This window comes from Aythya ferina, assembly GCF_964211825.1.
Source record: "Aythya ferina genome assembly, chromosome: 1".
Taxonomy (NCBI): Eukaryota; Metazoa; Chordata; class Aves; order Anseriformes; family Anatidae; genus Aythya; species Aythya ferina.
The window spans coordinates 195,741,854-195,813,942 of record NC_140296.1 but is presented as its reverse complement, the minus strand read 5'-3'; the positions used below and the strand labels follow the sequence as shown (position 1 = coordinate 195,813,942).

The 72,089-nt window shown below is 37.5% G+C and overlaps 1 protein-coding gene across 3 annotated transcripts; it reads right to left on the bottom strand.

The window, feature by feature from the left end:
* Positions 1-23,342: 23,342 nt before the first annotated feature.
* On the bottom strand, positions 23,343-58,814 carry GNAI1 (G protein subunit alpha i1). Of its 3 annotated transcripts, XM_084530478.1 has the most exons (9): positions 58,544-58,789; positions 38,756-38,798; positions 38,527-38,668; positions 34,335-34,492; positions 33,180-33,308; positions 27,817-27,946; positions 26,380-26,533; positions 25,254-25,468; positions 24,679-25,153 (listed from the first exon to the last, which is right to left on the bottom strand). In XM_084530478.1, exons 1-8 carry the CDS (start codon positions 58,659-58,661, stop codon positions 25,278-25,280), a joined length of 1,065 nt encoding a protein of 354 aa, XP_084386604.1. In that variant the 5' UTR covers positions 58,662-58,789; the 3' UTR covers positions 24,679-25,153; positions 25,254-25,277. The 3 variants fall into 3 exon arrangements, with proteins under 3 accessions (XP_084386606.1, XP_084386605.1, XP_084386604.1); XM_084530480.1 differs by having other exon boundaries at positions 23,343-25,468; positions 58,544-58,814; XM_084530479.1 differs by lacking the exon at positions 58,544-58,789 and adding an exon at positions 58,122-58,142 and having other exon boundaries at positions 23,343-25,468.
* Between the last annotated feature and the right edge of the window lie 13,275 nt (positions 58,815-72,089).

Genomic DNA, 72,089 nt, shown 5'->3' with positions numbered 1-72,089 from the left:
GGAAAATATAAGAGGTGAAAGACATGAATGTAGCAGATAATGGGGAGAATAATTATGTCCTAAATCTTTATTACAGCTTTTATCACATCCACTACTCCTCACACTGTTTGTGGAACAATGCAAGAAAATTGGTTGTTTAAGTTTTAAAAAGTTTTTACAAGTCCCTTCCTTCTGCAGATAGACTGACAAGTTATCTATGCAAATTAAGAGTGAACGATTAAAAATATATTTTGGTTGATATGTGTAATAGGCAATTGCTTGTAGGGAAAATTTAACACATTTTTAAAGGAAAAAAATTAATAACTTGTGGTAGCCTGGGGGCAGGAGGCATAGACATGATGTTATTGCATGCTTTATGCCCATGCAATATTAATGCAATTGCCATGACAACTGTGACATCCTCTGAAATTATACACCTTTACAATTGCAGAACATCTTCTGAAGGAAAAATATCTCTGCAGCTAGCAGGAAGGTTGCTGTCATCTAAAATCTGTTTTTATGAGCATTCAAACATTTCTTCAATATTTCTTTCTTCTAAAGGCTATCATGATAAATTAGTTTCAAAGATTAACCATGTATTATTCATTTTTTCCATAGTGAAAAACAACTGAATGACTTAAATTTGCAAATAATTTTTTAATGGCAAGAAAGTGTAAAATAAATAAATAAATAAATAAATAAATAAATGAAAAGGGAAAAAAAATAAAATAAAGAAATAAAATCTGAAAGTCAGGTCTTCCAAAAGAGGCACATCAATCATCTTATAATGACTGTAACAAACTGGATAAGGAACTGCTGCACAAAGCAGCAGACCAAAGTCTTATACAAATTGACAGGTTGAGCATGTCAAAATACAGTCATGGCTCATTCAGAGGTTAAGACAGGATGCATCTTCTACATATCCAGTATATTTTTTGCAATGAAGAAAGTAATCTGAATCACACTTAGAATATGGGAAGCTATATAATCTGGGGGCCTGAAGAGCAGCCATAGAGTAATCACTCAGTAAAGTACCATAAAGGCCACCAGACACCATGTCATGAGAATGCTATCCTTTCATAATGTATTCAGAAAAATGAAAATGACATAAGCAGGCTTTAGTAACAATGTCTCACTTCTAGAAAAAGCCTCATGTGCATTACATACACCGCACTCCTCTTTATAGTCTCGTTACAATTCCTTTCAACTTGAAACCAGGCTATGATTCAAAAGCCCATTCCTCTACTTATTTCATTATGAAGTGGAAGCACCCAGTACCTTGGGTTTATTAGGAAGAAAGTAAAGATATATGAAGCAAGAAACATAGTGCTAGATGTTTTTAGCCCCCAGGCATAACCTGTGATGGAGGTTTAGGAGAGAAGCTACTTGCTTTTATTGCCCTTTTACTGAGGGAAAGCTCATTGGGTAGTGTCAGAGAGAAATTAGGTTCATTTGTGTAGTGGCTAATAGCAACAACCTATGAACAAGTTGCCCAGAGAGGTTGTGGAGTCTCCCTCCTTGGACATCTTCAAAAGCCCCAGGGGCATGTTTTTGGCAAAAGGGCTCTGGGTGGCACTGTTTGAGCAGGGGTTGGACCAGATGGCCTCCAGAGGGCCCTGCCAGCCTCAGCTAGTCTGTGATTCTGTGAAAATAATAATTAATAATAATAATAATAATAAAGCATTTAAGAGTGTCAAGGTTCCTACTTATTTCTTTAAAAGCTGCAGATACAGGGGAAAAAAAAAATAACACAAAAGAGGACTCCTTGATCCATTAAAACCATGTGTAAAAGTCCAAATCCTTTCACTGTGTGACAGGTTGGTTTTAGACTTCTCACTAGTATCTATCTACGTCATGTCGTGGTTGGACACGCTCATGGTCTTAACCTTTATTCCCACCTCTCTAGCCTATCTTATAAACTATTACAGCATAAAACCAGGATATTGAGAACTTACAATGAGACCCACAGATGTTAATCAAGATGCCACTCTAATAAATTGGCAGATCATCCTGAACCTGTTTATCTTCCTTACAATCCAAGCAGACTAGGGGAACATGGGTCCGGTGGTCTGCTCTCCCTCTGGACCCAGCTCCAGGCAGAGTGGGAGAAGAGTGCTCCAGCAAGAAGAGAGGTGGCTGGTCCTCACCAAAGTGCTCAGCACTGAAAAAGCAAGGACACAGATCTCAGTCACATACCCTGCATGGTGGTGTAACCCCAGCTACTAATGGGAACCATCCAGCATTTTCACCGTTATGCTTAGCTGCAATACTGGCTCTGTCATGTGCCTGTCTTGTGAGCAAAGTTAAAACCATATGGACAGACGGGCTCTGTGCAGCTATGTGACCCCGGCTGGAGGAGTATAGAAAACACTGCCTTTCAATTCATTCCTGATGTCATCAAACTTACAGCAGATGTGAATTCGGCCCTGCGACACAAATTCCTGCATGTAACTTAGGTCTTTTCCTGACAGTGGCTGACTGTTGCAATATGGGATAAGTGATGATAAGGAGAGAGAGGGAGCCTTGGCAAGAGAGACTTACATAGTGCTCAAACTCCTTCATGCTTTGCCACAGTAAGGAGAGCAGCATAGCATGGGTGATGAAATATGGGCTAGGTATAAGAATAGTCAACAGTCTTAAACCTTCTGATAATAATTTTAAAAAATAGTGTAACTAACCGCAAAATGTAGAACAGACCAAATGCCTCTCTCCACAGCCCTTCCTCCCCTGCTTAAGACAAGAAATAAATACTTCAAAGTAAATGAAGTCTGAAAATCCTTAGGACAAATTTTATCCTGTACCTGATTAAAACATATATATATATGTATGTATATATGGTCTCTCTCTATATATATATATAAAGACCTGCAGATGAAAATACTATGTGTTAAACAGATCAGACTTATGCAAAGCTCAATCTTGTGATCACCATGGTTTTTACTCATCCCACAAATTTCTATGATTATGCCAGTAAGAATCCTTGACCCAACCACAGCAACAAATATTAGACAATTTTGTTTCATAGCTGTTTCTTGGATATACATTTACATACTCACTAAAATGAAACCACTTCTGAAGTAGAGGAGAGAAAACAGAAGGTATTTTTAGGGCAAATTTCAGCCACACCTGTTCAAACTGGCAGGAGCATCTAAGGCACACGTCATGAAATCTTTAACTCTGTATGGAGCAAATCAGTCCTAAGGACTGAGATCACAGAAGGCAGCCCTCAACTCATAACTCCCCATCCAGGCTTTAGTCACTAAATCACTCCTCTCCAGCTTGCAATTTACCCTGCAACTTTGATGATGATGATTATTATTATTATTCAGATTATCATAACATCAAGAAATACTGTAAAGTACAGGACTGAGAGCACGTTGAAACTATACAACAAAAAATGCTCCATCAACTTGAAAAAGTTATGCAGTCTAAGCACAAAGCAAAACCCAAGAGATTCCACACAGATGGGTGTACAAGCACAGTGCACCAATCCCTACCAGCATGACCAGCAAGGATCCCAGCACACCAGTGGGCTAACTATTATAAATTAAGCCAATGAAACCATGCTGATGTACTAAAAAAAAAATCCTGTTGGGTTTGTATTATCCTGAACTGCTGCTCCATATTTAATTACAAAAATCTTAAAGCAACACAAAAGCCTGCAGCAACAAAGTCAGTGCCTGCTGTGCACCAGCTGTCTGCAGTGATATAGCATGACGGATAGCCCCAGCCTCTGGTGGGGTCTGCAGACTAGAGCAGTCACTGAGCAACCAAAAATATCGCTGTCTTCACGCATTACAATCTTTGTTGCAAGAGTACTGTCCCACTGTGCCCACTTCCATCGCTGGGAAATAATTATCGTGGTCAGGACTTTGATCAACTCCAGTGGGAGGAAAAACAGGTTGCACACCATGAGAAAGATGCGATGGGGCTTGAATTTTAATCCTAATGCATCTCTGGGAAAAGCTGAAAAGCAAACTCCTCCAAGCTTCCAAGCGCTCTCCCTCTGGTGGGCAGTGCCTTGCATCCTGGCCCTAGATCTCTGTCACTGATCACAACGCTCAGCACAGATGTTGAAAGAACAAATGCGTACAACAGGCAGAAATCCTTCTTTTTTTCTTATTTCTTTTTTTTTTTTTTTTTTTTATCTTCTCAAAATAATAATAATATTTAAAAAGCAGGACAAGGATCTAGTGTAAATGCAAGATCTCACTGCTGTGGCAGCTGTCTAGGGAGGGAGGCTGGTCTGTATTTCTCCCTAGACTCAGATTCACTCCTGAATTCTTGTTTCAGGGGCACAGAAAAAAAAAAAAAAAAAAAAAAAAAAAATCTAGAATGCTCTTTTTTGTCTCTTTCTGGACAAACTCAGTGAGTTTATTTCAGCAAGTTACTGTCATTAAATACATCTGAAAGCAGCTGTAAGTAGGGGAAAAAACAAAGAAAGTCATGCACAGAAGCATGCTGCCAGCACTTTGGCAGCAGTAGTTAATATTTTAGAGGAAGATGAAAGAAACGTATAATAATGCCAAATTATGAAATAACCAAGTCAGGAGAGATTTCTCTTGCTGCCTTCCACTGCTGAAGATGAATTCCTCAAACATAAGTCCCAAAGCATGATCCCTCCCTTTCTCCGTCACCATTCCCCATCCCACCCCTACCCACCCACCAAAAAAAAAATAATTTTCTGTGCATAAAGAGTCTGAGTACAAAGGAGATGAAGAGGGGGGTCCAGCACTGAATATCAGAATATCACTCGGAACTTGTCCATTTTATTTCCAGCCTCCCCTTCAGCTGTTTATCATATTTTCCATCTGTTTCAAGAGAGGCTCTCTCTGATTTTGGAAAATCAGACGTGTTAAAATCATGCTAAAAATATTTCAATTGCAAAATATGATGCTTCATAAAATACCAGAAGGCCAGAAATAATTCACAGGGAAGCTTTTGAAATGCTTCAAGAACAATTTTGTATAAAATTGCATGCTGAATCATAAAAACCCTAGGACAGAGAGGACTCCCCAAAGACATTTAAAGCTAACTGAAACTTTTTATACCTTAACATTTAGAAATCTGGAGAAAAAGACATTTTAAAATATGCTTTCCTAATGCACAGACTCCTGAGTGGATGTTTGTATATCCCATTCATATATTTTATTTCCTGCAGTTTTCAGGTAAAAGCAAGAAATTTCAGGGAATTTTTAAGGAACTTGTGCTGCCAGAGCAAACAGGCATGCTGCTGTGTCACCATGTGCCTGCTGAGCAAGGTGAAAGGACTCTGCTATGGCAGTGCTGATGCAAAGTGAAGCATGTTGAATGCAAACACCTCGGTGGCTTGTGCGACATCTCCACCTGGGTCATCACCCAGCTGGGCTGCTGGTGGCATCTCCTGCTGGCACCACCACTGCGCTGGCTGCATGTAGATGTGTGAAAGGGCACTTTCTGGTCTGCCTCTGCCAACCTGACTCATTGCTGTTTTGTAAAAATGCCCACCCCTTGTGTTTGTGACTAATTCACTAAATTGTAATTTTACAATATGCTTTAACGTGTTAATTCCTCCATGTCTTTGGAGAGGCTGCATTTTTCAGTAGATTTTAGTTGTCATATTTTGCAGCATCATTTCTTAAAGACAGGAAGAGGTCTGGTGCTCCTTCTCCCAAAACAGGGAGGGCAGTGAAGGGATATTACAAATGAGCTTGTAACACTTCAGTGTTTTATGCTTAAACCACTTCAGCGCCAGCTCTGACAGATACTGCAAAACCAAGAAAATCATGTGCCAAAAAAAGATTTCTGGCAGGCAGGAAACCAAGAATCATTAAGACCACTATAGATTGTATTATTTTTGACTGTTTATTCATGACTCAGTGACAATGCCTCTCCATTGTCTCCCTTTCATTGCATGTTATTTTAAATGACAACACATGGACAATATTGTACTGCAAGACTCAGCATGATAAAGGATTTTCAGCCAAATTCTCAGACAACGGGACCCAATAAATGTGCAATTATTTTAATGCAACCAGACCAAATTACCTGAGTGAGCAACTTGTATTTCATAGACCCACAATAATGAGCATAAAGTTAAAACTTGTAGTTTTAATCCCTTGCTACAATATCCACCAGTAATTCTGCACAGTGGTACGCACCATCCCAGGATGGTCAGCATGCCAGCATCACAGCCGCATTTAAATAGAGAGCAAACTGGGTAAAACCAAACAGAAATATAATGACTCACTAGCCTTCACTACCTGCGTTAGTTAGGATTGTGGAACGACCTTTTCCTTTCAGCATGGGTTTGCCATCCTAGGTGGGAACCTCCAATCTTTACACCACAAATTTTCTACATGTGGTCTGTAACCAATTCTACATTGCCAAAGAAAGGTACTGTGCCAAAAGTCTCCTTGGTGCTTGTTCCTGGTAATTGTGCTGCTGTCCATGCTGTTATTCATCTAGAGCAGCCACGCTAGCTTCCTGTAATTCATAACAAATTCTAACAATAATGGGATTGTCTATGGATAATCAGCTGTAAGAACCGCTGACAGAGCAGCAGGAAAGTAGGCTCTCTGTTGTGTCCAGTCCAGCTTGGAGGAGCCCAGAAGGAGGGGGCAGTGCAGACCCACAGCCCTGGGTGCTGGCAAAGCACCTCCATGTTCAAAGCCCTGACATGCCCAAGCGGGGACCCAGCAGGGTCAAAGGCAGCCTGTTGTCCTGTTACAGCAGCTCTGTGTGTTGGGGTCTCTCCATTTAAGAAACAGCCTAGATGTGAAGAGAGGGATGGATCCCACCCATGAGTCCACCAGACCCCCCCCCACACACACAAAATAGAGGAAGACAGCAGCAAATATTTCTTCTATAATGTCACCTATGTCACGGAAATGTTTGTTTGGCTTATTGCAATGGCCAGTGTTTTCCCAGGAGCATTGAGAAGAGCAGTGTGCTTAGACCTACAGGGCAACATCTGGTTCTTGTAATTCTTACACTAATTTTCAGGGCCATGTCTCTAGCCCCAGCAAAGAGAGCAGCTCCATATTCCACACTGCTGCCTTGAGGAATGTTTTAGAATACCCTTTGTTCTAAACGTGTCCAGAGTACTCAGAGCAGAAAGGAAGTCTGTCATGAAGAATTACAGAAAATAAGAGAAGAGGAAAAAAAAAATCATTTGTTGCACTGAGTGGTGCAGAAGTTGTGCTATCTTGCTTCTGCCACATATTTGTGGTTGTTGTGAAATAAAATATCGATTGGAGAAAGTACAAAGTAGAAGCATTCATAAAAGCCTGAAACGTCAAAATTGTTAAGTATGCCAATTTTCAGGAATGTCTGATCTAGAATACTCTCAAGAGCACTTAATCTTTTTTTTTTTTTTTTCCCCCTCACCTACAGACATAAGCAACTGCAAATTTAGATTTAAAAAAAAAAAAAAAAAAAAAAAAGCGGCAAGTGATCAGCTGCACAAAGAAAAAGATGTTAACTTTAAAACTTGTTTTATGTCTCCTACTGCTCATTGCCGGGCATGGCAAATATTTGCCTAGAGGATTTACTTTTACTTTATTAAAGTATAGGGCCAGATTCGTTAACATACCCTATCTGCTTTATACTACCCCCAAGATGAAAAGCAGTCATAAACTCAGTTAAAAAAAAAAAAAATAAAAATAAAAATAAAAATAAAAAAAAAAAAATATATATATATGCTTACCCTGTATGGGTAAAATGAAGTAAACCAGCAAGAACATACTAGTCAGTGTAGCCATAAAATCTGTCTCCACTCCAACAGATAATTTGCCCTCCTTAAAATGTTAAACTTTAAATGGAAAATGTGTCTCTTGGCTACTGATGAAATTTCCATCTTTACTATAACATTGAGGTATGTCTTTAAACTTGCATATTCTAGTAGTTGTTCATGTTTTCCAAAGGTCACTTATAGCACATTTCCAAATCTGTTGATGATTGAGCTTAAACACTAGGGGAATCATTCCTGTAATGACTTTGTCTCTCCCCACTTCCAGAAGCAAATCAAATGGTGAGGAATATTTAAGTCTCTGGTCACATAAATGTTTCAAACATGGATTCTGTAGTTAGTTCTTAAAAAAAATAAAAGGGTTTCATCACCTCTGAATTACTGTTTTTGAGTGTTACATTCAAAGCATACCAAAGTCAATTCAAGTCTTCTGAATAATGTTAATAGGCATAAAAACAGGCCTTGAAATTGTTTATTGGAGAACAAGGGTGTGTCTTTATGTCTTGTTTTGTTTGTTTGTTTGCTTTGTTTTGTAGTGCAACTACTGAACTAGTATATTATCAATATTATTATTTAATCATTTAATCATTATTTATTTTCACCTTTACTTTCAACTCCAGAAAATAAAAGAAAATATACACTTCAGAAAGATCTTGGAAGGCTCTTTCCTCATCCATCCTCTCACCTCCCTTATTGCTACATAATGTAGCCCAAAAAGACTGTCAAGTTTATACACAGCTAACTTAGGAAGTACACACAAAATTTGGATGCTCGTCAGGTATTTTCTTTATAGCTCATAGCAGTTTCCCTGAGCTGTTAAGGGAACTGTCTATGCACTATCTCAGACTGAAAAGCATCAAAAAGATCTCAAACCTGCAATTTAATATACTCAGCTTTAAAACATGTAACAGCTCATGGAGTTCAATCACAATTAATGCAGTTTTGAGGTCGTTTATTTAGAATCCCTTTTTTGAAAGTTTTGCAACATTTTAAAAGGTTTTGGGGTTTCATTGCTCTTGAGATAGAAAACAAGCAAACAAACAAACAAAAAATTTTATTCTTGTCTAAACAGATAAGCGGTTTCTTATTGCTTTCAAGGCAGTGTTATCTTTACAGAAGGAACATTCAGAAGATGTACCAGCTTGCATTGTTCAAGCAACATAAATATGTTGCTGGAAATTATTCTTGCTAGACTTCAGCTGTGATAACTAAATAATGCAATATCCCCTTGAACTTATCTGAAAACGGCAATGTAATATTTTCAAGACAGAATTGTAAGCAAGCCTACCTGGAAGAAGAAAGGATGCCTGGCAGTGAAGAGCACATGTATTTACATCAGCTTTCATTGTATCTAGATTAGGTTGAACCTAACAGTTCTTTGGCTGAGTACATTCAGAGGGGGGGAAGCGTGGGGGCTGAGGTGAGGGATTATTGGATCCTAAATACCAAATGTTAAATCAGTCTTGGTGACTTAACCAAAAGCACCCTACATTAATAGCAACTCAGATCCATCAGCACACAGCAGCTTTCCCTGAACACTCATTATTCTACTAAGACTTAAACAGTGTAACCCTAGAAAATTCTTCCTCTCTCTCATTCCTGCAGTTTCTAAAAAAGTAAATCTTCATTTACTTTCAACACAGAGTCAATGTAGTTTATTAAACACGAACAGAGCTGGTGTCAGACATGCAGGAACCGTGAGGGTCCTTGTGCTAGGCAGAACAAAGACAGAGCTTCAATGTCTACTACTTTTCAAGACAGAAAGGAAATAATATTACATATACTGAGATCTGACCATATTTGACACGACAAGATACAGACATCTTGAATTGCAGTATCTGACATACAAAAGACAAATATAGCTCATCCTAAGGAGGGAATCACACAGATACAGGGAACCTCAGGTTTTGGCTTTTTGTCTGCAAATTTTCAATAATCAACAAGATTTTTGTCTTTAGAGTAGTACAGTGACGGTGCTTAATATTTTAACATGTTATTTTTGCCTGTGGGTGCTGGACTTGTCCTGTATGGTAGGTACACATACCACCTATATGGATGGTATAGGATACATTGAAACAGGACAATCTTTCTGATTTTAACAGTGATATGTCAGCCTAGTGACACTTTTCAGTCTTCAGTTTCTCACTCATAGAAAGGGAATAACTTTTTTTAATAAAGCACTTTGAAAATATAAATTAATTATGTAACAAAAAAAAACTTGTAATGTTTATTTATAGAGAATATAAGGATGCCATTCCTATGAATCTTGATGGAATACTTGCACTAAGCTAAAATACCTGAGGTGAAAAGCATAATGTAAAAACATGGCTGAAGATTATTAATGCAATGAGGACGATCCCTCCTCTTATTGCCTCCTCTTAGATGTACTTATTGTCAAAGTAAATATGAATATCACTTTTCAGACAGAAAAAAAAAAAAATATATATATATATATATATATATGTATAATTCAGTCGAAAGGAAAGTAAACAAGAAAAAAACATGGGATTCTTTAGTGATTAAATTTAATCTCTTCTATTAGGAGTCTAGTGTGTAGGCATCGACATACTTAAACAGACTTAAACAAGAAAGCAGAAAAAGTAAGAAAACACTGAAAATTGTAATATAGGTTAGAATTGCAAATCCTTCTATTATAAAAAAAATATCATTGGCTGCTAAAGTAGCCACTTAAATTGTCTCTGGGTTACAAGTTTCACTTGAAACCAGTACCTTTAGCTTGAGTCATGGCACTTGAAAGGAAAAAGTTTTCAACTGCTAAAACCATTATCATTGTTTTCTAAAAAGCAGGATCCTGAGTACCTCAAATTGAACAGACCCTGAATTTCCTTTATCAGGACAATAAAGTAATTTGCTCCCTCCTTCTCTCCCTCTCTGCTATTCTTACACAGAATTCTGACAGCCCAATTCAAATACTGACAAGTCACTCATATTATCAGGTGATTTTATTAAACTAACTGGGAAAATAAGGACCTGCAAAAGCACAGTTTTATTAGCTGTATTGGTAAAAGAAACACAATGTTAAATGTATGTGTTTCATCATTGGTTTTATCACTTGAGGAAAAAATGTATATGAATGCACATGCTTTTTTTCCAAGATGACAGTAGCTGCCCCAGAAGAAAGCTCAGACAACCCTGCCTTCCTATTCCTAACTGCTCAGCCCAATAGCTAAATGGAAATCATCTCATTCAAGTATAGGATTGTGGAGCAAAGAAAATGACTACCTTCATTCTTGGGACCTAATCCATCTTTTAGAAAGATGACATCATTACCAACTGCTTGTCAACAACTACGGCTGAAGTGATTTCCTGTTACTTATTACACTTCCCTTAAAGCTGCATTTTTGCAGTCCATATTCACAGCCTTGCAGGAAGAGGATGCATATTTTAGCAACACCCTTGAATGTTTCTGTCAGGGAGCAGAAGAAAACAGTGCAATTGCTAAATCCCATTGGTCTACCTGGTTATTTGCTACTGAAGAACAAAGTTAAACTAAAATGGTGGATTTATGTAAAGCAATTAAACACCAAAGACTGAAAAGAGCAATATAATCATGTATTTTTTTTTCTTTCTTTTTTTTTTTTTTTAATAGTGTTTTATTAAAAAAAAAAAAAATTGGGGTCACAGCTTATTTATTTTATTTTAAACAGCATGTTTCACATTGGGAGTTATGAAAGCACAGCAAAATTCAGGATGTGCAATCATGTCCTGTAGCAGACATATAGACCTGCTTCACAAGGCTTGACTTCAGAAAGCTCCAGCAGGAAACCTGCCCTTTTCATTTTCTTCACACGTCTACAGCTTTTGTTCTGCCATATTATCCCCCATAAAATTCTTGACAGGATGTATGCACTATTTCACTGGCTTTTTCTTCACCCCAATCAGTTCCAAATATATATATACATATATATATATATATATATATATGTATATTTCTTCAATCAAGACAAGGGCAGAAATTGCAGATTTATTTGCAGATACTGCAATTCAAGATGTTTATAGCTCTTTGGCATGCCAAAATACCATAATCCACGTCTCCATGGTAGTTCCCCTTGGGTTTGGGAAATCCTAAATCTTCTATATTTTATGACTGCTCACTCTGAGAGTGCTAAGGCCATAGAGAGAAGTCCTTAAATACCACTGCATCACTCCTCATTCTGCCTCAGTCATAAACAGTTCATCCCCACATCCTTTATGGTAGGACAAAATGCAGGAACTAAGCCCTACTGCATGCCTTGCTTTGATTGTGCTCGCTTGGGGCAGGAGGAAATGTCAATATAGGCTACACATAAAGGACAGATCATATAGGACAGTCAGAAACTGTTAGCACCTAAACGGTGAGCATCCATCACAGGCTTAGGCCACAAACAGATCTACAGCCTCTTTACTTTAAGCTGATTCCTCACTGACCAGTGCAAGTGAAGGATTTCCAAATCCTGCAGAGGACAATGGTAAACCTCTCTAGAAGGAATAAAAAACCTTCCTCTAAACAGAATGAGTTCTCGGGAGATCATATGCTCCTTCAGCAGAGGTAAGAGCTCTGGGCATGGTAATTGCAGACCATGGGCATGCCTACCAGGCATAGGTAATTTTAGCAGGTTGATGCCTGCTGCTGTGCCAGCGATACACTGTGGCTGAGCAGCATGCACACCCTCTTACCTAGAGTGGATAGTGTAAGATGTGTCTACATTAAGAGTTTTGCTGTGGATCAAGAACGTGCTTCCAAAGCAAATTTCACAGTCATACTTTCCCGTTCCCACCATGGACAAGTCCCACAGATTCTGAACCAGGAGTGCACCTACCATGTTCCAGCTGCTAAGGGGCACTTGATCCAAAAGAGCAGATCAGAGCTAGAAATCCCTTGAAACACACAGAACTTAGGCAATGCATCCTTAGCACCAGGGATTTTACCCCCAAAAAATCTGATCACTAGCTGACATAGCCACATAGACAAATGACCTAGGAACATAGGGAACATCAGAGACCTTCCAGAAGAAACAACAGTTCATGATGTCATCGATCCATGGTACAGCGCAGGCAAGCCACTGTGGAACACATAAAGTGAGGATAGTATGGTCACAGGGTAATCTATAGCACCTGGGGGAATGATTTAAAGTGATGATACCTATAAACAATAGCATAGACACAGCCTTGCTCAGCTGCTTCCTATATTTAAGGTGTATTTGGGGTGTTCTCTTCTGTTTTTCTCTAAGGCATATAAAATCATTCCAGGCTGGAATGGGTCTGGCAATTTCAGTTTCAGCTACAAACTCTTTTGGTATTAGCTTTTATGAATCCTTGAAAAGAGGTTCAGTTTTACTTTAATAGGATTACTGTCAGGTTGTATTGTAAGCAGTGTGAGTGCATAAGGTTTACCAACTTACCAGTGGACTGAAGAACCTAAATGTGAAGAGAAGCTATGGAATATATTTCTGAGAAATTAATCTGAAGTCAGCTATCTTTTGTGTCAGGGACGATAGGATAAAACAGATTAACATAAGATAAAGTTTAGGTGGACTTGCTTTCTAAATGGGCATATACATTTTCTGAGAAAAAGGTTATATATGTAATTTTCAAAGCAGTCCAAATCTGTGTCCTTGGAATGTTTGGACTACTTTTCTATTCTACGCCTCTACAAAGAAAGGCTCAGTACCATTCCAAGCCATATGAATTATTAAGCACTAAATACATTGTCTATATTACAGGTCAGAGAAACAGACATTAGAAATGACTGAGGAATAATAGTGCAATTTTGAAGACATCCTAAAGAGTAAGGCTGAAAGATTATCTCATATTCACTTGTTCTGCCACGGACTTTACAAGCAAGTTCTTATAATGAATTAGATATGCCAGAAAACGGTCTTTGAGAGATTCTATTGAAATCTGTTTCAGTCTTTGTTTTCAGTTATAGAATAATCACCCTATGTCGTTTCCATTAGCAGAGCAGAACTTTCATTTCTTTCTTCCAGAAAAATACCCTAGACACAAGACACCAAATTGCAATGCTGAGGGATGAAGTGTGATGAATGCTCTGATGTTTGTGTGCTTCTCTAAAGAGGTTTCCTATCCCGATCCAGACCAGGCTAACCCCTCAGATTCATTCACTGCAGGAAAGTCCTATTTGAGTGGGAAATCATGATGTCACCAAAAGAACTGCACATGTCCCAGCTACCCTAGCTGTGATTCTCATTGTGGAATGACTTCTTACACATCGTAATTAGCTGTGGATCTGGATCTTACCCATGTCTTGTCTCTATGAAACGCTATTCCAGATAGTTCACCTCAAATAATCATCTATGGAAACAAAGCCAAAAGGATTTTATATTCTTGGTTAGAGCAAGTAATCGGTCTAGGAAATGAGGCAACTCCAATTCAGGATGTTTGCTTGCTTTAAGCTAAAAGATTTACAAACAGGCTGATTTTGGCAGTCCTCTAAATCATCTCAAATCAGCTTGGTTTTCTATTTCACAGTCCACTGCCTTGGATCAGCTGTGACTACCACCATTAAACCGTCAGCAGAGAATTGAGAGGTGCCTTTCTCCATCAGCAGGGCCATGGTGACTGAGAACCGCACTTTTATAAGTGCCAGGACTATGAAACCACATGATAGAGTTGATAGTTGTGCGCAAAACACTTAAAAATGCAACCTAGCAAGTACTCAAAAACACTTGCCAAAACTTTCTTTGATCATACATGCAGCAAGGAGCTCAGGAGTTGCATGGAGGACAGCCAGAGGCTGCCCGTATGTCCATATGATCAGCATAGTGAGACCGTTACAGAAGAGAGATTTACAAGTAAGGATTATATATTGCTTTAAAAGGGTTCATTGTTTTCTTTCTGTGTTCCACAGAATCGTCAGTCTCTTTCCATCTGCTTCCTCTCCAGAGCATTAAAAATAGCATTCACAACAGAGACGTTCAAATCTTATTTTTCAGCTACAACAAATCCCACAGCCACTGGCATGCCCAGCTGCTTCCTCTTCCCCAAGATCCATTCACTGCCTTTCCTGTTACCTACCTCTGTTAATAATAATAAAAACAACAACAACAAAACACTAAATCAAATGCATTACTTGGCAAGTGCATTTATTGCCACAGTACATAAATAACTAGAGGGAAAAAAAAAAAAAAAAAAGCCTCTAAAGAAGTAGAAAACGTACACTGGTTCACAGTTTCATTAATCTACTCAGCTTTTACCAAAGTCTGTGTTTCATGAGCTAATAGCCCAAGATAGGCTACAGAGGCATTTCAGGCAGCCTGCATTTAAAAATAATCTGAAAAAGGCCCCAAATCCTTCAGTAGAGTCCCAAAACAGAAAAAGAAAACAAGAATATTTCTAAACTCTGGAGAAAACATTTAATAATTGTGGTCCAAAATAATCATTGTATCACCAAGATTGTTTAGCATCCGTGTTTTAGTCTTCCCAATATTGTTGCCATGTATCATGTATATAGTGACACAGAAAACAGATCAACAACAAAGAAGAATTTGGAAGAAAAAAAAGGGGGGGGAGGGGAGGGAGGAAGAACTCCTGTTAATTTATCCCATAAAATGTTTAAACCTAGAATAGGGCCATGAGGACATACCTGGGGATGGAAGGATATTTGAGACATTTACCATAAAGAAGATCACAAATCTGGAAGAGAGACAGAGTTACGATAAAACACTTTGCAACATAGGATGTTTTTTTTTATTATTATTATTATTTTTTATTTTTATTTCATTTTTTTTCCCCCAAAGCATTTCAAAATACCAAGGCCACAAAATTAACTATCTGCCTATTGAGCTGAAGATCCTCTAGTAAGCAGCAGACAGCCACTGCTAGCTGAGATCTATAGCAAAGATCCATTAAGCAAACCACTCAAGTGCTCCAAAAAAGCACTAAGTTCAGTCATTTGGCTTTTACTGCTCCGTTATTCATACCTGAAAACCAAATGAATCTTTATGACTCAACTTGCACGTTGATTATGCTGTTGCATGATTATGTGGCTCTGTGGCATGCTCTCCATGCTGTCTGACAGCGGAAAGAAAATCAGATTTAAAAGACTAATGGATGTAGGAAGATAAATGATGGCAGTTAGCTTCTCACCATAGCTCTGTATCTCTTTCAAATAATTCAGTGCAGACGGGCAGAATGATGCACCACTGGAGACCTACAGAGAACACAAGTGAAGAAGAGCTGGGCTGATACAATGGCTAACAACATACCTTATTTTGATATAATGATATGCTAGAAACCTGTTTGCTGTGTTTAAAGCACAGAATCCTGTACAGACACTAACTACAGTATTTTCCCTGCAGAATACTCTTCCTAAGAAATATCTGCAGCAAAAGTCCACTCCTCCTGGGCCACTGCCCACCTATGAAAGTGCCCTGAGGAGCAATGAGAATTAAAGCTGAAAGAAACCAATTTCCTAGGAATTACCTTCTGAACCAAGTAGTAGAAACTCATGCCTCTGGAACTGAATCCCAGTACAAATGGTTGACAGTTGAGCATTGGGCAAAGTAATGCATTAGTGAAGATCTTTAGTCAAAATCAGATCAGGCAAGAGACTTGTGGAGAAGCAGCATGCCTTTGCAGAAATGTACTGTTCCGCTCTCTAGATAAACTCCTCATATTGACGGTCTTTCCTTGATATGAACGAGTTCTTGTAAAATGAATGCTGCATTCTGATTTTTATCTATCTTTCCTTGGTCTCATAGCATGGGGTAGACGGGGTTTGGGGTATTTTGGCCTATGGTAATATGTTTTTCTGTTTTCAAAAAAAAAAAAGTATAGAAAATTGTTTAGCAATGTACAGTCCTCTGCAGTAATATTTAAGCTTTGGGAATGGAAAATTTTGAAGCCTCGTTGAGATGATTCAAACTGATATTTTTTGGTAAAACACTCATTTTGTATTCTTCTCCCATTCATCTTACAAAAAGGAAAATTAAAAAAAAAAAATGCTTTCCACTTTTAAACCCTTTTCACTTATAAATAGCCTTGCAATTCAAGATACTCAAGGAGAATTGGAAACTGATACAGGAAAGAATTGCAAGAATTATTGAAGGACTAAAAAACATATGTTGTAAAGAAAGTCTCATAGGCTGAATCCATGCAGCTCAACAAAGGAGAACTAGATTAGTCTTCAAGCAAGCTCTGTATGTAACTTTTTCCTGCTTGCTGGTAGTTCCAAAAATAGTTCATAAATTAATTTCAAACTGAATTACATGTTGTAAGCTGCTGTAAATAAGGTGCCATCTGGGAGGGAAAAAAAAAAAAAAAGTATAAAAGGTTGATTTTAAAAGGTTTTTTGATTACCATTTAAAGGTGAAGTGAGAAGGCAGCTGTAATGTTATGCAGCATAACACAGCTGGCTAGGACAATTGTTCAAGACATCAGCAAATAAATTTGGCATCTGCTTCGATTCAGAACAAGAATCTGAGCAAACGTCTAACTCTCTGAGATCTTCTATCACACATATTTTACTTGGAATAAAAATTGTTGTGAAAGAAAGCATGATTACGATTGGTAAACGATACATATAGATTCTAACCCTTGTGGAAATAAGAGAACTATTTCAGAGTACTTACTAGCCCAGACATGAAGGCACTTCTCTAATTCATTCGCCTCAGAAATCAGATTGTGTTTGAACTTTGGTACCCCAGTTGCCAGCTGAATAACCTTGCAGCAGGATCACACGTAACACTATTAGTGCCATCATCTCCTCAATTCTTTGTATAGTGCTATCACCAAAAATCCAGCATAAATCTACCTCATAAATTAGTTTTTGAAATGCAGGCATAACACCATCATGCACTTAATTGTTATTGGAAGCATGCAAACCTTTGTCACCTAATCTTCATAATTTTAATCTTACAAATTATTTCCTTTTTGATCATTCCTTTGTTTCTTCTTAGATGTACAAGTTTCACTGTGTTTTAAATATGCCAAACTGCCTTGCAATTGCCATAGGCTAATGGCACATACTCATTACCACACGCCAGCTGGTAGGTGACCACACATGCCAACACAGGGCCATGAAGATAATGAAGGGATGGGAGCATCTCTCCTATAAAGAAAAGGCTAAGAAAAGGCTGAGAAAGACTGTTCAGCTTGGGGTGATATTATTAGTGTGTATAAATACCTGAAGGAAGGGATGTCCAGGAGGACAGAGCTGGTCTCTTTTCAGTGGTGCCCACTGACAGGACAAGAAGCAATGGACACAAAATGAAGCACAGGAGGCTCCATTTGAACATCAGGTAGCACCTGATTATTGTGAGGATGACTGAGCTCTGGTACAGGTTGCCCACAGAGACTATAGGGTCTCCTCCTTGGAGATCTTCAGAAAATACCTGGATGTGGTCCTGGGCAATTGTCTCAGAGTGTCCCATTTGAGCAGGGGTATTGGTACAGATGCTGTCCAGAGGCCTCTTCCAACTTCAACCATTCTACGGTTCTGAGACTTGGGAAACTACTTTAACTCAAGATGCTGAACATTAAAGTGAGACAAACATTGTCAACAATGGCTCATTGTTTCCTAAAATCCTTTTGAAAGTGATTAAACAACTGCTTTTACAGCTTCACTGAAAGTCAGTTTATGCACACAAACCTTCTACAGCATTATCACAGTTTGGCCTCAAAGGACTTTAACACTTGCACTCTGGTAGTTTATTTACTTATTTATTTATTTTAATGTGACCATTTTTATGTCTATTGTCTTCATCAAAGATGTCAACCATAACAGATAAAAACACCAGACCTACCAGGAAGCACTACCTGTTCTTCATTGCAATCCCATGGAAGACTAAAATGCTTCATTCTGCTTCCATTACAGACTGTGGAAACATTGTATTTCAGCAGTGATCGCAAAAAGGCTCACACCGAGCACTTGAATGCTCCATTAGTCTTCCTTTCACAGATTTACCAGGGGGAAAATGAAGTTAAAAGCAATAACTTGTCCCTATCTCCACATTTTAATATTTAAAACACTATAAAACTCATTTAACAGCCTCAGGATTCATCTTTTAGATCATCTTTGAAATTCTATATCACTAAAAATTCTGGTTGTGAAGAAAAACTCATTTAAGACTAGCACACTGCAGCTATATTATCATTTTATTCTTTCTGGCATGGCTTTTAACTAGAGGAAAACAGATCTTCTAGGGTTAAGAGTCTACGTATGACAACGTGTTTCAGGATTCAGTGTACAACACACCAACTTTCCCCTGGTGCCATCACCTCTTCTAAAATTATACTAAATCTGAGAGCATTCAAATACAATATTAAGAAAGATCAGAGTAGCAGCTGCCCCCCACAACCTCTGTTCTGTCCTATGGTTCTCTCCTTTCTCTCCCCACCTCCTCAGCAGAATCTGGGGGCCTCTTCTGTATGGCTTTTTGCCAGGTTGCTTTTTATTCCTGCTTATGAAGTTCTGGCAGGCTGGAGTGAAGCCCTAAACGAGTATAATTGCCACCAGTGACATGTCCCTTACATGTAGCAGGCAGCTCAAAAGTTTTCAGGCTCAAAAATACCCCATGCGGAAAGGAGCACAGCTATTTTCCTCAGTATTTATAAGATCAGGCCTTCTGGGCTTTAAATACACATGCATCTCACAGCCTCATCTGGGAAACAGGTATGCAGCTGAGACTGTATGTACCTCAGTGTGCCTCCTCCCACTTGGAGCTCCACACAACAAAAACAGATGCAAGCACATGCAGAAGACTTTATGCCACATCACTCTCCAAGAGCTGCTTTCTTTCAAATATTGGACACAGCTGTCAAGTTCATCACAGAGTATTCTCTTTAAAGCTTTCCCAGAACATCAATCTCATACGCCTCACTGACTACAAACATCTTGAAAATGTTTTTAGTCTCAGTAGATGATATAGTTTATGACTTTCTCTGATCCCTTCCTTAAACAGACTCAGAAGGCCAAGGACTGACAATTTCATACGGAATTAAGTTGTAAGTAGAAAAACAAGGCAAATTAATGATATTTAAGCTGAAGCAATGTAACTTGGCTAGGAAAGATACTGGCAGAATCTACAAGCAACAACTTCAGAATTTAACAAAATGTACTCACATTTCCATGAGCAGTATCTGACAAATTGGGCTTTTTTTTTTAAGTAACATTTTGTAATTATGAAGGAATAAAACTGTATTTTTGTTAAAGATTAAAAATACTGGAAAGATCACCAGAAGTTGGATGTGATGAACTACTCCTGTTATCTTACTCCAGATATCTTAAGATATCAAAAACAGGACAAATAATCACATCTTAAACACAAGTTCAAATATGCTTGCTACAATAAAGTATAAAAATGAATATAATTTGTATATACCTTTTCTGGTTGTTGGTGTTCCATTTAATATTCTATAGTATGCACTGTTGAACCTCAATTTCTTCTTAATAAATACACATATACACAAGTATATAGAAATTTAACCTTTGTCAATTCACATCGAGTAAAATTTAATATTATTCTTTGTGGAAAATTATCTTGGTTTTATTAATAATGCTTTTGACAAAAGTTAAATTATTTCAAGTTTGTGATCTATGTAATCAAAATGGAAATAATTGCACCTTTGTTTTAATCCCCACACACAAATCTGGCATGCAAAACAAGTATAATTTAGTTTCATAGTGATTTTAGAATAGATTTTTGTTTTCTTCAACTGATTTCAAAAGAATCAGTATGTTGAAACAGGAATAGTCTGAACTTGTGACTACACCTCAAAATATTTTTTCATAATAAGACATTACAGTTCAAGTTAAATAATTACACCTTTGAGTACAAATTAGCTTTGAGTGCAAAGCTAATGGATTATTTGTTTCAGTTTAGGCAACTGCTACTATATGCTGACACATGGCCTAGACCTTCTGAACATAAAGTGGTATGATTTGAAACATCTGTCCCACTCAGCTATTTGTACATTACAGTCTCACAGTGCCTTCTGATTCTTGCAGAAACAAGGACACTTATCTTTAAAAGGTGTTTGAGATGTGCCCTGCGTCACTGTGATCAGACTCTGGAAACTAAACTACACCTGCTCAGGTTTCTGGTTTGCTACTTTTCTTCATGCTTTCCAAAATACATCTGTACAGTTTTAAGTACACTTACTAAATCAGCCTGTATATTCCTACATTACTGATACAGACATTTGCATGATGTCTGTAAGCGGAATTAAATATCAGTATATTCCACAAGACTCAAAGTAGCCATTCTTGCGATGTCCGCATGCAGGACAGCCCAACCATGAGTGGGAAAGCACACTGGCAACACCTCTTCCCAAAATTCTCTATTAGTGAAGAGACAGACAGAGGAGATGGGAGGATAAAAAAGTGAGCTGGGAACAGGAAATTCTGTGGGTCTGCGATGACTTCCGCTGACAGCATATTTGGTCTTAACCATCTTTTGTTCCACCTACTGTCAAAGCAGCTTCTTTACAAGAACTCTAGAATCAGAGCTGGAAATGGTTTTCTTGCATCTATGCAACTTGAATTTTAAGATTCCTGTTTTTCAGAGACCACAATACCAACTTTTTTTTTTTTTTGCAAAAACTTCAGGTACACCCTGGTATAGATAAGGACTGGTAATTAAGACACTCACGTTTACGTGATATGTTCCCGTCAAACTTCCACTTCCTGTTTTGCCATCTCATCTTCCTCGTGAGTATAATCTCTTACAAGCTATGAACTATTCAAGCACAAGTTCCTTACAGCCTCTTGTTGCACCTCCTACTTTTTTCAAAATGAAATAGTCAAAGAATTGAAGTTTGCAATCCTGGCATTACTCTTTGACCCACAGGCTATTAGTTATTAAGATGAGGTATAACAACTTGAAGAGACATCCACGCTGTAGGATAGCTAGCGTCTTGGTAGGGTTTCCTTTTTGCTTGATTTGAAACAGGAACTTATTTTCATTCTTCCCAATTCTAAATGCATACTTGTTATCATGCTGTTCAGCATGCTACAGATTGATTTATTTCCTCCCCCCTAAGGTTTCACGTAGAATTTAAATAATGAAGCTGCTAATTGTGTACATCAGAACAGGAGCTGAAATCCAGCAAACACTACTCTTCCTATGCTATGAACCTGGACTCTGTCATTGAATGTAGTAACTACTTCATAGACAAAGTAATCTTCTATCAAATAGGTAGCATCGTAAAGCCACATACCAGATGTTCCAAACCCCATTTCCTCACAACTGATCTTCTTAAAAATAACAATGCTTAATGATGGCTGTGTTTTAGTTAGAGATTTCAACCATGGACAATAAGCTCACAAGACCCTGGAGGCTCGAGAAGCCTCCATCGAGCTACAATTCCCTAAACATACTAAATTGTTAATAACTTAAAATAGTCTGAAGGAATATCTTGATAGTAGAAGGAGCTGCCTTGTTTAATGCTAGAAAAAAAAGCAGTTTGCCTGGATACTTTTTTGTGGAAAAAATTCAAGGAGTGAAGAACTGGAAGAGAACAGAGGCTCAGACTGGTGAGGCTCAAGACTGTCCTCAGACCAGCAAGATTTACTCCTTTGTTTCTTTCTTTCGGACTCTTCAGACTGAGAAGGAGCTCACTGACGGAACAGAGATAGAGTGAAGGCCTATTATAACTGCAGTGAAAACTAAGCATGTAGCTCCCACCATTGCATGTAAGTCCTCTTATAGCTTTTCCTAGACCGGCAGGTTAAGACGATAAACAGCTTTCATCTTAGGACAAAGAATGATCAACTCCATTATTCAAGATACTCAAACAGTTTTGCCCAAAGTAGTTAAGACAAGTCCACTGCAGCATGTACCAACATCAAAAAAAAAAAAAAAAAAAAAAAAAAAAGTATGTAGTTAAAATTTATGAAGCTCAGGCAAGTTCATATGATCAGTCAAATGTAAGTAATATTCGTATTGGCATTATTCTGTATCATCTAATTACAACCTAAAAAGGAGAAAGGATTTATATCAACAGTCTGCTTAGTTATTATTAAGATCCGTTGGGCTGAAAGACAAAGCTAGACAAATTCAGAACAGAATCAAAGTATTTGCTTTCAGTACAGATAATTATTAGAATATGTCATACAAAAAATATATATAACTTTTTATCATATCACTATTGTTAACATATACAGGAGTTCTCAAATTAAATTTAACAAATTAATTTCTACCAAAAACCTAATTTTGGAAAGTTCTTGATGGATGTGATCAATTATATACTTGGCCTTTAATATTTGAATATGAACAATTTTTGTACAGTCATTTTATAAAACTAGACAAAGAACCACTACAGAGAGAACATCCATAAGGAAACATACCAGCTGTCAGCTCAGTAAGTCAAAAAAGACAAGCTCATCCTCCTGGACTCAAAAACAAACGTATTTCAGAATTTTGTTCTGTCTTAAGACACAAATATTGCAGAAAATACCAATTAGGAAATTCCCAAAATTCTCAAATTGAAGCTGTTAGGAACAGTAGTTGTGGAAAAATATTTAGAAACTAAACTGAAAATGACAATTTTATGCTCATTATTGTTTTTGTTTCTTGCAAAAACTTTTGCCTTTGTATCTTCTCATTTTTACTACCTAGTTATCTCCATAGGATGGATGCAGAAATATTTCTATCAGCATCTTTAAGGAAGAACATTTCTTTCAAGCAAGGCACAAAATTTAGATTTATTTATGCAATTTGATTAATCCCAATTTTTGTTTACATCAAGTACAAAAACCAACTTGAACGTAGGTGTAAATACAATTTCCACAAAGTAGTTCAATGAGATTTAAAATCAGTTACATATCCAGAACTGTAAAGCACAATTAAAAGCAGCCCAGGATATACAGATTGTTTACGATAACTGCTGAAAGATTTCAATGTATGAATATATTTAACAACCTCCAGTAATAAATTAGAAATTCCTTTCTAACCTTTCATTTGAAACACACGTAATAATTCTGTACCTAAGAAAGGAAACATCAAAGCATAAGAAGTGCAGTTTTACTTAAGCTGAGGCCTAAATGAAACATATGCACAATTAAAAATTAAATAACAGAACAATGAGTTGAATATTTTGGTTGAACATTTCTAAGAACATATAAGCTACGATAATATAGAAAAATAGCAACAGATTCAAAGACTTATTCTTCAGTGCACTGTAGCTGCCTGGAATATTCTAAACAAGTATAGAAAATCATACTTCCAAGTTTGGTATGTTTGTATTTTCTAGATGACATACATTTGAGACAACCATCCATGAACTTATTTACAAATAGAAGCTTATTCCTTTTAAAATAGGTATAAAAATCAGTTTTGGCACTAACCATAAGGCAATGGATGACAAATACCTAAGATTGCAAGTCACATAATGAAAGCACAACCAGAAGAAAATCATAATCTTTAACTTATTATTTAAAGAGAGTATGAGACTTTAAATATCACTAAATTAAAAAAAAACAGTATCTGCAAAATCACCGAATCACCTTACTCAACATAATGAAGATTCTTTTTTATATGCAACAAGAAATTGCTTTAATTCTTGAAAACGTTGTGCCATGTCTAGTTGGAGAACTTAATATTTCTGTGGTGATTAAATTATCAAAATCGTTTTAGTTTTATTACCAGAAGATAGCAAAGAGTTAAAGGAGAACACAATTTTAATTCTCAATAATAATAATAATAAAAAAAATCATATTACTCTGAAGTCCTGCCTTTGTTAATGGCATTTTTTAAAGACCATTCACTCCAGTGAGTAAAGACCACAGTTTTTTTTTTTTTTTTATTTCTACAAGTGTATTTGTGTATTTTTAACTTCCTTTTTGCATTTCCATGAGTTTCAATAATAGCTGAACCTTAAAATTCAATTTCTCAGTGTTGCCACGTTTGTGCTGCAATGACTGTAAACCCAGATTTCATAAGCTGTGAATTTAAGTTTTAAAAATATTTTTTTCATTTACCCTAAATTTATAAAAACGTTTTTTTCAAAACTTAACGCAAAAAAACAAGTTTTATTGGTTAAGCTTCTTTAAATGTGAGCAGGTGTATGAGGCTGTTTAAATATCAAAAAAGCTAACGCCATATACAGTATTACCAACAAAAGTAATAAGGCAGCATGCACCCTCAAGATGAAAAGAAAATTTAATTTTACAAGATGTTTAAATAATCCAAAGGCAAAAAGTGTCTGTCTCCTCTAACAGTATCTTCATAAACCATGGAAATTTTAGAGGACATCAAATTACTAAAATATTCCGTTCAACGTTTATACAAATACATTACTACAAGTTTACATACAGTCAAAAGACATCTCAGTGTTACCTAAGTAATTAAATTTACAAGACAAACATAAATAAAGCTGTTAAAACAGGCAAGTACAGTACTGATCTATCATTCAGCACAACATATTTTGTATTTCTTTCAACTTGAAACCAATCAGATTAGAATTGTGCGAAGTCATTCTTCAAACCTAAAAATAAAATAAAGAGAATTAAGTATATGTATGCAAGTTTCACACAACATTGGCATGTTCCAAATGCCTAAGTCCTTTTTTCAGGCATATAATTTACCATTTAACAACCTCTTCTCTGTTCTTAGAATAAGCCACAGTCTTTAAGGTTATTTTTAATAATGACATCAGTTACAGCATCGAAAACAAACTGCACATTTTTTGTATCTGTGGCACATGTGAAGTGAGTGTAGATTTCCTTTGTGTCTTTTCTCTTGTTAAGATCTTCAAACTGACATTGAATGTAAGCAGCTGCTTCTTCGTAAGTGTTTGATCCTAGAAGGAAAAAATTACTCAGGTTTCAAACAGGAAGAACAAGATGTATATTATATCTTTGAGGGAAGTTATTTCCAAAGCGTAACTTAAATAAATAGCTACTTAAACCTAAAAAGGAGTATGCTGATTTAAGTAACCTCACTTTACAACAAAGTGAGTAACCTGCTTTACAACAAAATGTATAGGAAACCCTCTGGACACATTTTTAATAATAATAGACTAAGGACTGCAGGAAGAGTATTTACTGCAGTGGTAGATGGAACAAATCATTACTGACTAAACGCTCTTCCCTAGACTAGGATATTTTATTTCCTTCACTTCCACTTTTTATATTTTTAACACGTTTGTTTATTTCTAGCCAACGTCCATTAAGTTACAAACAAATAGCATATATATTTCTCCTAAGCCTTTTTTTTTTTTTTTTTTTTTGACTCCAATCTAATATCTTCCGGACAATAGAACAGTCTGGAGTTACAATGAAAATGATACATAACTAGTCTAAGACTTATTAGATAAACTTTTGCTATGTATTTCCCGAACAAGCCAACTACTTCTAATATATACTCTCCCTCAAATAAACTCTGATGTATGCTTAGGGATTTCTGCTCAGTTAAAAAAAAAAAAAGTACAACAGACAGGAGGACAACAGAATAAAAAATGGGCTAAATAGATTAGGTTGACAAGCACTGCAGCAGTAATGTAAATGTTACCAGTGGACCAGCATTATTTCATCTGGTTGAAAAGATTAATCTTACTTCAGCACTATTTTATTTGTGATTCATAAAAAAAAAAAATCTACCAACTTAAACTGCATTTTACTGAAATAATTTAGACACCTAGAGTTATTAAATTCCTCCTAATTTGTGCATCAAAAATAAGGAAATTACTTGACATTTGCCCATTCCCAATACCTGCATATTCAGGGTAGCAAATAGTGAGAGGACTCCTCTTGATTTTTTCTTCAAAAAGATCTTTCTTGTTCAGGAAGAGAATAATAGAAGTGTCTGTGAACCATTTATTGTTGCAGATACTGTCAAACAACTTCATGCTTTCATGCATCCGATTCTGTAATTTGGAAAACAAAACACAAACAAACAAAAAAATCTTACTGTATTTTATCAGACTTCAGCAGTAAAAGCAGGATACATATGTTTTGTTAGCCACAAATTAACTAGGTAAGTTGTAAAACTAAATCTAAATTTCCAGCATGCAGAACCATATTTTACCAAGAGAAACACAGAAAGGCCAAAGAACACTTTCATGAACCTAACAATTTTTAATTTTTTTTCCAACATAAATGATTCCATGATACAATGAAGGTTTAAGCAACTGCTTTTTGATTTTTCTTTTCTGATTTCCAGGCTTAAGTTTTTTCTAATTTGATAGGAATTTTTAGTGTGGTTTGACATTTTGCAGTAAGGATATTATAGAAAGGTTTCCAAGCAACCTGAATTTGCCTTACACTTATTAGACCTTTTGAAAATTGAAAATTAAATTCTGCATGTAGTCAAGATTCCAGCATAAGGAAAGGAGTAGCTCCAAAGAAGTAGAGAATTAAAAGAGCAGGTTGGTGGATTTAAAAATAAATAAATAAATAAAATAACTCTGTAGAAAAATTATCTAACGTAAGTAATTTGGCAATGCTTCCAGCCATTTACATTGCAGGATAGCAGATATGACCTATTTTAACAACATTTGACTTGCTGGTTTTTTTTTTCTTTTTTTTTTTTTTTTTCTTTTCTTTCCTCCTCCAACAGCATTTTGCAAGAAGCTACAGAACACGAGGACTCTGTTAATGATTTACACACAACAGACTAGCATCACTTTCAACTACACAGATAATAAAAAGCATACACTCTGTGCACATTGATGTGGGAGGAGTCACATCTCGAAAGAAGAGAAAGCATAGAAAAGGAAAAAGAAAAAGAAAGATTTCTACAACTAAGGAAAAAGAACTGAGTAAAACATTTGGGAAGAAGAAAAACATGAAGACTGAAGAAATGAAACAAAACATAGGAAAGTAGAAAGAGAAAAAGCCATTTCTTATTATATATTGCTAGCACCTTTAAAAATGCTAGGATATGTACTCCTGACATCCTCATTAATTTTTGCATCCTTTGAAATATGAAAAAATGCAACTGAAAGAATACTTGTCTTAATGTACGCCTGAGAATATGAGGAATTATTTTTGAAACTTGAAAGCACAAACTATCATCATTTCTCTAAAACCTTTCACACAAAGACTATGTATTATAAAGGAGTACTACTGTAAGAGATACTGAGCTTTCCTTTCAAATTTATTCAGTTTCTATATAGCAACTACACTACTTCAACACCAAGGTACTTGCCATTTCCTCATCTTCAGCCAAAACCAAGTCATAATCACTTAACGCCACACAAAAAATAATTGCCGTAACACCCTCAAAACAATGAATCCACTTCTTCCGCTCTGATCTTTGGCCTCCAACATCAAACATTCTGTAAAACAGAAGTACAAAGCAGGAAATGAACTTTGGAATTTCCAGCTTTCTGAATGTTACGTGATAAATTCTGAAATCATCAGCTGTGCAAGCTTGATCAAGGAATTTTGAAAAACAGCATAAAATCTGCAACATTTATTTCAATTTAACATCTCAGCATAAAAACAACCTTAAAAAACACTTCGAAGTTTTACTATACATTTCCCAAAACGTAAGAGAGTGAGTTGAAAGGTATATAAAACTGCTTATTTATAAATAAATTGTACAATTACAAATAACTTTATTAATGAAATTAATTGTAATCTATAGAAAAAAATACACAATGTTAGCTTAAAAAAGTGCAAACTATATGAAAGTTTTTCAATCTTTCTCCCAAATGAATGAAAAGTCTTAAGTAATAAAAGGTCAAGAATATAAAATTCTTTACAACTAAGGGCAGAGCTGCCTGTTTCAGTACTCAGGAGAAAAATGTTATACTAAGAAAGTTGGACACAAACAACACTTTATTATTGTTGTTATCTCAGTATTCTGAATCCAAATCTAAATGTAAAATATATTTCTCAGTTTTTCATATTTAACTTGGAATCTCTAAAAACTGATGATTTTCAACTCATCTCTACTAAAATCTATTACAACTTGATTTTTTCAGCTGACCATGTTTAAACAGGTTTTTTATTTTTTTATGAGACACTAAACATTATTTTAAAATTCTCTTCTTAAAAGACAAAATAGGCATCAAATAATAAGGAATAATGATAATTTCCCCTCAAATAAAGACACTTTTTGGAAATGCAGTTAGGTGGAAAAAATAAGATATAAAGGTGTTTTGTTTGTTTGTTTGGCTTTTAAGTTCTCAGCTTTACTGAAATAGAGTAAAAGGAAAAGACCACACTCCAGAAGTTAGCAGCAGATGATCAACAAATTACTACTCTATAACACTATTTGCTTTTCTCTGCCATCTACGTACTTTACTGGCCATTTCCTAACTGTTCTGAGCTAGAGTGACTGAACTTCTCATATCATTATGTACTTCAAGTATTTTGGAGGCCAGATATAATGAACTAAACCAATAAAATAAATAACTTCATCAAAAAGAGGGTAACAGTGCTATCCTGAAACAAATGTACATAGATGAATCTTCTCAGTAGGACAGAGCACTGACTTTTTCACCTGTCTCTTTCCTGTCACAGAACAAGAAGTCTTGTTTCAAATTCTTGTGATTACTTACAGTTTCAAAACAATGTGAAAAGGTCACCATATGACTTCCCTGGCTTGCTTAACAAATACTCTATCATGCAAAAATTGAATTTTTCCTCCTAGTTACAATGAAATGCAATTATTCCTTTTAAAAGAGACCCGACTTTTAATGTCCTCAGTTGATTTTTTCAAGTAATTTTAACTTCCTTCTAAGTTATCATGAAGAAGCAGAGAATTCAGTAGGTATAAAAATGTTAATATGGGAGGGAGAAGACAGAAGAGGAAGAACAGGACAGACCATTTCCTACAACTCCATCCAGTTTGCTCTAAGTAGAAAAATAGCCAGCATCTGAAAGGAAGTTGTCAGGAGCAGGGGGTCAGCCTCTTCTTGCAGGTAACTAATGACAGGACCAGAGGGAATGGCTTCAAGTTGGGCCAGGGGAGGTTCAGGTTGGAAATTAGGAGAAATTTCTTCTCAGAAAAAGCAGTCAGGGACTGGGACGGCTTGCCTGGTACAGGTGGAGTCCCTGTCCCTGGGGGTATTCAAGGAAAGGTTGGATGTGGTGCTTGGGGACATGGTTTAATGGGTGACATTGGTGGTAGTGGGATGGTTGGACCGAATGATCTTGGAGGGCTTTTCCAACCTTAATGATTCTATGAAAGCCTTATTTGGTTATAGAATGACATATGACCAGGGAAAGAAATCTAAAGTAATAACTGTTAAGATGCATAATTATAACTCCTGTAAAGGTATTCCAGCATGGACTGAATCATTTAGTATTATACCAGTAATAAGGCTACCACACTGAGGTCTTTTGGTAGTCAGCATGGCATGTAGGCTTGAACAACAACATATCTCATTGTTCATAGAACATACCAGAATATAAATAAGAAAGTAACTAAGAAATTAAGAAAATTGTTCCTTGTACATTTTCTGTGGATACTAGCTTTTAAGGAACATGATAAATTAGAAGCTTTATACCAATGGCAGAACTGTAATATCAAACTGCATGGATCTCAACTGGATTAAGCATATCACAAGGCACCACTCAATGCAAAAATATTATTACTAAGATGATAACTGAGATGTGTAAGGAAACATGGCACAAAATTGCACATGAATAAAGAACCGTGTTGAAAAAAAAACTCTTTCAAAGAACTGCAAAAATATGACATCCTCATGCACATCCTCGTGCATTTGGTGCTCTTACGGTATTTCATGGTCCTTATGCCAACCATCATTTTGACTTGTGCAGACTACATTGCCAGGATAGATTCTGGGAAGTGAGGGAAAATGCATAAGACTGAAGACTTTCAGAAGATAAAAGAAAGTGTAATTTTCAGTTTATATGAGCAGATGCTGATTTTCACCAGAAATCTTTGTTTCAATTCAGAATAGACTCTCCACCAGTGCATTATTTTACCAATGATGCCTGGTTTTGGGTTTGTCTTTCTAACAGTGCACTGAAATGTCCAGTACTTTACAAAAAACACCTTTTCGCACTCATCTTTGATTTTTTTTTTACATGCTAAAACTTAGTGCTAGGTGAAGTTTTGGCACCAGCTGGACAGAACATCTCAACAGAAAGTAGTAAGAGCCTGATGGTTTGGCTTTTGTCATGAGGGTTCTTTTACATATTATATCAGTACAGAGAAAGACAGGCACAGAAGAATAATTTGGCACACAAAATTCTTCAAAAAAAAAAAAAAAAAAAAAAAAAAAAAAAAAAAAAAAAAAGATAAGGTAGCAGTATCTTTCCAAATAATTAGCCATTTCAGAGTGGTCTCAAAGCTCCTAAGCCGTGCATCTACCCCATTCGAAGCCTGTATATATAGCCTGTTAGGTCACAGTCCCAGCACACAAACACTGACAGCAGCTGCCTAACCTGCAGACAAATTTAAAAGTTTTAAAGAATGAGAAGCTTAAATGCTTTACGTATTTCTCCTCCCAATGTGTGAGTGTTTTGTGCAAGCCCATCCTTTGCCTCTGGTTCTAAAACTCATACTGCAGTCAATGGTTCAGCTACTCAAAAGAATCATGTATTGCTTATTCATGATAAATTTGTCTACAACGAACTACACGAAATACAATGCAGTGCTGGAAGAAAGTTTGTAACAGCCAAATCTACCTCCCTTATCTAAAGAATGATGTCATTAAAGAAATGCTTTATTGACTTTCCATTCCATTTACTTAAAGAAAGCAAACATTTCCAGTGAGATTGGTGGCTATGCCATATTAAGACAAATTCACTGAACTAAAGGTAAAGCACTAAAGATGCTTCTGCAGTCATCACCCTACTTATCTATGTTACTTAGCTATATAGGTAGCTCTCTCAAGGGTTTATCAGCAATTGTGCAAATTTAAGGATTTGTGCAACGTATTTCATTAGCACGTTGTTTTTTTGTAACTAGTGTTGCCAGATTTGACATGCTCTGCTTCTTTCAGGTTATTTAATCTAAGAATATGATTCCAGTACCCATACAAAATATGAAAAGTGTGACATAGGCCAAAAGAATACCAGTTATTTATTGTGATTTTTGAGTTTGTTAAGGTTATACGAGTCGTTTATTTTCTCCCTCCAAGCCCCAACCTTGTAGAAGACTTATTATTTGATAAATATTTTAAGGTAGGGTGGGTGGTTACCAAAAAAAAAGGTAAGATAACTATCTGGAAAGTCTCACTTTTATTAAAACTGAAAGCATCTTTGATCATCTCACTTTTCTGTTTTCCCCAGGTTGTAAGAGGAGGTGTGGGGTACAAACTTAGATAGAAAACCAACTGATTTAGTGTACTACATAAGATTAATTGAACGCCCATCAGCTGCAACTTGTCATTTTTAGACATCTTAAATTGTTCTGAGTCACTAGATTTCTATTAAATATATATATATATATATAGAGAGAGAGAGAGAGAAAGAGAGTAGAGAAGGAAACATTAAAAGAAAAAAAAAAAAAAAGGTTTGTCTTTCTGACCAAAATCTGTTGGAAATATTATAACCTCTAACAAAGTCTTCTGCTTAGGTATACTGTTATGCAAGCGATAATCCTCATTCTTATTGCCCATTTAATACGTTCCACAAAAACATTTTCATAAGCATTTTCAAAATCATTTCCAAGATTACTCCTTAAGAACTTAAAAAGAAAAAAGGATTCCTCAGAACACTTTAAGAGCTATTATTTCATGGAGGAAAAAAATGCGTACACTTAAACCCCTAAAATTAAGAAACAAAATATATTTTCCACAGTACTGGTGATGTTGAAACATCAATATTACAACACTTACTAAGCAATTACATAAAAAACAGAATTTTCCATGACAATTCTGAACAAATTTACTCTTTAGATGTTCTGACAACTACGTCTACACAATCTAAAATGTACATACAATGCAATTTTTACTGAGATTTCTCTTCATTCTTGCTAATCAGGAGTAGTTACAATAGTATTACATTTATATTATTCTTTGCTTTCATCATGGATGTCTTAGGACATAAAATGGTCAGAATATTAATGTTATTTTGTAAACCTCACATCACAGGGAACATAAATCACAGTCCCTCATCACTAAATAAAGTACTACCTTAAAAAACTACCAATCAGTTTTGAATTCAGTTCTCCATGAAAATTGAGTTGTTGTTTCTTTAACAAGAGCAACAAGTGTTTACAAGCCTCCAGTTCTACAACAGAATTTAAATGGAAAAATCTGATAGCACAGCTACATATTAATGCAATACAATATTGAGTATTATGAGATTTGATTTACATAGAAAGTGTCTTTACAAAAAGCTTCCAATATAAACAAAGCATTTATTACTTAGTATCTCCATATTTATTATGAGTTATGATAGGATTTCAGATGACTCCCAGTTGCCTTCAGAAAATTGAGCCAAGCATGAAGAAGCTTTTCAGCTAAAAGAAAAATAATCAAAATTGTGGCTATACAAAATTTGCTAAATTGCATTACTGAAAGTGTACCTACAAGAACTTTACAGAAGCCATAACAGACAGATAAACATGCAATATAATTTACATACTTAAAGTGAAGATCTTTGAAAGTAAAGTGAGTTTCCACTATTCCTGTAGTTTTCACTCTAGTCCTGAGAACATCCTGTTGGGTTGGAATGTAGCTGGTTTGTGCTATTCTGTCCAAGTCATTCAAGTAACTGAAGATAAAAATAAACACTGCTTTCAGTTATTCCTAAAATAGTAGCTAGATAATTGCAAACAATCACAGAAGTCTTAGGTCTATTCATTACATTGTACCTGACTTTTATATGAACTCTCTGAGGTAAGACAGAAACGATAAGACACAGATTATTTTCCTGCTAATTTTTTTTTTTTTTTGAAGTTTTAGATACACTTTCATCCTAGAAGAAAACATACACAACTGACCCCAATAGAAAGAATTATCATCAAATTCCAGGATGTAAATTTCCACATTTACCAATTTCCACGTTTGTTCCACATTTACCAATTTTATTTGTATTAACTAGAAGACAACCTTAATTTTTGTAACCTCTTAGTGAACTACAATTTTCTTTGAACTATAAAGCAGAAACTAATTACTCTGGAACTGATAACAGGTGTGAGAAGGTCAACCCAGTATGTTGGCCAGAATTAATAAATATTTTTAGACAATGCTAAATATATGATCAATATAACTTTGTATTGAGAATTTCTAATTACACATTTTTTTACAATATTAAACTCCAGTCACTGATAATTAATATTAATATTGTGCTGCATACCAAGAAGCGTGAAGTTTCTCATAACAATACAAATCTTACTTGTGCTTTTTTCATAGTGATAGAAAATATATCAAGTTCTCTCTTTACTGTAACCAGAAGTTTGCAATTTTCAGGATAAAATAATATGATTAAAAGACCAACTTTCTTATGAAATTGGGGAAGAATTTTTCTTAAAAAAACAAACAAACAAACAAAAAAAAAAACACTGAACAGAGGAGGTAAGTCATCCTCCAAATTATTTAAATTCAGTTATACCACACCTCTTCCTCTCCACTCACAAAAGTTATGTGCACCATTCTGACCCAAAGCAGACAAAATCTTCGTCTAGGTACTTCTAAATTTTCTATTTGTATGGGAACAGAACTGCTCAAATGTTAGCCTTTCCTTTTATTCCTTTAGCTACTACTTGAAAACAGAAGTACTGTTTGTCATAGTACTTACTAGGCAGCAGAGTCATTAAGCTGGTATTCTCTAGATCTGTTGAAACAAGCTTGTACTCCACTGTCTTTCCACAGTCTTTTGATAACGCCAGCAAGCTCTGCAGTCATAAATCCTTCTTCTGCTGCTCCAGCTAACACAAAGAGTTGACGAGCATCATCCTTTAGTGTGCAAACAAAAAATGGAAAGAACAAACATTAAGAAATATAACAAAGGCTATATCCTTATCCTGTCACTCAGGATTAATAATTACATTCAGTAAAGGAGTAGGTTACTTAACCTAGTATACATTAATGTAACCAAACAAAAAATGAAAGAAAACGATTAGTTTTCTACACAGACTATGACTTCCCACCTTTTTTCAACAACATAAAAAGACAAGGCAACTCAGTTTCACATAAGATGACAAAAATTCTCATCAGTTTGTCACTTGAAATGAACTTCTATAAATGGAAGTAGTAACATATGTTAAAGTCTAACATTGACCTTATGTGCTTAGCATATGCCAGAAACTGAATAGAACAGTTACAATGCATATTAGAACCTTTGGATATGCAGATGTATGTTGACTGCAGAATACACATTAATTGTGTAACATTCAAAAGATTTGTTTGGAATTGACAAATATTCATTAGTAAAGGGAAATATACTTAAAACTTTTCCAGATAAATCAGTTACACATATCCATCAACTTAACTATTCTACATAGACCAAGGTTTCTTGGTAACTCCATGTCAAGAAATCAAGTGGGTTTTTTGTTTTTTGGTCACATATTTTGGTTTGTTTTTAAGAAAAACAGCAATTGGTGCATTCATATAATGACTGCCTCTGAAAATGAGGCTATTGTAGTACAGGACATCAATCCAGCAGTCTCCTTTAACAGAATTTGAATAGTTGTCTAACTTATCCAATTCTGACTGAGAAAAGAGACTAAAAATGTTAGATCTGTAAGATACTGGAGAAAAAAAAATGCAGCAGCTGGGTAGAGGAAAAACATATCCACATTAAAAATATCATGTGAGTAGCTGCCTGACTGTAGTTAGTTTGTATGTGATCTATTGCCAAGGTGTGCCAGCCAGCAAAATCAGCATACTTGTGGCCTGTAACTACTACCCACAGCATGTACTGTTTGTCCAATAAATAAAAGAAAGAACAGATGAAAAGGGAAAAAGAACAAAGGTGAAAAGAGAGGGGTTTAGGTAAATTAGCTGGGAACTGAATTTCAAAAAAGAGAATTAAAAATGCAACATGTAAAGTTATTCTCACAGAATAGCAAGTATAGATACTGATGCAAATCTGTAGAAAAAAAAAAACAGTTTCTATCACCTTTGCTGTTCAAACAATAAGCTGTGAGGAATAACATTTTCAGGATAAACATGGAAAGTAATGGTTATTCTAAAGAGATTGCCTGCTGTAGGCTTAAATAGTCAATGGTTTTATGACAACTAACAGGGAAATTGTTTGCAGATAAATTGAGTAACACTGATATTCACAGCCTGGAAACAAAAAGTCAACTCAAGGTAGACTTGAAGACATTTACACCTATCTGTGTGTATAAACAAGTAGTTATACATATAAACAACAGGTAACTAAGACATAGGTCTTGTGAAAGCTACAATTCTAAAAATGGACATTTGTCAAAAAAAATGATCAGAATGCTGATTATTTGTACATCCACAAGAAAAATTACTAATAAGAGTTCAGTGGATTGCAATAATAGTTGCATAAAAAGAAAGAGCATTAAAGATCAAAGAGTAGGATAGTCAGATCTCACTGACTGTAGCTTGAACAATATGCCCGCATAAAAGAAACTTGAATAACAATTCTGGTTTTGAATGTTGTTTGTGGATGAAAATGTCAAGGATCTACAACTGATAGAAACCACAGGTCTTGAAGGATGAGCCAATATATTACAATACATGACAGAAACTGGAAATCGTCAGCCAGTCCTGTCATGAACTATTAAAATGTCATTTCACACCTACCATGGTCTGACTTTACATGCAAAACTTACTCTGTTTCAGATAACTCTGTAAGTTCTCTCTCTATATTCTCTAATATTGTGGGGCTTTTTTTTTTTTTTTTTTATTGCAAGGGTGGAAGAGGGAGCAAGAAGAGAATTAGTTTCTATTTTTAAAAGCCCAACTATTAAAATAAGAAGTGTTATTTGTTACCCCCATATACCTTTTTTAATCATGGCAAGTACTAGATACCATAAATGATATAGGACCGAATCACAGAATTTCTAGGTTGGAAGAGACTTCAAAATCATTGAGTCCAACCTCTGACCTAACACTAACAAGTCCTCCACTAAACCATATCACTAAGGATATAACAGCTGACTCCTGTTTTCATTATTAGCCAATGTTAGATAATTTCCTTTAATCACACTGCAACAAGGCTGCTTCCATTCAAGTCTAATACTGACTTTCAACAGCAGTGTTGCTCTCTAAAGAGACCACAGATCACCAAAACCTGCCTAGGTGCTAGGGGATAGGCAGTTATTTCACAACCATCCTCGACAAAAGTTTCCATTATCACTTATATTGTTCTCTGAAGTTGACAGATTATTTCAAGTTGATACCATACATAGAACAACTTTCAAAATCTTGCTAGTTACTTTAGCTGATCACACCTAAATTCACTCCTCACTCTCTTTTCTTTTCACATGTATTTAGTAACAGGCATCTACCACCTGTCTTTTCCAAACGTTAACTGCCAGACTCTAGGCAGGACTTCATCAAACAAATGCTGAACTAACATGCAGTAAGATACCACTCCTGCCCTGGCAAACTTTGGTCTCAAGATACAACACAAAACATGAGAACAATGCTAAAGAGGAATAACAAAACAACACAAAGCTTTTACTAGTTACATTTACAGTTAAGCAGGTTTCAGATGGAATTAACATATGTATATAAACTAAAAATGATGAAAGACTTAAAGGAAAATTGTCTAATAATTTACATGTGACTACCAAACCGACTTAAGATTTCACTTACAACTTCAATACCCACTTCACGTAACGTTTGTCTTTGTGACGCATACCCAATGCATCAAACAAGGTTATTGAGGTCACACTTTTTTAAGCCGTCAATAAGATTTTGAACAGAAGTCTTTATCAAGAATGAAACATTTGCATACTATTTCTTATTCTTCAAGACTCCCCCCCCAACTGTAATTCAATCTTAACACAATGAAAAGAACCTAATTATGACAGGATATCCTTCCAACTACCTTACATATTTATTTCAATACATGAAGAATGAAATTTCTTCCTCCAACCTTCCTGCAAGATAGCTGATATCTATACTAGTTGGCACCCCCTCTCACTAATGTCTATGCAAGGAAAATAAAGCCACAAATCCTGAATTAAATTACAGTGCTGTTCAGACTAGGAACTTTGGTGATATATATCAGCACTGCAGCACAGAGTGGACTCCTCCAAACAGTGCACAAGCAAAAACGATTAAGGAAGCATTTTATAGAGAGATTTCAAGCATCTATCCGCCTGACCAGACAGGGACACAAACAGATTCACCACAGGTAAGAGTACAGGGTTAGGATTTGAGAAGATAATAAGCAAAAAGGATCAGTTCTGAAGACTGTATCTAATAAGTGGATGAAATCGGATTCAAAATGTACAGGAAAGCCTAGAAAAGATCTCTGATTTCTTGGGAAAAATCCCTAATCCATGTGGTATGATGAAAAGAATGGATAGCAGCAGCAGGTATCCAGCCTGTGACTTAGAGTACAATAAAGTTATCCACACTGGAAATCAGTATGTAATGGGATCCAGTCCAGAGGTGGGAATATTTTAGGCACTACTGTGCCTACAAGTCGATAGAGAAGTGCAGAGAACAGATAGATGCCTACCTGCCTACTAATAAGTATCACTACACAGCTTGTTGTTTTTTCAAAAAAGCCCTAAGACTCAGGTGTTTAGTTCTCCAAATTTAGATACACTTTGGAGAATTGTATCTAAACCAAATAGGTGTTCTGAATCAATGAAGAGCTGATTGCTCTGTAGAGCATTGTGCAGTGATAGAAAACTAAATGACATTCATCTTTATCAAACCATCTAACCTACAAAGATTTTTAGATAGAAGAGATTTTTTTCCAGGAAATAACAATGGACAAAAAATGAAAATGAATTTTATGAACTTTATATGTGCATGTGTACTTCAATACTCACAGCCCTGGTTGGATCACCAAAGTCTATCTTCAACCTCCCCATTGCTCTAATGATAGCAATAATGGACTGAATGGTGTTACTGTAGACAACAGCTTTGTACTGTTTACATTCTTCTTCTGAATAACCAGCTTCATGGATAATCCTACGTAAAGAAAATAAATAAATTCTCTATTCAAGTAAAAAACAAACAAAAAAACATTTCTCTATAAATACATTTTACCGTACTTACTTCATTTGTTTGACGATTGTGCTTTTCCCTGATTCACCAGCTCCTGCAAAATAAATGTGAGAAAATTCATTAATTAGACTTCTACTCATCTTTGACAAGGCATTTAAAGTAAGTTTCTACGTTTCAAGTACCTAACCAATGTAAAGAACTTCGGTAGTTCAAAATGTGCTTCCAGCTGGAAGCTTCAAAATCAAGACATTTTAACATTTTAACACTCAACTCTGAAAAGTTTTTGTAATGCAAACAGATCACCAATTGTCCAATTTCAATATGACCAAAGGAATTTCTAACACCTTTAAAGTTCACTGTGACCAAAGGAAATCACTAGTAAAGGCAAGAAAAAAAAAAAAAAGAAAAAGGATAAAAGGGAAATCTGAGAAACTATAAAGCCAGTCAGCCTCACCTTGTTCCTCAGACTAATGATAGAGCAAATATTCCCATAAGTCACTTCCAGGTCTGCAGAGGACATTAAGTTGTCTGGGAAACACTAGGAAAGATTTATCAAAGGCAAACTGCGAGCAACTACCTTGATAACTTTTTTTATTAGGAAACAGCTGGTTCTGTGGAAGTAGAACACCAAAGGATGTTATTTACTTTGTCTCCAGTAGGGATTCCAATGCCATCTACCATAGTATCCTTGAAATAAATTGCATAAATATTGATGTCAAGGTGTCTGAAAACCTGTATAGACAGCCAAACTTAAAGGCTAGTGATCAATCACTTAAAATCTAAAATTTAAAATCTAATCAGTTACAAAAGAGAATCTTTGGGTGCTGATATTGGGTTAATACTATTTAAAATGTTCATCAATGACCTTAAAACCAGGATGGAATGCTCCTGCATTAAGTCTGCAGACATCAGGCTTAGATATCAGGAAGTAGTCAAAGTGTTGGGAGAACAAAAGTGTTATTCAGAGGGTCCTCAACAAACTAGAGCAGACAGGAACCTCGAGAAACTGAAATAAAGCTGAACTGAAACAAAGTCCTGCACATGGCACAGAATAACCCATGCAATAATATAGGCATTAGATTAATGGGTTAGGGAACTGCCTTACACAAAATGACTGCTGGATCAATGACCTGAACAGTCAGCAGTGAGCTCTTGATGAAATGAAAGTAAGCCACATTCTGAGCTGCTGTACTGGGTCTGTCTGGAATAGAGACATAGCAGCCCAGATAGTGCTGTATTTTAGATTTGCGGTTAAAACAGTGTTTCTAGCACACCAGCATTTTAACTATTGCTGAAAAGTGCATGCACAGCATCAAGGCTTCCTCACTCTGACCCTGCCACTAGGCTGAGGTTACAGAATCATAGAATGGTTTGGGTTGGAAAGGAACTTTAAAAAACATCTAGTCCAACCTTTCTGCCATGGGCAGGGACACCTCCCACCAGACCAGGTTGCCCAATGCCCTATCCAACCTGACACTGAACACTTCAAGGGATGGGGCATCCACAGCTTCTCTGGGCAACCTGGTCCAATGACTCACCACTCTCATCGTAAAGAATTTCCTCCTTATATCTAATCTAAATATTCCCTCTTTTAGTTTAAAACCATTCCCCATTGCCCTATCACTACACAAACTTCTGATGTCCATGTAAAAGGCTTGCTTTTGACAAACATACTTCATAGAGTAGCAACAGTTCTCAGATTCTGAACAGTCACAGAAGTTCAGTACCAGGATATTAATGTAAACAGAAAACAGCACTTTACAGAAATATAAAGATGAACACTAACCTCAACAAGTTCCTGATAAATACCACACATTTTGACAACAAGACAGATTCAGGAACAATAGTTTTACTGTAGAAGGCAAAATCGATGCATACCTTCCAAGAACCAGGGGGCATCATGACAACATCAACACTTGTAATGGCTACCAACTAGAAGACAAGGCCTCTTAACCAACATTACACTTGCAAAAATACAATTATGGAAGTTATTCATTACTGTGACACCTGAAGCATTTATAAACTAAATACTTCATCTATAAATAATTGTGTGCCTCAGCACAAATAGGTGTCAATGGTTTAATTTCATGAATAAAACTGATCTTTATTTTGCTTTGGTTTAATATCTTTATTCAGATCACGTGAAGAAAACAAATGGAGGTTTTTTTGTTTGTTTGTTTTTTTAAAGCTTCATGCTAAATTGCCTGCAGTTTGACTAACAACTTTTATAAAATATGTCAGAAAATGACATATTTTATTCACTGTCCCATACTGAAAGGAGATTTGCTATTTTTGCATTCCAGAAAGCAGAGCTCAGCCAGGCTTTCAGATAGACGCAGAGCTGCACTGATATAAAATATCATTTCCTTTATCTCAGTGTGTTCTGTACAGCAAAATGAGAACTGTTGTAGGAAGTATTACACGGGAGCAAGCAGAATTAAATATTTCATGTGACAGCTGCACATAAAATGTCAGAGATGGCCATACTGTCACTATGAAACCCTATCCAAATTTAGACAGACTTGAATGTACGTTCCTCAATCATCTAGTAAAGGATACTATTTATCACTTCTGGTACTGGCATATTTGATTTCAGCTTCACTACTGCCAATAAATTTAACACTGAGAGCCTTATTGGTTCAGACAGTAATATAAAAATATTATTAGAATAGTAATAATATAAGAGAAAATGATTGATAAAAGGAGATGGCAGTGCTGCTCTGACTAGAAAAGCAGCAGTCTTTCAGTTCCAAACTTGAAAGAATGGTGGGGAATTTTTGTTTGCTTGGTTTTGAATGAAAGTAAGTTAACTGTCAGGTCATCTCCACAGGACAAAAGGCGGCTTTAGGAACTGATGAGTATTTTCATCCCTCCTGTGTACTTGGTGTCCTTTGTAATACATCATAGGAGCTCCTCAGTAAGACAAGTCAGAGGGCAACATATCCTATGAGAATCCCATTTAAAACAGAGTTGTCTTCAAAGCTTTTATTGACATAATCCAGTACATCACCTACGTCTAGTACTCTTATTATACCTGTTTGCCAGAAGGCAGATAGATCTTTATGCTTCATTATGCAAACTGACAGTGTGGAAAAAAAGTATGTCCACCTTCATCAGCACAACTGAACACAGGAAACAGAACCATGTTTCCTGCATAAACCCTACTATATAGACACTAAATTGTCATTTTTCTTTTGAAGCCAACTTTCAGCTTTGGAAACAGAAGGGAGAGGAAAACAAAATGAGGCTTCTTTGTGTGGAAATAGCTTAAAAAAAAAATAAAATTAACAAACCAACTGTATAAATAGCATTCTGAATAAACTGAGTAGGGCTACCAACACTCAAATCTAAGAAACAGCTAAACAAATGTTTGGCTCTCCAAGCTTCTATCAGGCCAATTACACAGTAGACTTACACAAAATATTAAGACAACTACATGAAACTTTAGCAAACATCATTATAAGCAGGTTTAATACTCATTTACTTTCTAAATGGAGCATGTCTGTATTAAAAAAATAATTTTAAAAAGTATTTTTGTAATTTGACTATAAATAACAGGTCGGCAAAAAATGTTACTTTAAACTACTCTCAGTATCTCATGATTTATTATCCCCCACACTGCCCACATAATAAGTATTCCAGAACTACAGATTTCACAAACAAATGTTTTATGAACTCAAGCATAGAAACTGATGGTTTTAAGCTCTAAGATCTTGACAGTAACATTTCCAACTTGTGAAGGACTTGATAATTGCTTACTGAAGAAGCTACTCATATACCAAAATAAATAGCAGTCCAAACTATTTCAAGTACATAGTATCCCTATTTAGAAGAAACCAACTGTTAAGTGCAACCATTTCTAATAGTACAAAGATATTCCTGGCAACGTAACACAAAAATAAATGTGGATTAAATTTGAGTGAAAGAAATACTTGGTAGAGTTAGATAAAAACTGATGAGTAGAACAAGGCTGGCTTTGAACTATCAAATCAATCTGAAAAAGTACAGAACCTACAAACAAGTAGAATAGTCTTGTATGTTTCCAGAGAAGAGCTCAAGTCTGGACAAGAGTAATTAATGTAAAACTTTCAATGCGTGCTTGTTAGCTCTTCAGACTGTAAAGAAGAAGACTTGCACCAGACCAGCTTAAATAGACAGGCAAAGTTTATACTAAATAATTAAATTGTTGGATTAATCCACCGTAACACCCTTTCCCCACAACTCTCCTACCCGGTCTTCCACCAGATATTACCACTTTACAGTAGCAGATACAAGGTGAATGGTGCCTGCTCCTCAGCTATCCCTGAGGACGGCACAAGCAGAATGCCCAGTGATTTCTGCTGCTTCTGCTATGGGGACAATAACCTCTTACAACATCACAGAATTGCCAGACAGCTCGCAAATATCACCTCTTAAATTTATCACTTCATGAAACGTTACCAGAAATGAGACTTCTATTAGAACTCGAGCTGTTAATCATTGTTACTATATTCAAAAACACCTACGTGCCAGCTAGTACAAGAAAAACAGTGAAAACTTTGTTTCTACATATCTACTAGACAGGCTGACCACTAACTGAAACATTCGCCCACACCAGCCTCTACACAAATATATTGGTCTCCGGTCTCTCTACACTCCTCACAGAGTTTATTTTTGTCTTGTGCTTCCCCCTTCACCCTTTCTGAAACCACATTGACAGTTATGCTTCTTAATCATAGAATGGTTTGCGTTAGAAGGGACCGTAAAGATCACCCAGTTCCAACTCCCCGTCATGAATTTCTTCCTAATCTAAATCTAGTTTAAAGCCCCTTGTCCTATCATTACACCCCCTGACAAAGAGTCCCTCCCCAGATTTCCTGTAGGCCCCCTTAGGTACTGCAAGGCCGCTGGAAGGTCTCCCCGGAGCCTTCTCTTCTCCAGGCTCAACAACCCCAACTTCCTCAGCCTGTCTCCATAAGAGAGGTGCTGCAGCCCTCTGATCATCCTCTTGTCCCTCCTCTGGGCTCATTCTAATATGTCCATGTCCTTCATGTGCTGGGGGGCCCAGAGCTGAATGCAGGGCCTCAGGAGGAGTCATATGAGAGCACAGCAGAGGAGGACAATCACTTCCCTCACCCTGCTGGCCACACTTCTGTTGATGCAGCTCAGGATGTGGCTGGCTTTCTGGGCTGCAAGCACACATTGCTGACTCATGTTGAGCTTCTCATGAGCCAACACCTCCAGGTCCATGTGCCTTACCATAGTTTCCAGGAGGATCTGCTCCATGATCTCGCTGAGCACAGAGGTGAGACTGACTGGGCTGTTGGTCCCCAGGTCTTCTTTTTTTTTTTTTCCCCTTTTTAAAAATAGGGTTGTTTCCCCTCCTCCAATCAGCAGAAACTTCACTGGACTGCCACGACTTCCCAAATATGATGGATAGTGGCTTAGCAACTACATCCACCAGTTCCCTTAGGACTAGTGATGTATCTCATCAGGTCCCATGGACTTGTGCACCTTCAGGTTCCTTAGCTGGTCTCAAACTTATCTTCTCCTACAGTGGGCAGTTCATTGTTCTCCCAGTCCCTGCCTTTGCCTTCTGGGGCCCTGGCTATGTGGCTGGAGCTCTTGCCAGTAGACTGAGACAAAAAAGTCATTTAGTACCTCAGCCTTCTCCATAACCCCGGTGACCAGGTCTCCTATTTCCTTTTGGAAAGGGCCCACAATTTTCTTAGCCTTCCTTTTATCACTGAGGTAACTATAGACGCCTTTCTTGTCCGTGACATCTCTGGCCAATTTTAATTCTAACAGGCTTTCCTGCCCTGATCCCTGGCTGCCCAGACAATGTCTCTGTTCCCATGCTCTCTGTTCTTACTTACACTCTCTGTAGGCCTCCTTTTTCTGTTTTGAGTTTGTCCAGGAGCTCCTTGTTCATCCATGCAGGACTCCTGGCATTTTTGCCTGACTTCTTTGTTGGGATGCATTGTTGAATATTAACCAGCTTTCTTGGGCACCTCTTCCCTCTAGTGCTTTGCCCCATGGTACTCTACCAAGCTGAAGAGGACAAAGTCAGCTCTCACAAAGTTCAGGGTAGTGAGCTTGCTGTGCCCCCTCCTTCATGCCCTCAGGATCCTAAACTGCACCATTTCATGGTCACTACAGCCAAGACTGCCCTTGAGCTTCACATTCCCCACTGGCCCCTCCTTGTTGGTAAGAATGAGCTCTTGCACAGCGCATCTCCTCGCTGGCTCTTCTATCACTTGGAGAACAAAGTTATCGTTAATGCATTCTAGCCCTGCTGTGAGGTCCTTCCAACAGATAACTGGGTGGTTGAGGAGCAGAGCTTGTGAACATTAGGTTGCTTCTGTCTGTCTGTTGAAATCCTCATCTGCTTGGTCTTCCTGATCAGGTGGCTTGTAGCAGATCACCACTATAATGTCACTCGTCCCTGCCCTACCTCTAATCCTGACCCATCAGCTCTCTGTCAGCTCCTCATCCATCCCCAGGCAGAGCGCCATGCCCTCCAGCTGCTCACTGATACAGAGGGCAATGCCCCCTCCTTGTCTCCCCTGTCTGTCCTTCCTAGAGCTTGTATCCTTCCATTCCAATGCTCCAGGCATGGCAGCCATCCCCCCACATCTTCATCATGTCAATGAGGTCATACCCCTGCAGATGTACATATATCTCTAGCTCCCCTTGTTTATTCCCCATGCTACGTGTGTTTAGCATAGAGAGATTTGAGTGTTGAAACAGTTCTGTAAGGGCATCTCAGGCTTTGGAGAAAGACTCTCCCTCCTGCTGGTCCTTGTTACCAGCTTCTTATCCACTACCATCTTGCTTTCTTCTAATTCTGTGGCAGCTATAACTGCTGACAGCTTGTGCTCCTTTTCCCCCCAACTGTGTTTGTGGAGCCAACCAAAGGTTTTCTCTTAAAGGGTACTCATTACTTATGAAGTGGCATTAGTCTGGGAATTTCTGCAGCTACTGGAATTTGAATATGTCAGCAGATTTTGAATGAATTAAGAATGAAGCTGTGTGAGTGTTATCTGGAAGAAAATATTTCAGTAACTTAACAATGCAGTAATGGAGTGTGAATCCCAGATTACATCACTGGTTGAAGCCACGGGAGTGACAGATTCTAAAATTGTGACACTGACTCAGATGAAAGAACTGAAAAAATTCTCAAAGTTTCAGTAGCAACATGCTGGTTTATTTCTAGAGCAGAATAACTATTTAAACCTACAATCTCTTGAAAGAAAACAGAAACATTGCCTTAGATGAGCAACAGTGTCATCATAATTTAAAATCTGAAGTATTTTCTTCAATTAATATGTTAATTCATATGCATAGCTTCACACAAATGGCAAGAAATGTCCAAACCATCAGAACCATGACAAGCTGAGATTCAAAGGTTTTGAAATAAGCCTCTTACTTGATTATGCCAAAAATCAAGGGAATGGATAAATTCTTAGAGATGAAAACTACAGTTGTCAAAGAGCATACATGATCGCTAAATGCCACACCGCCAACAGGTAAAAGACTTGCGGCGCCAAGTTTATTTAACATGGCAATGCCAAGAGCAGCTTGATAAGGCTATCATTTAACTACTTAAATGCAAAGCTATGCTACTATCTTCTAAAAGAAATGGCAATCTCCTAAAAATTCAAAGCCCAGACATTTGGTGTTTTTAATGGAATAGCAAATAACCGACCTACTCTTCAAAATTAAGGACTTTAATTTGTTTGTTAGTTAAAAAGTGTAAGTAAAAGTGGTTATCTTTGGAGGGTACATATTGGTACGCTCAGAAACAATAATCACTATATAGTTTGAAGTCATGTTATGAAAGGATGTGATTAAAGATATTCTAGAGTGTGAGTTTGAGTGGGTATTGTATGACCCTACTACATGCCAAGTGCTCCAACAGAAATAACCACCCTCTTTGGTTTACTTTAATCAAGATGGCTACCATCAAATTCAGCCATCAGAGTACAACATGCCTAATATCATTAAACATGTAGAAGTCCACCCTGCCCTTTTTTCTTGACAGTGTGGTTGGCCTTCATGGTCTTTTACAGTTCACTATAAACAGTAAATACAGTTCAGCTACAAACACGTTGTGCAAAGATGGAAAGTTCAGTGACTGAGATACCAGACAGAATGTCTGCTATTAAGCAGACAATCATTAGTCACAACCAAAGAAACTTTACAAAGAAGTTACAACTGCTACATAGGTATACATTATGCCAGTTATGCTGGTGGAGACATGTAACAAAAGAACATGGAATTCACATCTCATGCTCCACTTGCGATTCAGAACAAGACTATTGTAATACCTACAGTTGTGACAGTTCCAATTGTCCCTGCTACCTCAGATTACTGTGTAATGATACAAACAGTTGGGAAAAATCAGAAAGCAAGGTGGTTACATTCATAACAAAACAGAAGGAGATCTCTTGTGTAAATATGAACTGTTTGTTGTTTTTTTAAAGCTCTATTTGTCTTTTGACACCAAGGCATCATTTGCAAATGAGACAAATGGGTATTGTCAAAGTTTATAGAAGGGCAAATGCAGTTATACTAAAGGTCAGCCCACTATTTTAAAAGTAGCGTAATAAATCTTAGTTCACACAAATTTTTAGTCTTCACTCATGTCTAGAGAGGTTTTCATCTTGTACAGCTTGAGGACTATGAGATCCATAAAGATGAGGATAATAAACACATAGATTGTCAACTGAAATTCACTACCAAAAGGTCTCTACCTCTACCAAAAAGTTGTAGGGACTTACAAGCAACACAGAATGGAATATTAAATGAAAAGGTCTAGCTATCCACACTGATCTTTTACAAAAACACATTCAGAACTCTTATTTGTATTTGAATCAGAAGAAATAAAGATTGCATGCACATGTATTTTTCACACAAAGCTCCCTACAAGCAGAATATTATTTTTGGTTAACACTACTGAAAGAAAAATCTATTTTTTAAAATGGATTTTGAATTAAACAACTGGTCTCAAATAAAGCTGAGAAAGCTTTGCAGTTCATCAAATTTCAACCCATTTGAACAAGCAGTCACAACCAGCAAGACCAGAAGTGAGAAATAAAGATACCTATATAAATATCAGTTTGTTAGCCTCAAACAAGTATTTTGTCAAGGTTAAATCTATTCTAACACCAAAAGGCCCTACAATTCAGAACAGCAGACAGAAAATAATCTAAGTAACTTCTCATCTAGGAAATAAAATGACATCGTTTGCTAGCAAACACTGAGGCACTAAAGCATATTAGAAGGAATCCTTGTTAATGTCTTTAAGAGCTTTAGAAGGCATATAATGGTTTTGCTAAGAGTCTACCGGATTTAATAAGGATCAGTAACTGAATCAGCATACAGCTGAGAAATCCTCTTTCAAAATGCTTAAAGAAATATTTAATGCATCAAAAATGCAGACAATACTTAAACAAGACTTAGCAGCCTACTTGCAGTCAGTCTCGTACTGTACATCACTGGTAGATTCTGAAGTGAATGGGAATTCAAAATTACATTTAATTGAACAGAATCTGTAAGTAATCCAGACAGTTGTCTCTTTTACTCCCAGTTCTGTTATTGCAAGCCATTTTACCTCCAACCATAGACGATTTTAAAATTACATTTCAATACTCCAATCACATTGTACCCAGTTTATAATGTTGGTATGACTTCACTGTTTTAACTGGAGACTACTATCTCCATTCTTCTGTGTACTCTACTGTTTGGACACGGAGCTGGTAAAATTATGGTTCTTAGCCACTACCATCTGGCTTCTGCACGAAGCACTGGGCAGAAAAGGACTCTTCCTAATAAAGACTACAACCTCTAAGTTAGAACAGCATTCAGAAGAATAAGGAAACATAGGTTTCACTCTCCTTAGACTTGGAAGGAAACCAAAATTCACACCTCCATTTTCCAGTGAAGTGCTCTTATCAACACACTTCTTGAAAAAGCCTGGCACTATCTCCTACTCCAGCAATGTTTTAAAATAAAAGTGGGTTTTGAATGAGCTCAACACGTCCACCGTCTGCACCTGGCAGGTGAACACAATTTCACATGATTGTTAATTGAATTGTACAGTAAACTGTGACAGAGAAACACAGAAACTGAAAGAATCTCATTCAGTATCCATTTGCCCTTACAACCACTGCAGCTCATTTCCAGTGCTCCATTTGCATCAGGCACATACCTCTGCTGTTCATTCTGCAGTTACCGATCCAGGTGCCCAGCAGCAGACCATTATGTTATTATCATCAGTTAAATTGACCACTCCAGCAGCAAACTAAGTCAAAACAGAATAGCCAATTTGACTATTAAACCAGCACAAAACTGAATTAAACACTCAGAAGTGCCAGGGAAAGGGTAGAACCATTCAGCCAGATGCTCTAAGAGCTCTCTCCTGTTAGCAATACTGAGTTTTTACACTGGTGCAACTGCTTATGTCACTACATTATTATACAACATACCCTGCTTATTTCCAGCATTCCAGTATGGATTTAGAAACCAGGCAGAAACATTATTAGTTTCCCTGGAATCTATTAAAAACACAGAGATTCAGAATTTCCTCCCCATCAAGATGCACAATTCATGTTATGAGCAAAACAAAATTTATCAGCTTCATCTACATAAGAAAATTATATAGATAGATGCATGAGAGAAATTTTTAAAACTTTACAAAAGAATGATGGGGTACAGGTTGCCATTTAACTCCAACAACTGTGCCTCTAATCAGTGTTTTCATGTCAAAACCCAGACCATATTAAGTTCTAAAAGATACTGAGAATTATAAACCTGCTGCACAGTTTCAACAGGAATTTTCATTACAGTACAATGATTTCTTCTTTAAAAGCAATCAGTTTAGAGCAATGATTGTAGGGACTTCCTGTCCACTTTGGTTGCCTAGATACAGTTACATTTAACCAAAAAATGCAATCAGGTACCTTGCTAAGCGTATTATATGTTTCAAATGCAATAATACATTTCTAAAAAGCACATATGAAAAAGTAACGCAGTTTATTGCATAGACTGAAGCACTATATATGCAAATGTTGATTCCTTTAAATAAGTAGTTATATGAAACGTATTTTCTAATTTCAGTATCAATTTTTATAGGTATATCAAATACTGCAGGTTACATGCATCTCTCAGTACAAATGCATAACTCTCATATCAACATACGGATGTATATCAACACCTCTAGTTGATTTATCAAGTTAATACCTAAATAGAGAAGAAATGGGGTTACTCAGAGGTTCAATGGTCCTTCAATTACTAAGGCCAGGAAAGGAAGGCAATTCATGTGCTTTAAGGTATGTTTAACATAAACACTTGTTAACAAGTCTCTAAAGAATTGTTTCTTAATATGCTGTAAGTGAAGTACCCCAATGGTTCAGATCCTGAAAGAATGATATTATGAACAATTAAAAAAAAAATCAGCCTCCCTGGGCAGCCTGTGCCAGTGCTCAGTCACCCACACAGCACAGAAGCACTCCTGGTGTTCAAGTGGAACCTCCTGTGCTCCATTTTTGTCCATTGCTTCTTGTCCTGTCAGTGGGCACCACTGAAAAGAACCCAGCTCCATTTTCTTTGCCCCCTCCCTTCAGATATTTATCCACATTGATGAGATCCCCCTGAGATTCCTCTTCTGAGGCTGAATGGTCACAGCTCTCAGCCTCTCCTCACAGGAGAGATGCCCTAGTCCCTTGGTCATCTTTGTAGCCCTTTGTTGGGCCCTTTCCAGCATGCCTATGTCTCTCCTGTACTGGGGGCCCAGAACTGGACACAGCACTCCAGGCATGGCCTCACCAATGCTGAGTAGAGAGGAGGGGTTACCTCTCTCAACCTGCAAGGAATAATCCATTTGGGTATCTGTGACACTAGCTAATCTTTAGGTCATTTCACTGGGATAGCATACACAGACACATAACACTTTACCTCTTGTAACATATTCACGCTATGGACAGTTCCAGAGATCTTCAACTGGCTCTGCAGCTTTGCTAATTCGAACAGCAAAGTCACAATACTGTGAAAGATCTTTTAAATTCCTAACTAATACTTCTACACTGTGAAAGGGTTATGAGCAGACAGGTGCAAACAGAGCATGACATTTCATTATTCCTCTATTTCCCATTCTGATTCTCATTTATTTTGTCCTGCCTGCGCCTACCAAACCAACTCAATGGACAAGGAGAACAAAGCATATTTAAGAAGAGGTAAGTCTTTTTACAGGCCAGTCAGCCTCACCTCAAGAGGACAAAGCCAGGATCTTTTCAGTGGTGCCCACTGACAGGACAAGAAGCAATGGACAAAAATGGAGCACGGGAGGTGCTGCCTGAACACCAGGAGCACTTCTGCACTGTGTTGGTTACTGAGCACTGGCACAGGTTGCCCACAGAGACTGTGGGGTCTCCTCCTTGGAGATCTTCAGAAGCCTCCTGGACGTGGTCCTGGACAGGCTGCTCTGGGTGTCCCACTTGAGCAGGGGCTGTGCCAGATGGACCCAGAGTAGGCCGAGGCTGGCAGGGCCCTTATTGCACAAGCACACATTCCTAATAGGCAAAACTGTCTCAGCAAAAAAGCATTTGCTATTTTGTCTCTGTTTTCTAATATATTGCAGTATCTTCACTATCCTTCAGCTCAGAAATGCCTCTAAGTTGAGCCACTCCAAAAACTCTCCATTTTTCCCATAGTACTTCCTGCTCTCACAAGTTTGAAGTCTCAAGTTTTCAAACTACCCTTTATATACATTATGAGCTTAAATATTTCTTTTTTTTGCATACAGAATCTCTCAGGCGAAGCCAACCAAACTCCATTTAGAGAATAACAAAACAGTAATTTACACAAAGCCTGAGACAATAGTAGGACACTGAACAAACAAGAGCAATAAATAGAACAGCTGAGCTCAGTAAAGCTGGTCAATGACTAAGAGTCAGCCTCAGAATAGCAAGTTTTCCATCAATACAGGCTCTCCTATACACATTTTGGAAAAAGCCTTATAATAGTTAATTATCAAGTCAGTTCCGATCTTTATGGCAGCGTTTCCATGGCAGAAAAAATCTTCACACTTAACAGAACATCTTAAATCTCTCTTCTCTACTTCCAGTTTTCTACCTTGACATTTGCCAGAAAGCACATTACAGGAAACACTGCAGACATCCATCAAACCCAGCAGCAAAACTCACTTCAGAATTTCATGCCCTCTGAAGCAGACCGATGGCTGGGTTTCAATATATTTGGCCAGATTTTAGGATATGCCCGTTTCTTCCTTCTGAGAGTACTGAGACAACTACAGACAAATACAGCAGCAACAGAACAAAGTACTTCAGGGATACAGTTACATAAATCAGCATGGCCTAACTCTACAGGACAAAGCTTGAGTTCAAGTTGTCCCAACAAAACTATGTAAGGAGCATTACTGTAACCCGCAGTTAGTTAAAAATGGCTCTTCATGAAAGGGGGTGAGCTTCAATAATAAAATCTATAGGACTGAAGTAAGCTGTCATATCAGCATGATGGTACAATTAACTGTGCTGCTAGAGAAGGTAAAAAGAAACCAATTAAGGTAGTGTAATACAGAATTTGTGTTGTCTTGAGGCAGTGTTGATGCTGGGAGTGAACTGTATTACTAAAAAAAAAATACCTTACTGGAGCTTTTTTGGTTTCAGATTCAAGAGGGGGAAAAACATCAAGAAAAAAAAAAAAAAAAGCACTGTGTTGCTTTTAAAAGACAACTAAAGGGAAAATAATCTTAAGCATAGACACTGGAAATATTTGTTGGGTAACTCTTGAATTCCCCCTCAAGAAACGTCTAATGGTTGATACAAAAGTTAAACTAATTTTTATGTATATCCATAAACTACACCTTTTAATCAAGAGAGGAAAAAGGACAGACCCCACTGCAGGTATCATGGCACAGTACAAAATACACAGTTTCTCTTTAGCCATTTCTAAAATCATTTCTTTCAGGGTATGTTGTACTGAAGTGAATTTTTCATCAGGATGTTAAAGAATTAAAATCACAATGCAATCACAAATGGCGACTTCATACAGAAACTTTCACAGTGAAAATAATTTGCATTGTAGTAAAGAAGTCTATATGCACATCAAAGACCAATATTATGATGTTGCAAATTATTACACCAGCATTAAAATAGAAAAAGACAAGCATAAAAACCCAAACTGCAATTATACATAGCTGTGCTTTCTGCGCATGCATGAGCCTCCTTACACAAAAACAAGGCGAATTATTACACTATGAGAAATCTAGTAATTTTGATTTTATCCTTTGAAAGTGTTATATTCAGTACTAAGGCTTGAGGATTACATCAATTTAATTACAAGTCAAATATAGAAGTCCACATAAATAACATCCTGATGCCAAAGTCCAGCTGTATCACATTAAAATTCAAGAGAGCTGCTGTTTCAGAGCTTCTCCTAAAAAGCACCTAAATCTAAGCAGATTAGATAGCAGAAAGTCTGCAAAACAAAACAAAACCAAAAAAAAAAATGGGGGGGGGGGGGGGGGGAAGCACAAACTATTAGCTTAACTTCAGTACCTGGGAAAGTTATGGAGAAGATTGTCCTGGAGGATGTTGAATGGCCCTTAAAGAACAAAGCTATTATCTGGCATAGTTAACATCAGGTCATGAAGGAAAAGTCCTGCTTTAGTAATTTGGTCTCCTTCTATGACAAGGCCACCCACTTAGTGGCTGAAGGGAAGGCAGCGGATATAATCTTTCTGGATTTCAGTAAGGCCTTTGATACCATCCCTCACAGCATCCTTCTGGACAAACCGTTTAACTGTGAGATAAACAGGGTGATACTATGCTGGGTGATGAACTGGCTGTACAGCAGACCTCAAAGGGCTGTAGAGGGGCTACAGCTGGCTGGTGAACCATTCAGCACTAGCAGTGCTCCCCAGGGCTTGGTTCTAGGGCCAGTCCTGTTGAACTTTGTTATCAACGATGTGGATGTAGGAGTGGAGCGCATTCTTTGCAAAACTGCTGATGATGCCAATCTGGGACTTGCTGTTGACTCCCTGGAGCGACAAGAGGCCTTAGAAAGAGCTCTAGATCGGAGCACTAAGCAATCAGCAACCACATGAAATTCGTCAAAGGTAAATGCCAGTCAAAAATAAGTGATTCTCCCACTATATATTCTCCCAAAGCTGGTAAAAGGGCAAGAAGGCACATGCTTTGAGGAAAGGCTGAGGACACTTGGGTTGTCTCGCCTATAGAAAAGGAGGCTGTGAGGTAACCTCTTTGGTTTCTGCAATGCCATGAGGAAGAAAAAAAGGAGAAGCCAATCTCTCCTTCACGATAAGCAATGATAAGACACACAGGAATGGCACAAAGCTGGGCCAGGGGAGCTACAGGTTAGATACCAGGAAATGCTTTTTTACTGCGAGTGTGATAAAACACCGGAACAGGCTTCCTAGAGAGGTGGCTGATGCCTTATGCCTGCCAGCATTCAAGAGGTATTTGGATTAACAATACGCTTTAATGTTTGAGAGGTTTTGATCAGACAGCTGGACTTGATGATCTTTGTAGGCCCCTACCAACCGAAATATTCCATTCTAAACAAAAAGTAATATTAACCACTTCTTTTAGGTATCATTTGTAAATATCTGATAGATAGTTGCCTTTGAAGATCAGACAGGAGATATTGTCAAGAATGTTTTAGGCCAGTACAATCAAAGTTGGCATAACTTAATAAAGATGCGGTCAACACCTCTGAAAGGTGCAATATATGTTTGTAAGAATAAGGCTTGAGAACTTCTGTAAATTGAGACTTCTAAATTCTTGTAGGTTTTCAAGCATGGAGAAAGAATACACTGGAGGAAAGGCAAGAAAATGAATGATACAAAAAGCACTTTTTTCTTCCCCATGGTGCAGCGAGGTCTGAAGGAAAGTAAAGATTATGAGGATGCTGCTGCTGGAAAGATGAGTATGCAGTGGGAGTCAATTGACTAAGCAGAGATATGCAGGTCTGGAACAAAAGAAAAGCAGCTAGAGAAAATGCTTGAGATGTGAAGGTTTAGAACTGAATGTAATTCTAGTTAATGCCTTAAGCATCAGGGAGGACTGCAGCAAAAAAGATTAAGAGCAGTACTCTGCCTTAAACTGAAAAATAGGTTAAGAACATGACAACATTGTTCCAGTGTGAATCACAAGCATCTGTTCAGGAATGCAGAAGTAGCTATACTGGTCACCAGTACAGAAGTATCTGGTGAACTAAAATCTGGACACATGATTATCTAGAAAGATGATGCAGAACTGCAGTTGTCAAATGTGATCCGTGGCTTCCTGGTCCCCAGGATCCACTCCTAAAGAATGTGAAAGAAATACCTTCCTGAATGCCTTGTTCAATGAGCCTGAACACTTGATTTGCTGTATTAGGCAAGAAATGTGATAATCCACAAATCAAATGTGCTAATCCTATAAACTCATACTGCCAGTTTGAATGTATTCATAAAACTTGATGAGTTAACCTCATACCAGAAGGCTTTCTTCTAAATGAGGTACTGCCTGTTCTCCTGCAGTTGGCATAAATTCAGTCTTATGTGCTCTGGCTAATTCAACAGAAAGGCACTTGCAAATCCACACCTGATCTGGATCACATGTATATTAATGCAGCACACAGACCAGCCACGGAGAGCCACCATCTCCTAACATGAGTAGAATTACATTTGTTCTGCAAGCATCATTGTAGGCTTTTTTTTTTCTTCTGAATATCAAGAGTTAGAAAGATGGGGAATCAGAAGACAGGAAGAACGTGGTTCAATTGCCTCTATTCCTTGGAAGCCAGCCAAGATAGAAGATATACCTGGTCTGAACTACTTCTTTGAAAAGCAGTATATACGAGTTTATCTGTAAGAAACTGCAACAACAAAAAACATAATAAAACAAAATATTACTTCAATCAGGAAACAGGTATACGAATGATCAACTTGATACAAATGTTAAGTGCTTAAGAAAAAGTGCTTTGTGTATTAAATTCTTTTTAGCAGTGAACAACATATTAGACTGCCCTTAAATATCATGGGAAGTCAAAAAATGTTTCTTCATCACAAATAGGAGATACATTGATCCAAAATGAATTTAAATGAAACAAGCTCATTTATTTAATGATTTTAAAGTAAAATAAAATCACCAAGCTCCACATACAAACACATTTGCCAGCTGGCTTACAAATTATGTGCTCATGTTCAGCTTCTAATAACGAGGATGACTCTCAAATTTTACAGAAAAGGTTCTCCTGCTGTTAGCATATCACATTAAAGCTCACAGAATTACAAAGTTACAATATTATTTTACATGGATAGTGTTTCAAAATCAGTATTCTTGGTACCAAATTGGTACCAAATGAGGTACCAATTTATAGACATTATGAAATAAGTTAAATAACCCAAGCAATACTACTTTGAACAGAGTAAGTCTGGCCGCTTCTTCCTAGAGACAAGACAACAAAATATAAATCTAACATCGATCAGTGATTTTATTCACAAACTCATGGTTTCTGCACAGCAGTCATACCTCTCTCAAATCATTGAAATTCTAGAGAAACCTTTAGAAAAGCTTCTAAATTTAGTTTTATTCCATTATATGCCAGAAATAGACTGATTATAATTATAACCATATCTTCCAGTTGAACATACTAATTCAAGTCTCAGTAGGATTCTCTAATCACCATACAAAAATACAGCTTTTACAGATGCTGGTGTAATACCTCTCCTTGGGCCAATAGGTTTATAGCTACACACTCTTTTTCTACATAAGCAAGGTATTTTAGATGCTTCTCACACCACATATTTTCCTGCCAGCAGACCACAACTTGTACTTTTCCTTTTATTCTGGTATCTTTTTAGCAGAACAAGCCCATAAATAGATGCAGGAATACAACCGAGTTGATGATCAACTATGACATATGGGCAGAGCAAGCAATTCGGAAAGTGAGTGGTGAGAAGAGACTGACTCTAGTGGAAGTAACTTAAAATAGTTTTGCCATCACATAAAGCATTTGCATAACATTTAAGACATCTGACACAGTTGCAAGGAAATTTAACAGGAAAACTTTAATTCCAAGAAAACTGAAACACCCAGACGTATCCATGGGTGTATACACAAAACCTCATTTGGAGTTCAGTAAACATTTATGGAATTTTGTGTTTAAAAAAATTATTTGAATGCTGGTCCTAGAAGAAGTTAACCTGTTAGTTTTCACACCTCATTTTAATAGGGGAGGGGGAAACACTATACCAACTGAGCTGTATTATGAGGAAATGCATGCATTTGACTCACATCCTATGATTTTCTGAGATTCCGGAAAAGAAAGAGAAAAAAAACTTCCTCAAAAACTTTTCTGTATCAGAAAGATTTTAGAAAACAAAACCATAACTTTATACACCAGAGCATCAAACTACTAAAAACAGTTACAAAATTAATTCTCAAATTTAAAGCATCTTCCTATAAAAAGAGACTTTATCCATATCCAAAGAATATTTTAATGACTACCAAACTACATGTACTTAATGTTCTAAACAGAACAGTGAAAATCTGAAAAATGTTTTAAATGCCTTGCCAGAGCACATAAAAATAATTACTTTGGCACCTTCACGACATTTTCTGCAGTACTACTACTGATCAAATAGAGCACAACCTCTCCATGCAACAGTCTGAGGCTTCCAAAGTTGCACAGGCACAGTACCAACCAACAGCCTAACCCTGGAAAGCAAACTGGAGAGAAAAGCTTTGTTTCCCTCATAAGCAAGATTTTAAAACTATACGTACATTTTAGGACGCTTGCTTTTCCCAGACTAGGCTTGCCTCAGCTCTGCATGCACACATGAAAGTGCTTCAGTTTCCTGTACCTGTCTGGGGCTATTTTAGAAGTTTGCAGAAGAACAAAGTTACTTAAAAACTGTAAACGGTACATGGCATTGGTAGTAAATAGACCACTGTTGATGAACACTGTAGGAAAATAAGTTTCAAGAGGAGTGAGAAATTGAGTAGCACTTTAAGAAAATTAGCTTCAGGAGGAAAAGGGCACCATAAAAAACAAACTCCACAGCTTTTTAGCTCCAGGCTAGAACGACCCAGTCTGGTTAACCATAAAGCACATCACGCAGGATTCCTTATAACATCAGTACAATACAAGTCTTGTAGCACCCAGACATCCACAAGTTGTACAACAGTTTGGGTCCTGCACAAAGATATTTCTAATTAAACCTTGCTTCTTTGTTTCTTTTACAGCAATTTTAAGAAGTAATCCTACTTCTGGCTCTCCACATCACCATACCAGTCAAAACACATAAACAAGTAGCTCCAAGTACAGACAAGCAAAACCCAAAACACACGATGCTATATAACGCAATTTGCTACTTTACACGTTTTATAACCCCCCATCAAGGCTTTACTTTACGTTGTCGGGTTCCAGCAACATTAGCAACTCCGAGAAGGATGCGAGAAGTTGCAGGGCGCCTTGCCTTCCTCCCCCTTGACACTAGGTAAGGTCTACAACAAGCGTTCAGACCAAGCGCCCCCCACCCCACAGCCTTCTGAACCCCTCCCAGCTGATGCACACGGAGCCCCCGGCCCGAATTTAAGCAGTTTGCCCCTTTGTGACGGATTTAAGGCCTCCTCTGAGCAAACAATAAGCCCTGAACCCTTTCCCCTCACCCCAAAGCGCCCCCGGGGGCATCCCTCGGAGGGGAAGTGGGGGGTGCCTCGACGGGTCCTCGCCAACCTCAGGTCCACGGGGGGGTCCCCAAAGGGGTGCCCCCAGCCCACAAACCCTATAACAAAGAAGGGGGGGGGCTGCTCCCCGCCCTGCCCTTACCCAGGAGGAGCAGCTTCACCTCCCGGGCCGCCTTCTCGCCGTCCTCCCGCAGGTTCCTGTCGATCATCTTGCTCCTCTCCACCGCCGCCTTGTCCTCGGCGCTCAGCGTGCAGCCCATTTTGGGATGGGGGCTGCTGCTGCTGCTCGATTTCGACCGGGAAGGGAAATTAAAAAAAAAAAAAAAAAAAAAAAAAAAAAGAAAAAGAAAAAAGGGGGGAGGGGGGCGATGTCTACCTCCTTCCCCCCCTCCCTCGCTAGAGCGCACGGAAGCGTTCACCTGGCACGTTTAAGAGTAGGAACGGGAAAAAAATATATATATATATATAAAATAAATAAAATAAATAAGGATTAAAAATAAAGGAAAAAAGATTAAAAAAAAAAAGAAAAAAAGAAAAAGAAAAATATAAAAAATAGAGAAAAAAAATCAGTTTAAAAAAAAAAAAAAAGCACACAAACACAACGAGGGGCTGGGGTGGGCTTCCCCGAAGCCGTTTCCTGGGGAAACGCGGAGATGGCAGCAGGGCTCCCGGAGGCTGGAGGCCGGGTACCGGGCACCGCCGGGTCCCTCCTTCCTTCCCTCCCTCCCTCCCCGCCGCGGAGCTGCCGCGCCCTCGCCCCCGCCCCTCCGGAGGCGCCCAGCCGCGCGCGCCACCCACACGGCGATGGGGGGGGGGCGCGCGCGTGCACGCGGAGGAGGGGCGGGGCGAGCGCGGCAGGGCGCGGCGCTGATTGGTGGGGAGAGGTATGAGTGACGGGGCGGGGAGGAGAGGCCGCGTCGTGCCGCGCCTCTGTGGCGTCACCGCGCGGCCCCACTCACCTGCCTACAGCGGCGGAGGGGGGGGGGGGTGAAGCGGTTGAGGGTGGGGATGTGGTGGTACCGAGCGGGAGGTTCCATTGTGCTCAAAGGGGAGGGGGGGATTGGATCGTGCCACCGCCTGACGGAGCGGCCCCAGAGGATGAGGATCGCCTTGTGGCGGGGAGGCCGTTGTGATCCGGCACGGCCTCGGTCGCCGATGTCCCGCCCTGCGATATGTCGCCTCACGACGCTTCGGCACGCGGCACGCGGGACCAGCCCCCACCCCCCCACACCCCCCCGCGCAGGGGCGGCCTCGAAGCCGTTCCCCCGCGGCCTGTGGAGAGGCCCCTGGTGGAGCAGGCTGTGCCCCTGCAGCCCGTGGGTCCCACACGGAGCAGATCTCCACGCTGCAGCCCGGTGGAGGAGCCCCGGTGGGGCAGGGGGATGTGGCCTGGAGGAGGCTGCTCTAGTATCTTGGCAACGTGCAATAAATTATGTTAATCTTCTTTAACGTTGGGTCTTTTTTTTTTTTGCCCATGATAGTAATCAGTGAGTGATGTCTTTATCTCAGCACGCAAGGTTTTTTTTTCATCATATTTTTCCCCTGCTTTTGTTGAAGAGGGGGAGGGAGAAGCAGTGTGCTGGTGCTGGGGCCACCAGTCTTTTGATGTCTCATCTTTGGCTACCAGTGGGTCCCTTTCAGAGCTGGCTGGAATTGGCTCCTAGAATCATAGAATCATTACAGTTGGAAAAGTACTCAAGATCATCTGGTCCAACCATCATCCTGCCACCAATGTCACCCACTAAAATATGTCCCATGACTCCACCACCTCACTGGGCAAACCGTCCCGATGCCCGACTGCTTTCTGGGAAGAAATGTCTCCTCATTTTCAACCTGAACCTGACCTGGCACAACTTGAAGCCATTCACTCTGGTCCTGTCACTGGTTATCTGTGAGAAGAGGCCAACCCCCAGCTCTCCCCACCTTCCTTTCATGTAGTTGCAGAGAGCAATAAGGTCTCCCCTGAGCCTCCTCTTCTCTAGACTAAACAACCCCAGTGCCCTCAGCCGATCCTCACAGGACTTGTGCTCCAGCCCCTTCACAAGCTCCGTAGCCCTTCTCTGGGCCTGCTCCAGGGCCTCAATGTCCTTATACTGAGGGGCCCAAAGCTGAACACAGTACTTGAGGTGCAGCCTCATACTGATAACGTACAAGTAACGTACTCAAGACTCATAACATACAAGTCTATAAAACAAGCATGTTAAATTAAGGTTCGTCTTCTCCAGTGAGTCTTTAGGTTTGTTTCTTTCTTTCTATAGGATTTCAACACTTTCTGCTCACAGAATGGGCTTAAAAAGGAAATAATTTTGACAGCGCAGGTGGTGTTTTACCAGGAGAATGCTAAGTTAGGCTTACCTTTTAGTACACTAGTTAAACTAGTTTTTTCCCCTATAATGCTTAGCCTTGATGAAAATATGTATCAAGTATGCAATTGTTACTGGCTGTGTTGGATTTTTTTCTTTATACGGGTCTTTGAATGTTAGCACTGGTTATACCGTAAGTAATGACACAAAATGAAGTACATAAATCTCATCAGCTAAACTTTGAATTAAATATTTTTAACATTTTCTTGTTACAAGCATGCATGCAACCCTTTCTTAAAGAAACTCTGAACAACATTAATTATTATGACTTCATAAGACCTCTGAAACATTTTATCTGGTTGTTCTTGGTTGTGCTACCTCTCTGAGGAGTGTCTGGGCAGCAAAGAGGTGTATTTTCTCTGCCACCAATCATTTGCCCTCCTGAATGGTTCATGCATGCAACAGAACAGTCAGGCACAGCTAAAAGGCAGCAGCAGTGTGTAGGAACACCTCCTGCACTAATGAGTAGACTGAAATGCTGGTTAGCGGTCTGTCTGCTAAGACAAAATATGATGTAAAAGGGGGGGGGGGGGGGGAGGGAGTGACATGAGAATGGAAAAAATAGTAAGGTAATGAAATTATATTTATGCCAAGAAGAAGGGAGAAAGGATATAGAAAAGTATAAGGCTGCCTGTATCAAAGGAGTTCATAAAATTGCATTTACCAGGGCCTACAGCCTTGGTCATAGCAAAGTACTTCCTAAAGACAGGTCAGCTGTTGGCAGACTCACTTTCAGACAGACTCACATCAGACAGTGGTAGCTGCTGGGCAAAGCAAAAATCTGCCTGCTACAGCCCATTTTGTGTTCTGCTCTGCTGTGCAAATTTTCACAGTGTTACCATGAGGTAAGGGTTTTCATAAAACAGTTCAGCTCATAAATGTTATATATGATAACCTAGTCTTGGCTTAGGGTTCCTCGTGTGATAAAGTGACAGATGTAAACTGCTAGTCAGGAAATAATTAAGTTAGGAAAATTAATAAGCTCGGAGGTAGTTTCCTGATTTAGGAATAAAGGATAAAGAATTATTTCTGAAATAAACAACACGTGGTTGGGATACTGGCAAGTGAAAGCAGGCAGATTAAGGGATTAAAAAAAAAAAAAAAAAAAAAAAAAAAAAAAAAAAGTAGTGAGCAAAGACTTTGGTAAATATAAATACGTGACAATGAGAGAAGCAGATGTTATAAGGATGGAGATACTACAAGTAGGATACCCCAACTTCGCATGGATTTTTATTTCATTTAATCGTGCCTAGTGCATGTATTTTTATATTTTTTTACTATGAGTATCTGTTACAGATCTTTCTATGCCCTTCTTGCCCTTTTAACACTCACTACACCCATAGGTGTACAAAGTGAAATAGGCCCAAGTTCATCTTCCTTTTATCACCCGTTAGCAAGAAAACAGAACTGTATGGTATCTACTTTTTTTACACTCTTAACTAGTCTTAAATATAAACAGACTTAATTCATTTTTTGGCCCTATTGATTTTAAAAACATTGTATTTCATAACTGGGGACTTTTCCTACAACAATCCCATGGATAGGATGTACCTTTTTGTTTATTAACATTCCCAAAATCAGAAAATCAGAGCTACTGCTGAAGGTCTGCTTGCATATGTTCTCTCTGACATGTGTGTTACTTGTGTTGAAATTTGCAGCCAATTTGTACTGATTTTTAATTTTACAGGAACAGAAGTAATAGTCATTACAGCCTACGTATGATTCACAAATATTATTTCTTAATAAAAGATAAAAGAAAGATCAGAAAAAAAAAAAGATCTTTTCAGCCATGTTCACCAATCTCAGTTTTTAGTTCTAGTTATGAAGTCATGCTTCAACTGATACCCGTTTACATTCCAGAGCTGCTTTGCATCAAAAGAAACTCTCAGGATCGTGGAATAATACATACTCTTTTTGGAGAACCCAAGAAAGTTGAAGAGTAATTGTACTGTTTTGGCCAATATTCAGAATAAAGTTTGTTAGTGCAATACTTTCCACAAATAACATCTTATGTAATGCTGACTTGTAGGGCAGTGCAGGCCTGAATCTACATCTGGAGCTAGCATAAGTATTTAGTGGCAGAGGCTCACTTCTGGTGATTTTGAAGTATTTTATTTTAGTCTAAAATATTCTGCAGTATAGTAAAAGAAACTGTAGTTAAATATAGTCTGTATTTGGGCAATACACCATCTATCAGTTTTATTTGAAAATGTCAGGAAACTGTTTGCTCTAGCACATTGATTAGAGTTGTTTCACAACAGTACAGTTACATGAAATTGTATATGTCATTCCTATATTTAGAACTATACAGCTTTTTTCCCTTCATCTGGTAAGTTGGTAGAATACTCAGAAGCCACATTTGTTTTGCAGCCTCATTCCTGAGAGAGGATTATTTCAAGAGATTTTGTTGTTTTGCTTGCAAATAGCTGTGGTTTGTTATGACCTCTTTTTGAGTCCCCATCACCTGCTCTTAGGCTCATTTTTTCTGTAAGATTATCTTCAGCTGCTACTGCATGTGCTTAATAGATAGAATTTCTTGTGATTGGTAGAGTGTATATGTTGTGTTGTGGAGATAATCATTCAGAAGCCTTCAGGCTTCTATTTTGCTGTTTTTCGGATTTTAATTTAAATCATCTGATTTGGCCACCTTATACCTTTTAGTTCTCTCGTCTTTACCCAGACAGAATACGCAAAATCCCATCTGAGAAATTAAATACAGTTATTATAGAAGAAATAGAAGAAAATCGGCAAGAATCTGAATTGTTATCTTTAGAAAAGTGAAAAGACCAAATTAAGATTATTTCTGGGGGAAAAAAAAAAAATATATATATATGTTTAATTAAAACTCAATGCATATTATTACTATTATTTTAATCTTACTTATTTCTAAGAAAACAAAATATTACCAACATTAAGTGCAAGCTATCCTCTTCCGTACTACTACGTCACCTTAAATGTTTATATTGCAGTTTTGGTTTTAGCCAATTTCTTGACTTTACATTTAAAGTTCTACTAACGACCATTTTTTTCCAGGTTACTAGGGGTATCCCATGAAATGATGTGATCCCACGGGGCACCATATTCTAATCAGAGGAGGCCTTATTGCTCTTTACAACTGCCTGAAAGGAAGGTGTGGGGAGCTGGGGGTCAGCCTCTTCTCACAGATAACCAGTGACAGGACCAGGGGGAATGGTCTCAAGTTGCACCAGGGGAGGTTCAGGTTGGAAAAGAGGAGACATTTCTTCTCAGAAAGAGCAGTCAGGCACTGGGACGGGTTGCCCAGGGAGGTGGTGGAGTCACCGTCCCTGGGGGTGTTTAAGGAAAGGTTGGACGTGGTGCTTAGGGACATGGCTTAGTAGGTGACATTGGTGGTAGGGGGATGGTTGGACCAGATGAATGCTGTAGCTGAACAATGCTGAACTGATTAAGCAAGAACTCATTAGTATGCTAACACCAATACTGCTCGTTAATATGGAGGCAATGGATGCAAGTAATTACTGCCAGTACCTTGGGAGACTGCAAGAAAATTCTAAGGTGCTTTTTTTGTGCCACAGTGGTGCTGCTGGAATGGAGAGGAAACGTATGTCATGTAGGGTAGTAGATACTATGCATGACCCAGTACTCACAGCTGCGCTGAAATACACAGGGCTCCTGTTAATTTTAATGAAGTCAAGGCTAATTATACTAATGTGCAAGGAGAATCAGCTTTGTGTATGCACACAGTGTAATCCAGAGGTCTTTGAAGGTGGACTTGCATGTGTTTTGCCAGGAGAAGACTCAGCAATAAGGCAGAGGGGCATTTGACATTTAATTCATGTTATGTTAACCTTTCCACGAGATCAGGTTTCCAACTAGTTGTGTGTTACCTGTAAGTTGATGATTTTAATATTCAAAATACTATAATTAAGTCCTTTACAAGTGTGAAAGCCAGGAAAAAATGTTTAATTAGATGGATTTCTTTTTGTGCCATCTGCATGCTTTTGAAAGATCATCTTGTTAGATATAATTCTGAATATTTCTGGCTCAAGAAGCTACATGAGCTACTGTCCAAACTCTGAGCTGCAAATTAAGTAATCAAGATATAGACTTCATAGTATAAACAAACAAAAGAACCCATTGAACAATTGAGCATATTAATAATAAATGCTTGTAAAAGAGAGATAGACGGACATACAGATACACATTTGATTCTGTACTACTGAGGCCTGCACAAAAATTCTGTAGTAGTTTAGAACATTGTCTTTAGCATACTTGTAGGAGAAACAAACCATACATCAAAAAAAAATAATAATAATAAAATAAAAATCAGCTAAACAAATAATACTATGAAATATGTGCCTTTCTGGGATGTTGACTGGGTCGTTATATTATTCTTTGCTTCTTTATAGGTCTGGAAAACTTTAAATTTGTTTACAGCAAGTATGAAACAGCACTTTGAACCACTAAATGTTGTGTTTATAAATGCTATTTCATGTGAGCAAGAATTAGATGCATGCCTTACACATGAATGTGTATATCCAAGTGTAGTTGTTGCGTCAACAAAAATTACACAGTAGATAACAATCTATTTGTGTAAATCTATAGTAAATCTTTTTTGGAGTGACTGTTCTGATTTTTGAATCATAGGAAGCAAACCAGTCTTAATGCAAAAATATTAGTATAATGTTTATTCTTATAATCCTAGTTCATAAAATGGTGCATTTTTTAATGACTTTAAGATATCTTTATTCAAGATCTGTGAGAATATATTGAGTGAAACAACTATGTGAGATGTTATAGTAGTGTTCATTCATGAAGATTGCTGCAGTAATGTTTCATTTTTCTCTCATACAAGCACAGAGTAACTACACAAAAATAAAACAGCTTTTTGGCTGAGGTATTTAATGTCTCCACATGTACTATAGCAGACTGCTCTTATGAGTAGGTAGCTTGAATAATCTGTCTCCTTTTACTGCATTTGAAAATTGCATATGAACATCACTTATTGTGATAAATAGATTCTATAAAATATTAATACAAGGTTTTAGTTCCTAGCTAAAAATATAGTATAAATGCAGCAGCCATTTTGGCGATGAAGCATGTAAACAACAAAATAAAGAATAGGAATGATAACCTAGGGAGTTTAAGTGACTTTTTCAATAATTGCAAATAAATAGCTGGTAAAGCTTATTGATCAAACAGAGTGTATTTCGAAAATCTGCCTGGATGCCATCTTGAGCAATGTGCTTTGGTGATCCTGTTTGGCAGGGGGGCTGGGCTAGATGATCTTCAGAGGTCCCTTCCGGCCTCGACCATTCTGTGATTTCTTGCACATGAAAGGTACATGACATTTGCATGTAAATAATATTTTTATTTTAATTTTTTTAGTAAGTGGTCCTCTTTTTTTGCAAACACTTTAAGTGCAGGTTATGGCAGTAGTCTTTCCACGTAAATACCAGGTAAAATAACTTTGGAATATATATAAAAATGGGTTTGTCCTGCTCTTCTCCAGGCGTGATAACATAAAGCTCAATACTAGAACTTGGCATTCTGTAACTATGTTTACAAAAACTCTTGATTACAAAAGATGGAGAAGTAACAAAGTCATAAAACTGCCTATCACTTCAGTAAGTTTTACTGAACACTAATACCAAGCAAATCAGAAGGAAGGCCTTTTGCCATAGTTTTGTGCTTACATATATGCTGAATCTTCAAAATGTTCATGCTGTTTGTGCTCATACAACGTCCCAGATTCAATCCAAATTTGGATCCACAGAATCACAGAATTCTGTGCTTACTTTTACTCCTGTACTTAGCTTTGAAATCTGCTGCTTCTGAAGAAGGACTTGTGAGCCCTAGAGCTTGTCATATTTTTTTCTCAGATACACCAGTTGATATAAAAAAAGATATTACTGCTACCAACAAACTTCTGTTTTAAGCAGTTTATTAGTAGTAACATGGTTCAAATCCTGGTTACACTGAAGTCAATGGAAATTTTATGTACTATTAATTTATCAGTACTGTCCATCAGTACAGCCAGGCTTTCTCCTTTGCATTCTCAAATGCTTCAAGTTATACATGTATCTAAGTGCATTCCTGATCTACAGCCAGGGTGCTTGACATCTTGCAAAATGGAGTCTTGCATATCTAAACAGATTATGCTGACGCTCACTATATTATTTTTACTGCAAAAACATTGATTTTACTATATAAATGAAGAAAGGCATTATAACTTTTTTGTTAAATATCTGCTTCTAAACAGCTTCAGAGGAAAGAGAGATTCTCTGAGTTTAGGACTTGACATCAGAACACCTAACTTAAATTCCATCTTTATTTAAAATTCAATGTTTCTGTTGACTGAGTAATCTTCTCACTTCCGTTTCTCTTTGAGTGGCCTAAAACCAAAACAAACAAACAAACAAACAACAACAACAACAAAACATACTTCCCATCATGACAGAGATGCAAATAAGTATGCAGGACATTCTGTGGCAAGAGGCAATATAGGTTGCATTTTGTTGATTCATATGAAATTATTGCCCAGAGCAAAACAGATACTAGCCTCATTAGAGTAAATAAAGGCTTCTAATATTTTTTCCTTCACCTTCTGAGCAGTAACAATCAAACTCACCCCTTAGTGGGTTACATTTCAGTTTTCCTTTGTTTGCCTTGGCAGATGCTCCACTTTTGTGTTAATATCATATTAGTCCAAGTTGTGTGGATTATGCTATTAATTATTTTGTTTGTTTACATGTTTAATGTCCTTAAACCTGATAGTAATAATGAACTGCTACTTCTTTTCAAGTAACTGGTTTGTTTTTTTTTTTTTTCAATATGTGCAGAATACAGAAAATCAATGGCTGCAAAGTTATTAATTTTTAATTTTCATCATGAATTGAACACCATTATGGTGTTTAGCTGAATAATACATTGTATCTAATGGTGTCTGGTATTATAAATTATATTTTGAATGTAATCATCCCTCTGAAAGCTAAGAGCTAAGAATGCTCTAAGAAGAGCATTCTGTTGATCTGTTGTCTTTTCCATCATTTAAATTTCACACACAAAAACAAAACAAAATACAGTAGGTTTCTGGCAAAGTTTTTTTTTTTTTTTTCAAGAATAAAATTTGCAGAATCAAGTGTGTTAACAGAGTAAAATCAAATAACACAAACATAAAAAATGTAACATTGAAAGAGGAATAAAATCTATTTCCAAAATTAGAAAATATTTTAGTAATATTTTGTTTTTAAAAATGCTATAGCTAGCGGTGGACGTAATATATTAACATATATTACACAAACACTGTCAACATTATTAATAATTCCAAATCCCGGATTCACTCTAGTGAAAGAAGAATGTTGTCATCAATATAGGTAAAATTTGGTTTCTAACTTTGTTTTCCACAGTGTTGAAGAAAGTGTTAAAAGAATCTAGAAATAAAGGCCTTGCTTAGCAGAATAATGTCTTCCCTTCCCCATATGCAAAAATAATTCTTCCTCATCTGTGACATGAGATCACTTGATGGAATAATCTGACAAACCATTCTACGCAGTTTATTCCGTCATATTGACTTTGGGCCAGTATCTAGGCTTTATTCGCAGGAAAATGGGTGCTGTTTTCGGCTTCTCTCATGAGAGGCATTTGGAAGACCCAGATACTTCCCTAATTGAAGCAGAACTATAAAACTGAGTTGTGAGCCTCTGCTGAAAGAATTTGAGGCACCCAAATTAAGAAGACTACGTATTGATAGAAGTATCTAAGGGAACAAAAACAGGAAATATTTTTATATGAGAAAGAACTATTAGGAATTTAAACAGGAAGGACTGAGAACTGTTTGTTACTGCAGGACGCGCAGGCTGTGTGCAGGATGACCATTGCCCTACTGATCAGCCCTGGAACGAAAGTCAGCCCAGGGTCAGACAGGCCAGCAGCAGCATAAAGTGGTCCACAAGGCACTTAGCGGGTTAAAAAAGCAGAAACTTGAACAAGGGAGTCAGAACTCAAACTATCCCCTAAATCAGGAGGACCAAATTGCAAACAGGAATTAGGGGCGGAAGATCTAGATGGCTGTAAAAATGGCAAAGGGTCTGAGAGGCAGGAGGCGAGCTGTGAGGCCTGAGCGAGCAGTGAGCTGCAGCTGGAGCAGGCTGCAGGAGCTGGTCCCTAGGGGAGGCCCAAGCAAGCACGTTCCAGCAGCAGAGTGGGTCATCAGCTGCAGAACTGAAAGCCTTGGAAAAAAAAAAAAAAAAAAAAAGGAAGATGCAACAATAGGAGGTTTAAATGCTGCCGAGATAGTATTCTCTATGGTGTGACTGAGCAGCTGCCCTTCCCAGGGGCAGTGCAGGGATGTGGCTTGCTGGGGCTTTGGGCTTATCGGGCTTGCAGGGCTCACAGCTCAAAGGATTTCAGGAAATAAATCATTACAATTCTTAGCAACTCTTTGGCTAATGGATAAGAATTGCTATCTCAGTGAATAGCTGCAAATGTCAGCTTGGCAATTCACAAGTTTCCACCTCCGGAGCCACTCAACACATCCTGGTCTCCCAGGGCTGGGCTGTAGCCTGGGGCTCTGCTTTCAGAGCAGGCTTGCCAGCAATGGGCAACGTTCCCCTGAATTTTGTCTGGGACTTGAAACCAGATACACAGTGTGCAAAAAGGTTTGGAATCTGCAAACTGTATTTTTACACATGTGCGCACCCCAAAACAAAAACAAACAAGCAAAGCCTTGTTCTCATAATTTTAAGTTCTAAACTGACCCATTTGGTGGGTTTCCTTCAGCACAAGGAAGCCTCCTCTATCACTTATCTAAGCTTCCTTTGTATATTGGAGCAAACTAAGAGTAAGTCCCATCACAACACTTGATTTGATAGATAAAATAGGCATGTGTTTAGGCTATAGTTTGCTTCTGTACTTCAGGAGAGTTTCTGAACCACGTTGAATTAATGTATAAATTAATGTATGAACAGTACATCTCTACAAATTTCTGTTCCTACAGAACTGAATCTGATGCTATTGCACTATATATTAGTACAATATACAGTACTAGTAAGTACTTATTAGTAGTACCTTTTTAGTTATACTAAAAAGTAGCAATTATTTCATACGTAAGGAAATATAATAAATAAATCTGATATTAACACTAAAATAGTAGGGCCTAACTAGCTGTTGCCATTTTCTAATTTGAGAACATTAAATACCAATGTCAGCACCTGAGGCTATGTGCTGTGCTTTTCTCATCATTTCCCAACATACTCAAACCCACTATCAGCTATTTATGAAACAGTGGCAGCTCATGAATGTCTGAGATATCAGCTCAGTAGGGCCAGGATAGCCCCAGTGTTGTAAGCTAGTTAGCCTGGGAATATCCTGGACAAAATAACAGAAGACATACATAATTTACTTTCTTATGAACAAAGAAGTAGGAATAAAACCAATTGCAATCAACATTTTATTGCATTTTATTTCCAAAAATAAATCTTTTTTTTTTTTTTTTTTTTTTTTTTTTTTAAATCCATAAGGTTTTTGAGGAAGTATTCCATGGCATTCAAATTGAAATTGCAGCAATATGCCTTATCCATGATTCAGACCTTAGAGATATTTAGAAGTGAGCTGACAGATTTTTAAAATGTATATATATATATATATATGATATAATCTTTATATAGATAAGTATTTTTGTCATCCATGACATTTATATAAATATTATGTCCAGATTCTTACTGATGTATAGGATTTGTAGAAGGGTTCTGTAGAAAACAGCACTAATTTCTCTTCTGTTCAACAGTGTGCTTGATAGCTTTCAATTCAGTATCATACCATATCTGATAAAGCTTGCCACATGACACACAGACTGGCAAAACATTAACTAATAATGAGTCTAGGGCAGCTGTATAGAATGACCTAGATAATCATAATGCTGGACCAGTTGTGAGAAAATAAGCTTTAATCCAGCCATACACAAAACTTTATGTTTAAGAATATAAGGTAGGATTCATTGTGTTGTGGTATGTTATGAGTCCAAGAAAGACTGGGTTCAGAGTAGATCAGAAACTAATGAAAAGTATGCAGCTGAGTGAGAAGAAGAAAAAAAAAAAAAAGTGTATTTATTTATATATATATGATATTTACGTGACTAAACAATGAGTTTATGAACAGGTGTTTAACCTCTTCTTGAAGTTTTGGTTGGACTGACAATGAAATACTGAGTAAAGAGCTAGTGAGGACCTACCAAAAAAGGAATCTGAAAATCTAGTCAGTGTAAAAATAGTCAAACGTAAAAATAGTCATAAAAATGACTGGGGAGAATTCTCTAATAAAAAGGGTAAGGAATTTGAGAGGCAACAGAAGGAGCTGGCTGCTCTGTGCCTCGCTATGCCTTGGACAGTCCCTTCAGAAGGCATCGCCCAGCTGTATTTTACAGCTCGGATTCAGAGCACTCCTCTCATACCAGGCGATGCACTGAGGAGGCCATTGAAACTTAGTTATCCCAAATGACAAGTGTTTAATTTAAGGGTAAGTGATATATGGAACATCAAACTAGGTACTCTGTGTTTTTTTGTTTGTTTGTTTGTTTGTTTTTTTTAATTATTATTTTTTTAATGACCCCTTAGTGTAAGCATGTCCATGATAAAATAGTTCAAAAATGAGCTGTAGCAGATATTATAATTAGAGACTACAAATCACCTCAATGTGATCTTGTGAAAGATCCCATAAGGGAAGCTGACTTTGTGTACAGCACAATGGTCCCTTAGTTAAACTAAAGCTGTGTGACTTGCTACAGATAGCTGTGATACAGAAATCTGCAATTTCAATAAAAAGGACTTTTTTATTCATTATGAAACATGGCGGAGGTACCCAGCAACTTTCATCTTTCCTTTGAGCTCCTCCTGAGCTCGTTACTAGCTTAACAGCTGCTGGGTCTTACAGTTATAGTTCAAAGCCTGATTTACACTATTGGTTAAAAGCCACCTAAAAGCAGTTGAAAAAGAGAAGTATGGGTGTGTGAGCACACAATACAGGGCTGTTTACCAAGCCTTTTACCGGATCTGGCTCCTGAATTTTGATTCTTACTGAAGTTTCAAATGTCAGTGACTGACAGAGAACAGAGGCTGGCATTGATATTAAAAATTATTGCAGTTATATAGTTGTGCAGAGTAGGCCAACTCTTCAGTCTGTGATCTGATGTCCAAAGTGCACATAACTGATAAATATGACAGTGAGAACTGGGGAGACAATAACTGGGCAATATTGGAGCCTACAACAGGGCGCTTTCCAGTTTTGGCATGATGTGTGAATACCTGATGCAAATCTGTGGAGATTACAGAGATAAACGACACGATTACC

Coding starts and splice junctions, on each gene's coding strand:
- GNAI1 (XM_084530480.1), bottom strand. CDS start 58,661: ATGGGCTGCACGCTGAGCGCCGAGGACAAGGCGGCGGTGGAGAGGAGC. Junction 34,493..38,526: donor TTGGTGATCCAACCAGGGCT/GTGAGTATTGAA, acceptor TGCACACTAAAG/GATGATGCTCGTCAACTCTT. Junction 27,947..33,179: donor TTCAAAGATCTTCACTTTAA/GTATGTAAATTA, acceptor TCTGTTTTACAG/AATGTTTGATGTTGGAGGCC.